Raw genomic sequence first — 54,672 nt, 5'->3', positions numbered from 1 at the left:
AAGAAACAATCAGACCATGATAGCTATTAACATGACTACTTTTGTTTAAGTGAAGACGTCGTTTTGTTACATATCAATAATGTATAACACAATTTGAGCCTGATAGTTAAAAGTTAGCATCACAAGGGCTCAATTCTTCCATTGTATTTTGGAATATTGTCAGAAAATGATGATCCTACTCAACATTTTGTCGCCACATAATAACACTGTTACGGTTGCTGTTCCTGTCTGATCATTAATCTGCCTGCGAGTGTTTTCAGCTGTGTGTAATATGTAAATAAGCTGCGCAGTAGCCTTGACGTCATTGGCTGCCCATCCTCTGGTCCGCCTCCGAAGATTGTGATTGGAGCATGCCGGGCCCGACGCGCTCCAATCGCAGCGCACAGCCGGCGCACACCTGATGCAGATGACTACAAAGCCTGAGGACAATTACCACTCTGGAGGCGCTGTTGAGTGAACAGACGCCTCTCGCATTTTGCTCTTCATGCTGTGGTTAATCTTGTGTGTCTATCTCCGTGTGATATTGTGTGTTAGTAGAGTGTAGAGTAGGTTAGTTAGTGTTTAGAGTATAGTTAGGATTTGTGAATGTTGCCTTTAGTTTAGCTGTGTTTTGTGTAGACTCCCTCGGTTAGTTGTACCACTCTTGAAGTGAGGTTTTGTTTCGTTCTTTATTTAGTGTGATAGTGTTATTTCCCGTATGCGTTTAGACTCCTTTTTTAGAGTCCTCCTTTAGTTGGTTATTTGTCAACCTGTGCCCTTTTGGCTACTTTGTTTGTTTCAGGCTGTGTGCCTTCCATTTTGTTTACCTTTTTTTATAATAAATCTACTTATAATTATTACCAATTACATACTGGTGTGTGTTTCATTCCTCTTCCCCTAGTTGGGACATAACACATATATACAAATGCTGTAACACTTTATGATCTGATACAGCCAGCCAATTTTGCTTCATGGCATTGCTACCTCAGTCAAATACTACCCAGAGTTCGAAACAAAAACCTACAAAGCAGTCATCCTGTAAAAACAAAAATAATATCTGTCACCCACAGTTTCAAGCTACAACAGGTAAAGATAATGCAAATATAATAAATTAAGCTGGATGGACAGTCTGAAACATTCAAAACAAAAATGTGTATGTAGCTAAGGGGCAATTATCCTCATAATAATGACCATAATCATCAAACCACTTATTCTCATTTATGGTACATGCCTAACAAGTGCTGAAATGCCTCACTATGACCCATATTATAATTTTTGCTGCATAACATTTCCCTTTTTTTTGGTCCCTCCGATCTGTTTTTAAAACTGTGAATAAAGTGTCCACTTTGTTCTGAGGGGTCTATCTAGGAAGACCTTATGTTGCAGCTACATACAGTATTAAAAGTCAAGTAGTTTTGCTTTTCTTAGATACATCAACTGGTAAACAAACATTCCATTTGGAATAAAATGCCACATAAATGTCTAGCACATTTTATACACTTTCGAACATTGCATATTGCACAGGTTTTTTTCTCTTGTTTTGGCCTCTTTAATATACTGAGTTTATGCTAATGTTAAAGTTACTCACATGTGAAGATGCTCTCATCATGTCAGGTAGAGCTTTAAAAAAAATTAGACCAGAAGAAGATCAAACATCAGGCAGGCCTGAAATAAAATAAATATATAAATAACTGTGTTAATCTACATAACTGCAAAGTTGACATGGCTGAAAAGTTATATGAAGAGGGAAAAAAAAAGTCTTTACCATCAGCAAACTCCAGGTTAGGCACAGTAAGGTTTATGCCATGTGTGCTTCTGCAAGTGTACTTGTTATTGATGCATCATAAGAAAATATCATTTGGCATTCAATGTCACACAAAAGCTACATTTTCTGTGAAAAGTGAATTGTGTGTGTGTGTGTGTGTGTGTGTGTGTGTGTGTGTGTGTGTGTGTGTGTGTGTGTGTGTGTGTGTGTGTGTGTGAATGACATCTTGGTGTACAGTTTTTGCATGCCTCTGTGAAATATGGAGAGCTCAGAGGGGCCATCAGGGGTGAGTTGGTAAAAAGAAGAAAAAAAAAGACTGAGTGACAGTTCAAGCAGAGAGGCACCAGCACACCAGACCCGATTTGTACACGTGGCCTTCCAACATCCCTGTGCGCACACACACACACACACACACACACACACACACACACACACACACACACACACACACACACACACACACACACACACACGCTCTGGCACCCACTGACGCATGAAGCATAGCAACAGAGAAGAGTTTCATTACACTTTTTAACCCCTTTTAGGGTTGCGTGAGTATGACTTGCAATATACAGAATGCTAAGTACTGTACAGTTAAAAGTTAATTCATTACGTAAGAAAGATGTGTGCTAATCCAAATTAAATAAAGCACATGTAAAAAGAGGCAAAATAAGCAATGTTTTCAGGGCCTCATTTCACCCTGGGCATGAGGCAACAACATTAGACCATTTGATTATCAGTTACATAATGAGAGAAGCTTGAGCCAAGCAACCTGAACGAGCCAAATTGTGTTCCAACTGTGCTGAGAATTCCCATAGTCTATGTATACAGTGATAATATTATACAGTACAATACATAGAGTCTGTTGCTAATGTGGTATTCAGGGAGTCAGTCGTTTCTTTTGTTTTCATTCCTTATTTGAGATATACTCAACATCATACATACACATATAGGAATCCAACAGCACTTCACAACATGTTAACTCTCTCTGCTTACAATGCACAGTATATGGAATACAGCAGTGTATTGTGGTGTTAGTTTGTTGTGTTGAATTTTATCATATTGTGTCCAGCTCCTGTGCTTTAAGCATTCATTTGCATAACGATAATGCCACATGTACTAAGAGTGTGAAGCACAACAGCACTGTGTGTACAATAAACCAAACAGTCTGCTTTTGAAACAAACAGACTGATTTGGGTTTTTTCAAGCCACAATTAAACTAGATAAATATAATAATATCCTCAAATCACTCCTCTACCTTGTGCACCTTGTAAAACAATCTGCTTTGTGTCAGTGACCAAGGCAAGGGGCCAAAACCATAAGATTTGTAAGTGTTTGTGGCAATACTCAAGTCTACTTTTATCTGTTATATGTTTAAAAAATACAAGAAAAACAAACAGTTTAGACCTATGAACCTTGGCAAGGAGACTTTTCCACAGTCTAATGAATAGCTGAGGAACAGAGGAGCATATCAGTGTGACAGCAGGGAGATAGCATTAGCTGACACCCGTGTTCATTTTGACTTGTTTACATAGCAGCCTGAGCCAAACACCTAAATGGCTGTTTCAGAAAGACAGCACTGACTCACATTATTGCTCCGCATCAATCAAACACATCTTGTGATCTGCCCATTCATGGTCACAAAGCTCATAAATGAATCTCTCTCTTTCAAAGTTCTACTCACAGCAAGTTTTATTATCAGATCCAAGCTGAATTGTAGTGTGTCCACCAGACAATTCTCATTTTGCTTGCTGCATGATTTTCTCACAGAACTAAATTCTCAGTAAACAATTTACTGAAGGAAGGACACATTTACGTAACTCTGTGATATCTTCTTTAACAAGCAATGCATTACAACACAAAAAATCCCAGAAGGCAGAGCATGGTAAAGTAACGGTGAGTTGCTGTGTATGTGAACAATTTCACAATTGTTTCAAAAATTATATTTTTTCAACATACAAATATTAAGCAACCACAAGAACATTATCTAGATTGTGGAATCCCCAAAGATAAGAAACATTTATACACTTCCTTAGTCAACAGTTTTTCTTTTCCCTACTGCCTCCTTGTAACACGGCAACTAGGGTAGTTCATCCCCTTTTTTCTTATCTGCCTCTGCTGGCAATATGAATGTAAATAAAAAAGATTGTATTCCTAATGCAATGACAAATGTATTTTATTTCTCATGGCATTCCTAAAATTATGTGATGTGGAGAATTGGAGGAATGTGTGTCCTGCGTCTGCCTATTGGAGGCAACAAGTGCCAGATGCCCTCCGTCCCAGGGGTGCTAGCACTTACCTTACGAAAAAAATGTCACAAACAAACATACAACAACACATGAGTACTCTTCTTTGGGGCTTATTGAAGTGATGTTTCTTTTGTACTAGAATCCCAGTGGAGAGCCAGCCTAAATGCTGTGAAACCAACCGACTGCTTTCATTTTCCAAATACACACTGAAGGTTTCCTGCAGGGAACTGAAGTGCTCTGATACATCACCCTGAGTCTGATTTGATTTCAGGAGCATGGACAGGGCACAGATATGTTCTGTGGATGCTGGAGACACAGTGCAAACATATTTTGGGGGATTCTGAGGAGAACATATTCCGCACTTTGTCTCTTAACTGTCAGGAGATTCCCGTATTTTATAATCAGATGCCTTTGATCAACAAACGAGTTGCATAAAAAAGTGGACATTAATAGTCCAATCCAATGTGTTTGGCCTTTACGGTTATATTCACTGTTCGAAATGGGGGGGAGCCAGGGGGAGCTTGGCTGCCCCGAAGAGGGAGGGAGCTCCCCTGAAGGCCGACTTTGAGATAAATAGGGGGAGCACAAATCGTGCATATTTGTGTCACACAGATTTGAAATGTTGAGTTTCTGTAAATAAAAGTTCTTGAAATAAATAATAGTCATTGTTCATTACAGTTTCTGAATATTTGTTTTATATTTGTGAATATTTCTTGGTGTTACCATCTGTACGTGGCGGCGCTGCATTCTTACGCTACTTACGTTGCTATGGTTACGGCGGCGATGCCGGCGCGGTATTTGAAATGTTCATATTGATATTTGTTTAACTCTGGCTTTGTAATAAAAAATATGGCAAAACGAAAACAGCCAAGCGTCACAGCTTTTGGATTCACAAGCAAAGAAGCGAAGGAGTCTAAAAATGACAACGTGAACGGAACAACTTTTAGTTGGCCGGCTGTAAGCGGCGTTAGGGTCGAGTTTGACAGCTCCACACCGAGGGAGAGGCCTGCCGATGTGGAGCCTGAAAAGGCTTCAACAACGGCCACAGCCGCCGCGTAGTGACACCGTCTGTATTAGTAGAAGAGTGTTTTTATAGCAATTGATCGAATCCGCGCTGCTGCACCTGTCAACAGAGCGTGCGTGTCATATATTTAGTAGCAGGATGTGCACTGAAAAATAGGGCTCCCCCGAAAGCAAATGGGTAATTCGAACACTGGTTATATTGCAAACATGTTCTGTTATGAATATATGATGTACAAATGATTCTGACAAAATGTTTGGGTTCAGAAAAGGTGGCAAACCTCTAGCTGAGTAGCTGAGTCTAGACCCAAGCTGTCTAAGACTTAGAATAACCGTCAACTGACATTTTTAAACATATTTTACAGACAAGCAAATAACCTCTGAGCACACAAAAACAAAGTCAAACATTCCATGAATGAGAGCCAACACCAAAGCGACCACAGATGCAAAAGTCAACAGAGTAGGATAAACTAATTCCATGAGACTTACCTTGAGAAGTTGACAGAAAAACTTGCCAAGGCTGCAGCGGAGGGGAGTCCGTCGTCGCCCATCTGCAACCCGGACGACTCTCCGAACCGGTTCCCCCTGACCCAGGTCTCCCCCACCAGAGGCAGGTTTGGGTACATGCCAAAAGGCTCCTGGTCTTGTAGGCCCACTGTGGAGGATGGGTTGGCTCTGTATAGGTACGAAGCTCCAGCACCGACGCCCATAGGGGAAGACATGGAGCTTCCTCCATGGAGAGAGCTCATGCTGCTCTGCAGACACTGCGATTGGCAGAACCCTGTATTCTCCTGCTTCTCCTGTTTCACAACACCAGGAGTACGGATGTGAATGAAAGAGTCGTCAGGATCCTTCTCCTCCTTGATCATAACGCTGGAGAGCAGAGATGCAGGCTGCTGCTGGTGATGGAGCTGGTGCTGTAGAAGGTGGTGCTGCTGCTGCTGCTGCTGCTGCTGCTGCTGCTGCTGCTGCTGATGGTGGATGGGCTGGTGCTGCTGGTCCGTGCCGTTCACATTGTTGCAGTTTACTCCGTTACCCACCAGAGGCTTTGTTTCTTTTAGCAAGCCGCTTACAGGACCGCCTCCACCCCTGCTGTCATGTAGGATGTTATCCAAGTGTGCCACTTCTGAATCCAACTCAAAATCGCTAATTTCTGGCAGAGAATTAGGAAGGTCCAGGTCTTGCCACATTTCAGTATCCTCCATTAGGCAACTGCCTTTCTCATCTAAATCACACAGCCTTACACCCGTGTTACAGCTGTAATTTTCCAAGTCTTTATCCATAGAAAAACGTCCCTCCTGCTTGATGTGTTGGGGAAAAAGATCAGGCAGAGGGAGATTCCCCAGGATGGAGGAGACTGAGGTGTTGATGACAGAGGAGGCCGGACTGTTGAGATTGGAAATATTCTGTTTCAACAACGGCAGGTCGTCCTCAATGTTAAATACACCGCTATCCTGGTGTTGTTTCTGCATTCTGGTGATCTTACCCTCCTTCATGTCTGAACCCTCACATTGGATGTGATGCTGAGGAGAATCAAAGAGGCCTCCAAGTTTCCCTTGGTCTTTGGTTACACCATGTCCATTCGGGGCCACTGTGGGCTGGGGCATAGACCTGGGACCGAGCAGGTGCCCTGCAGACTGGAGCAGTAAACCAGCTGTGTCACCCGTTTCCCTGCCTACTCCGGATCTTGTCTCCCCAAATGTCAGGCTGTCGTCTTGATTACCGTTGCGCTTCAGTCCACCCTGATCCATTTCTTTATCCTGACAAGATAGTGAGGGAAAGTGAAAGAGTGCACAACAAACACAGAGTGAGAGAGATGAGAGGCTAGGTTAGTCTATAAAACCAGAGTTGATGCAGATAAGATGATACATTCGCAGTAAGATGATACATAACCCAGTAGCTATTTTTTCTGGATCTGTCAAAGTAATGCCTTATAACGTCCGTTTAAAAATGAGTTAAGGTGCATTTAAAAGTGCACAAGTGCAAGGCTTACATCTACTACTATGAATGTGCCAACAACAATGTCTTATTTATTTATATTTTTCAAAAATGACAGCAGCCATATCAAATAGGCCATCTCCTCTTTTGACACCCACACAGTAGCAATATGGCAGAAGCACACATGGCATAAACCTTACTGAGCAAAATCGGTATAGAAAAAAATGAAGACCACGGCAATTACATAACATAAAGGACTATAATGTACATGTTATTCCCTTGAACTATGCCCTTCACTCAAGTTAACCACCAAGTAGTGGGAGACATGCCCAGGCATAAGTTGTGTAACTGACAGTCCCAGATACAGTCAAGCATGTGTGCAACAACATACATCTGTCGAAAGAGATTAACCCACAATGGGCCTGTGGGCATTTGCAGCGGTCAGCAATAACTGCCTATCTCACTTTGCAGCAGAGAGTAAATTAACAATTCATTCAAAACTCCAATTTACAAAACTGGAAGTGTTAGTGAAGTGTAATAAAAATGAAATGTATGTAGGTCAAATAATGTGGTAGAAACCTCTGCAACAGAAGCCTGTGTGCAAGAGTTCTGGAGCTCACTCATTTAACTGTTGATCATTAACAACGATATCTGGAGGGACAGAAAATAAGTATCCAGGCAAGCAGTCACTTGTGGCAATTTAACTTTGTCAAAGCCAGTGTCTCTGACTACATGACAAAACAGTCCTTCATCATAGTCCTTTATATGCAGTAAATGTCAAATAAAAACAGTTACCGTTTAATAAAAAAATCAAGTAACAACAACTGCATAATTTCCTTTGAGTTTAAGATCAATGCAATACACAGATTCACTCTATTTAATTTGCTTGTCGAATTTAGCATTGGCTATGAAATTCCAAGAAGACATGGTTGCATTAAGTACAAGACAGCCTACAGTATATGGTGCTATATGAGCCGCGGTTTACAGCACTTCCTCGGAAAATCTACTGCTGCTCTGCGTTTTAAAGTGAGGTAAACAAGACATGCAGAGTCATGTAGGACTCTTACTGGTTTCACATGTGTTATTTCTATAGGTAGAAATAACAAATCTATCTCCCATGGTGGAGAATTAGACAGGTTGTTTTGGTCATATGTTTCACCACTGCATTAACATCAAATTCATTTTGAGATTCAATTGAGATTGTTGTTGTAATGCATTTTTAGGAAGGTAAAACAATCCTTGGTATTTCAAAGTTTTTTTAAAGTTTGGAGCTTCATGACTTGCTAAAGCTTACTGTACTTTTCCACCGAAGAGCACAACACATCATTACGGCATTACTGCAACCTGTTGGCTGCGATAGAAAATTGCACTGATCGAACGCCTACAACCGGAGACCCGAATAAGCGGCACTATTTACATCACTTTCTGTTCCTTGCAAAAATAAGAAGCTTGCTCTGAGCGATGTTGGTGATATCAGTGGGCTGCACGGTGCAGGGCTGTCAGTGCGCCCACCACCCAGCGCCGGGGACGCACATCGTCGGCCTACATTAGTGGAAACAACCAGCGTTTGCCTCTCTCGATATGTGTCCAAAGGTTAACCAAGTGGTTGCATTATAAACAGACCATACCTGTAGTGAAAGAACGATGTGTTCCGCCGGTTAGCTCATCTCCTGTCAGTCCAACTTGGAAAAAATGTGAGAAATAACGCAATGTCCCCAGAGTCACACACTCGAATAAAACACCTTCCTTGCTGTAATGTTGCGTGGTGAAATGTCAAATGGATTCGTTGTCACCCCTCTCCTCGCACGGAAGGAAAACATCGTCTGCAATAGCAACTCTTTTTTAACTATAGTCAAGAACGACGCCGACCTGTCTGAAGCTGACGGGATCCACCGAGTGCGACGTGCCGCCGATCTGTCGATAACTTTTAACGCGCGTCGCCAGTAGGAGGGAAAAAGTGATCAATCGCTCACTTGCACTCGAGTTCAGGATAATTCCGCAATGAATCCACAGATCTGCGGCGCGATATTCTGCTCTTGCGCCATTAAACCCGTGAGTAGCCTACATTAAAGTTATATAATACAGCCGTGTTGCCCTGGCGCACTCAACTGCAAACTCAAGCAGGGCAGGGCGGACAGTTAGTGAAAGGTGTCAAGCTAACGGGAAAACAAGGGTCACTTCCGTGTTGTCCTTTCAAAATAAAAGTGGTGTTGTTGTAACTGTCAGAGCGGTCACATGATCAACCCACATGTGCCTGGTAACATTAACATCTGGAACTATCTTAAAGAGACATTGATTGGATTTCCAAAACATACGGAGTTAGTTGGTTGTTGTTTTTTTCGTTCAGTTTTTGAAAGCGAGTTTCGGTGCTTTTATTATAAGGAAGATTAGCTGGGTTTCCTGCCGCCTTCTGTGTATATGTGGGGAATTGACGCAACTATTAGTTTGACACTTGCCGGTGAACGCCCCTATCCCTACTGAAACTCTCTCTGCTTGGGAATCTGTCAAAACGTGTCTGCATATAGCCCACCGTTTACCTCCGTGCACGGTGTGACTGAGGTCCCAGCAATAGGTAGTAATTTATGTTATGCTACATGATCTTCATCAACCAAACCAGAGAGTAAAAAAAAACCTAGCTTTTTATTCTCAAGGTTCAAACCCCATTTGGAGTCAGATAAGGTTCTACGCAAAGGAGAGGGAGGTCTATTCTTCTCGATTTGAGAGCGTGAATTAATAGGCTGAATTATAATCCAACGTTTCATACGTCATTGTTACTCCCCCAGCTATAAATGTAACTCTTTAAAAAAAAAAACTAAGTTAAGAAATCCTGATTTTATCACAATTTAACCTTTTTTGGGCATGTGAGGTCTCAATCTACCAGACTGCTGACGACGCTTAGACACAGAAGGTAAATTGTTGATACCAGCGAGGCATATTAAACCTGTTTGTTTTGACATCTTGTATTATACAGTAATTGTCATTCGTCCAGAGTTCGTTCTAGGTTGGAATTTAAATGTGAATCACAATGACATTGAGAGATAATAACAAAACAGGCAGCTGTGGAAGAAAAGAGGAAGCTCAGCCAGAGTAAAACTGTCCTGTCAAGGCAAGGAAAAAACCTGAAATAAAACCACCTTTAGCACTTTCAGAATCTCATATCTTGGGTCAGATCTTTATCCACTCTCAACAAAGCAGAGCTATAATTGGGAAGCAACAAACAGGGCGCAGTGTTTTCACAGTGAGAGGTCAAAGGGCAGGCGGACAGAGAGTAGCAGTCCTGAAACTTGAAGCATAAAACTGATTTCTAATCACGGTTAGCCTTTAAAAAATTAAATAAAAAAGTAATTGATTGCTAAAATTGATCATCAAAATTGCTAAATGTATTTTCTGTTGATTAACTAACTATAAAATACAAAGAAAACGTAACATATTTTAAAAGAGAGGCCATGATAGGCACAACATTGTTCTTCATGAATAGACTTTACCAGTTTAATTATGATCTTTTAATATAGTCCCAATCCCCTTAATGCACGGGCTTACTTGATTGCAACACAAATTCACCTTCACCAGAACAATAAGTAATTCAAGTAATGTGTGAGTCAACTTGGGAAAAAGAGGAGGAAGATAGGGGAGCAAAGGAAGTAAACAGTCTAGGCGGTGCAGACGGGCACAAGAAGAGAAACAAAGATAGGAAGATGCAAACCAACAAGCCAAAAGAAGAAAGAAGGAAAAGGAAAGGGGGGGCGGGCAGGTGTGGCCCTCCATGCAAGTCATTTAATTAGAAGGAGCAGAGTGTGTCCTGTGCATGTCGATGTCTCATTAAGAGCTAGTGTGGCTAGAGAGAGGCAGGAGCTCCCCAGGGCCTGACAAATCCACACTGTTCTCAAAACATCTCAGGGAACACTGTGAGTTTTTAATGCTGGTTGACAATAGGTGATCCTATTTACTGATTTAAAAAAAAAACTGGATGTGTTGTCCTTCATGTGCATACGTGCAACTGGGAATTCATGAAGAAGTATGTTAACGTGGTTGTGTAATACAACTTACTCTGTATTCGTAGTAAATGACACTATTCCATTGAATGTGCTGTTGTGAAGACAGCTTTATGTGGATGTACATTGATTAAAAGCCATTTATTTTTATTCCATGTATGTCTTGGATATTTTCTGTCTTTTATCATAGTTATAAATAAGGTTTGAGACACATGGGTAAAACATGTTAAAAATCTAACATGTGGGTCTGCAGGACTTTAACTTTTGATAGGCACCCAGGGCCCTCCACTTAATCCAAAGGGGCACATTTCCAAACCCTTTGAGTTTTTAATGCAATATCAATAAAGGTAGTTTGAGTAAAAGAAAGCAGACATTTCCATTGTGTAATTGTCTGGAAACAGATTTGTTTTCACTCCCTTCTCTGCTAAAATCTCTAACCTTGCAGGGTAACTACTTGCCAAACCCAGTCTAATGAACAGGCGAGTTCTGAGCGGCCTACAGGCCCTTTGAAAAAGCCCTGCTTTGTAAGCGGGATGCAGCATGAGTATTAAGGCTCAAGCTATTGCCAATTTTTTCTTAAATTGCCACTGTAAATCAGATTAAAATTATAATATAAAGCGTTATAGCTGTTGTTGCTCCTGCAGTTTTTATTATTGTGAAGGATATGAGCAATAATGTTGTCTTCAGTGTTGACATTCATTACACTCAGTAACTGAGTTTGTGTTACTCCCTTATCAACACTTTTCTTCTTTAATTTTGCAAACCTTGACACTTGTTGATTTGGCTGCCCTCGATCATTACATACAGTTGGGGATTTTTGTAGAATTTAATATAATTCATATTCATGTTATTGCAATTACATTTAATTGGAAATCTGTGTAGTGTTTATGAAGTATGTATGTTGGGATTTATATAAACTTTGGTTTGCAAAGGTTTAGCAGCATTATCAGGAAATCTACATTGTATTGAGCGCTATTAAGATAGGTGCTGTTTTATGACAGCATCATAAAAGGCCAGTGCATTGACCTACACAAGACAAAGGTTACAGTGTAACTATAGTCCACTTTCTGGTCAAAGCTATGGTCGAAGAATGAAAGTGTAAAAAAAGGAACTAGATCAAGTTAGCATGTTTCTCAGCAGTCACAGTGTTCTCCCAAAAAAGGATCCATAATATTTACGCAGCAGGACTTATCTAACACAACAACTGAGTTATGTCAGAGATGGGGTAGGAAGCTCAGTGAGGAAGGAAGGAAGGAAGTACAAACGGGAAGAAAGGATTTTTTTTAATAAAATAGAACAGGCAGTTTACACCCTTTGGTATTTTTTCTCTGAAGCAGAGAAAAGCTGGGCAAGACAATGAGTCGGAAACTTGTAGGAGGAAGGATGAAAATGACACAGCGAGGAAGGATTTCTAGACAGAACAAAAACAACTTATTGCTCTTTGTAGATCAGCATTTGTGTTAAACTGCGCAAAAAAAACTTTAAAGCTTTTCGACTCAACCAAATTAAGCTTTTCAGAACTAATCCATAAACATAGCTAAATGTATTGTAGCATTCCAGAAATAAATGCTATTGAGACACTAACTAAGGCTTAAGGCTTAAAATACATGATAAAGCACGCACATGTTCTTCCAAAACACACAAGGAGTGTCATGTTTTAAGTGTGAAGCTTACTTAATTGTAGCAGAATACGTAAAAGAAAAATTATAACACAACGTTAAAGGGTTGTTGTTCTACAATAATGCAATATTTCTACTCTGCAAAAAACGTTTTCATTTTGCACATTCACTTGTACTTTTGAGGATGACATTACATTACCTTTATTGTTGACATGAAAACACCTCTGCATAATAAAAAGTGCTGTTAAAAATCTAATAACTTAGCACGGTAGCAAGCCTCTGATTTTTCTTTCAACGTACTTAACCATAAATCAGTTTTATATATAATGTGTGCTTGATCCAAAAGCACATTCTTTCAAAGCCATCCATCACCATCAGACAGGCCCACAGCTGTGTAGATAGCAGTTTAAAGCAAACCACTATGATTTTGGTTGCAATTATGTATCATGTCAATCTACAGCTCTGGAACTACTGTGAACTATACTGTATAATACTGTATATGAAAAACTCTTATGAACAGAGTTTTACGGCACGAAAGCTCAGAGTACAACAGTTGTAACACACCATGTGATACTACAAAACATTCAGCTGAACTGTTAATATTATATAATTGACTAATACACTTGAAAAGCCTAAAAACAGATGCAGCATCGCACATATTATTTAATGATATGTATGTATACATAACCCAACTTCACTTTACATAATCTTTTTGTGGTAACTTGTCTAACATCCCTTGCGTACATTAGGTTGTTTTCTTGCAACATTTGTGCCCGAAAGCAATGGAAATATCACAGCACAACTCCACTCCTATCTGCAATACAGATGTTCTAGTTATGTGTATATGCTTGTCTCCCTGCAATAAAAGTTGTCAAAAGATTCAGATCTCAGTGTTAGTATCTGCTTTACATAGAGAGCAAGGCGCGAAGCTACACACAAGTCAACTGATCACAGTGACCTTTGAATTCAATAGATGACAAGGCAATCTGATCTAATAGCGGCAGAACAGGCTTTTGGAAGAGATCAGCCCTACAAACACCAATTAGCTGACAACAAAGTGATTGCAGAGTGAACAGCTTTACCATCGCAGCCAGGATTTGTTAGCATTTTGTTTTTAGAAGCTCCAAAGCTTGGTTAAAAAAAATAGTCATCTGCTTTTCATGGTTCCTCACAAGAAAGACTTCTTATAAGATGATCTTCCTCATCAATGTTGTGCTTGATGTGTGAGTAAATCCAACCCAGCGTTGTGTCGAGCAGAAACTGAATTGATCTACAGTGTATGTAGGACAAATAGTGCTTTGTCTATGTGGCATTTAAACTATGCAATGACGTCTACAATTATTTACTGTTTCAAACGTGTTGGCCATGGATTATGTGCCGTTAAATTGTTGTTTTACTTGTATTTCCTATCAATTATGTATTGCATATTTTCCTTTTTTTGAATGTACTCTTGACATCATTGCACATATAAGGAAAATTAACCTAATGAGTTGACCGCATTTCAAGGTTGTTAATAGATCTCCTTTCATAAGAAAGAACTGAAAAGAGGTGTTAAAGGTCCCATGTCATGGCCATTTCTACTGATCATAATTCCACTTCTGAGGTCTACTAAAATAGATTTACATTGTGCAATTTTCCAAACTCACATTGGTTTCTCATACAGCATCTCTGTATAGTATGTGTATTCACTCTCTGTCCTAAACGGCTTGCTGGAGCTCCTGTCCCCCCCTCCCTATGAGCCCATGGCCGTATGCGACACAGCGAGACACAGCAAGACACAGCGAGACACAGCGAGACACAGCGAAACCCAGCGCGAAACCAGCCCGAACACACAAACACACCCGCAACCTGGCTGGGAGTTTGTGTGTGTGCTCACACACCGACTCACAGCCTCGCCGCGTCCCGCCTTGGTTCCCGGAAGAAAACAATTGAAAAAGAAAATCTCCAACGAGGCCTTCTGGGGCAGCATAGACAGGTATTTTCTGTGTTAGAGTTTTACTCCCTACAGGGTGTACTTTGAGGGTTTTTGACTCTGCAGACTGTTTACATGCATAAAAACCTTCATAACACACAAGGGGACGGGTAATAATCGGAAAAGCATTACATGGGCCCTTTAAGTTGCTCTTCACATTTTTTATCAGGACATCCAGTTGGATTGAGATTAGCTGAGTTGGAAGTGCTCTTTACATTCTGAACATACCATTGAATTCACTGATGGTGTGACTCTTAATCAGATATACTGCAGTCAAAAATAAACAAATAGACTGACAGTTCAAATGAGGGACAGATAGGCATCACCATGAATACAAATTAGTTTCACTATGCGCACCATAGTTACTGACAATGAGGGGAAGTGTATTGCCGCTGACATTAACAGTATACAATCACTCATTCCACTCATCATAGCAGGAAGCCAGCTTTTCAAGGGTAACATTACATGGAAAATTAGACAGTTCTTCTGAATCTCTTCCAGAAAACTTAATTTGTATTTCTGTATGTTACATCTGAAAGGGCGCGTGTTCAAGTTAGTAAGTGTGTATTCCACATACTCCAAACAGTAAATGATGTCAGCCTGAAGCCAACCCCTACCTTTGCACCCATGCAAGTCGTAAACAAAAATACCCATTGGAGGAGGAGACAGTAACTGTGTGAGCAGGTAAGCACATAAAAAAGATAGGAGTGAGCCTGGTACGCTTACTGTACTATTATAAACATCTGGAGGAGTAAAACAGTCTACTGCTTCTGCTGGTGCACATTCAAAACAGTCCTGTTGAGTCAGCGGCTGTAGCTTCCCCAAAGGATCTTGTTGTGGTAAAGTCAGAAAAAAGGTAATACATTCTGTTCAGCAGTTAAACTCTATTGAGATCATTAAAATGGTAGGGTATACTTCACAGTTTATGATGGCACTTCACTCCTGTACTTTTGTTAGACTCACATTGGAGACTAAAATAAAAAGGATCAAAGTTGTTGCAGCAGAACCAGAGATGTTTATTTGTCCATGCATTTTCTTTCCTTGTCCATACTTTGCAATACCAACAATGCAAAATTCAGATGGGAATTATTATATTATTCTAGCACAAAATCCTTTTTTCTTTTTTTAACCAATGTTCATCAGGTGAAATAACTTTGGGTAATTCATCAGATTTAGCTGCTCCCTCTGGAGACACAAAGGCTTTACAACGTGATTTTTCAAATATGCAGCAATACTCCAAGACCTGTAAACACACTTTGATGTTTAAAGTCAGTGTACAGTAGTCCTTCTAGTGAACTCTGAAACTCTTGCCTGTACTCACTCCAACATAATCAGGGCAAGCCAGCCTTTGACAGCCCTAATAATAAAGTAACATTAATCAAACAGGAACCGTTGTTACCTTTATACGTCTTATTTGTTCTTTTTAACGTTGAACTGTCCAAAAGAGCCTTAAATACTTAAATACACTTTAAAAGTGTCCTTTTAAAACGGACTAATAAAATGAATTGCAGAGATCTCACAATTATTAATGAACTTTCAATCTATAGAGAAGTAGATGTCCTAAATTATAAGCTGATTTTGCAAATCTGAAATAGCTGACATAAAAACAATCATGTGTTTTTTAAGATATTTCACTGACATTCTGATGAAAGCGATCATTTTAACATTCTCACAGTTTGGCATGCTACTATGAGTGTACAGTATGACCTACATTCAGGCCAAAAGTAATTACAGTCAATAAAATAAATGCTAGATAAATAGATGGAGGCCTAGTTTTGAATTCATGTTGAAAAGCAGCAGACTGCTGTTTTATGTTTTTGTCATTTTGTTCAGACAGTTCAAATAAGAAAAAGGAGCAAAGTGAATAATTTAGAGAATAAAAAAGGTAATTATTCTTCATTTTTGAACAAAGAAGCTGAGCTGAAATAGCATAATGAACAGAGAAATAAACTGCAGTTCAGTTGTTTCACAAATCGCAACCACAGCTTGTGTTTTCATGGGTATAGTGGAGAAACAGCGGCTCGATATGCAGACAGTTACTGTAAGGGATCGCCAGTTTTCCCTGAAGACATTCAGGTTTACTCTCTTGTTTACCAGTCTCAACATGCTTATGAGTGAGTGCATTACAGAAACACAACATGGAAACTAACAGTTGGGTTTTCACAATGTGGCAAATGGCCCATTAGACAGCTCGCTAACTCGAAACAAATAATGTTCGATGTGTCAATAGTCGGTTTTAATTACTTTGCATGTTGCCACTTTGAAACTCAAGCCAAAGCCACACCTGCTGGTAACCCTCCTCACGTGAAGAGTTTAATTTTCTCTAAATGTGTAATCGGGTTGTCTTATAATATCACTATAGAGGCTAAGCCACTGAGGTACCACTATATTGATCAGGTTATTGTTTTATCTGCTTTCAAGTCATTTTGATAACGTTATTTAGATGAATAATTCCTAGAAAATTGTATTTTAAAAAACAAAAAAGTTATAGGTTTAAGTTTTGGGTTACGTTTTTTTGCAGGATTCAAAAATCAAGTTTAATTATATTAGACAACATACACATGTATTTGCATGTTGGAGTAATTCCAGCTGAGGTCACGGCTGTTTGATGGTTTACTGAAAAACAAGCTCAAAATAGATCAAATTTAGTAATGAATGATTAGATTTCTGTCAGAACAGCACATACATGAGCCATGAACATGCATGCAAGATGTTCTTAAATAAGCCAAGTGTTTTATTACAAGAGCTGCTTTCATCAGTTATAATATCCACCTGTGAATATCAGGTGGGTGGGTCTGTTGGCGCCGCTGTCTCATTTGCGCAGCCATCATTAGTTATTTGATAATTTTGTTTTTAGGGTTAAGCCAGCTGTTGTTTTCACTGCAGATCCGTGGCTCACGGATGTTCTATTTAACAGCATGGCTCATTCACCTGGCAATCAGAGAGGGGGAGAGAGAGAGAGAGAGAGAGAGAGAGAGAGAGAGAGACAGACCCCACTCTCTTTTTCTTTTATGCAAGAGAAAAAAGAGTGAAACAGGATCGGGTGACATTTCCTCAGTTTAATGTAAGTGGATTATAAAGGTCTTACAGCCGCTGCAACTAAATAAAGACAAACCTTTAAAAATACCTACCAAATAAAATGCTGCGAAAAAGGACATCTTTATTAGAGAGCGCTTTTGAAGCAGATGCACCAGTTTACATATTCTGTGGTTGAGCACGGAGGAAAACAAATGTTGAATCCATTCTTCCTAAAACAACGTCTGTCCAAACACTATGGCCATCACCTACAATAATCTGCAATGTTTTGCCCTGGTTGTTGGATGATTTTGTCAGAAGTATTTCCTGCGTGAGCTTGTATATATTGTATGACACACTTTCTTTTTTAAATATGGCAGAAACAGAGGCCTCCGGGGAATAGGAAGGGATTGATTGTGTTCCAGATTCAGTGAAGCGATCAGGGTCTTGTGTTAAGGTGTTTATAACTGGTGATAACTGGGGGTAACCATGACAACAAAAATGTGCTTTCATTGCAAAAGCAAGCTTAAAAATTAGTCACTACCTTTGCCTCGTTGTCTTAAAGTATTTATCTGTCTGATGAAAGGGTCTGATGTGGTAAATTCATTTTTGAAGACAAGGGTTTTGGACATGTCTTTTCAATTACCAAAGTCTATAAAAGACCATGTGGATATAAAGCAAACACATCTGCTAGTCCCTCCACTCTGTGCAGCCCAGTGAAGATAGAGAAGAAAACATAGAGGATCCCAGCAGGATATTCAGGTTAAACATCATCCCATCTTGTTCTCTACCTTGACTCATTCTCCATCTTGGTTTCCAACGTCCTCCCGACAGCAGTGTATGAGCATATGTTTGTGTTTATTTCGTTGCTCAGGTAGCTTCTTGGAATTATTTAGTTTTGTTCTGCTCTGCTTCCAGCTTGTTTTTCTACTGGCAAAGCAGTCACCATGGATACATGCTGTGTTGTGACCTTTAGGGGTCGACCTATCATGTGCTAAGTGGTTGGTGTACACTGAACGCTGAGGACACGGCTTAGTGTAGAGTTGTGTTCACACAGAGGAACACCCACTGGCTCACACACACACAGTACTACACACACATGCACAAACAGGCCAGGCTTTAGCCGACGTGATGTTTTAGCCGTGTGTTCCAATCGAGTGATGAAACTCGGCAGCGTCACGGGTATAAACCGCCATTGTTGTATTCGTTATTTTTTCTAGTTACATTTGAAACGACAGGATTTTGTCGAAAAAATCCGGCAGATGTTGTTTTTAAAGCACCAACCTTGAGTTCACAGCAAAATGACAAAAATATCAAAACGGTTTCCAACCAGATGATCTGAGCGACTGCATTTGCCAGAGGTGCTCGTCTCCTCTGAATCATTAAGCCCTAGCTGCCAAATGTGGCCCACATCTTTAAAAGAACCAAAAACAGAATGCTTCAGTGAGATAAAGATAGGGAGAGGTGTATGTGCACAAGAGCTCCCTGGCTGTTAGCTAAAAGCCTGAAAGTTAACTCTCATAACTGAAGCAGTTTGCTGATGTGGACACAAACATGAATGGACCTGAGTACGAACCTACCTGCAACCAGTGTGATACAAAGTAATACTAAGTAAGGCTGAAATAATGAAATGTTAAATGGACTGCATTTGGAAGCGCTTTACCAGTCTTAGCAAAAACCCCAAACAATTTACGCAACAAGCCAGCTACAAACACAATTATTGGTGGCAGAGGCAACACACTTCTTAAATGTGAGGTTTTCTGCTGTTGCATCATTGTACATTAAGTTTGTATCATTGTTGGGAATGCCCACTTTACTTTAAACCATATTACAGCAGCATTTCACACAGTCATTAGTTAGACAGTTTGCTTTGTGTCTTTTGGATGTGTAAATCTTAAGTACATTATACTGCAATTCTGTTGTTTTGTATTGACAGTTGGTGTATTCTCCATTTTACCACTGTCTACATCTAATGTTAGGAGAATGAGAGAACCCATTTCTAATACTAACATTTTGAAAATGGCCACTATCAGTCATAAAATGGCAGCTACCAGTTCGTGTGAAACAGTCACAGATTTAAACATGTGGTTAACGCTGTCACTACTTGGTTAGGTTTAGGAATAGATTATTGTTTAGGTAATAATAAGTGTGATTGTTATGAAACTTACGATACGTACATAAGTGAGGAATGTTACATAGTTAAACTGTGTCAATTACCTTAAATATGTTTACTTTCATTTCACATGGGACAAAAACAGTGTTCCCCCGAGTCAGTCCTTTTTGAACATCCATTATTCTACCCTGACCTCCTCCCTTCTTGGACTTTATCACTCTTTAAAGTACGTCTGTGCAACTTTATCCTTTGCTCTCATTAGGATTTATACGGCAATAATCACCGCCTAACATTCCTGCATTGATCCATCTTAACAATAAATGATAATGGCCTTTAATGTTAAACAGGGTGTAGAGTAGGACTAAAGAAAATCTATGCTCCCCTCGACAACCGATAACAACCATTTCATCTATGATTACATTTCAGGATAGTAATGAGAGGCAGTTGAAAGAGTTCAGTGCATTTGAAGGATTCATTGAAATACATGAGGTGGGTGTTCACATGCAGGGTATGGATCCAAAGAGGTATTAATGAGTCAGCCTTCATTTCAGAAGTGTATTCAAATGTTGGGAGAGAAAAGCCTTGAGAAGCTAGAGGCTGTGTCATTTTGATGCATTAAATATGAGCACCTTCTCTTCTTGTCACATTTTTGTAATTAGATGTTTTGTTGGAGTGGGTTTCAAAACTGCTCGTTATTAATTGATATGCAACTTAATGAATGTATACTCAAATGTTTTTTAACGATACAAGGTCAATCAGGTTTTGGGGGTGTTTCACATTTCTTTCTCCCTTCTCTGTCTATCTGATTCATTATGAATGTGTAGATCTCCTATATTATTCATCAAAGAGTGAGTGAGATTGATGCTGGAGGGAGGGGTTGGTGGTGGGAGTGACATAAATAGGCAAGAGACCCACACATGCACACACCCAGATGGGAAAACAGTATGCTGGGTTGATGGTGATATGATGTGAGTCACCCAACTGAAACTTTACACCACCATTTCCATCATTGACCCAACTGTTTCTTCTACTCACTCCACCACTCCCTATACATTATTCTTCATCTGATGCTGTTTATTAAATTAATTGGTTAGATATATTTAAATCTGACTCCTGTGCACATTTTGAAATTGGTCTTTGTCTTTCAAAATAGTCCTTAAAATATTTCTTGTTCAGTGTGTCTGCGTTGTTGTAAGTTGAAGAATGTTGGCTGCTGTATTGTATTTTGTATTCACCACCATTAGCCAATATAACAGCTAGGACTTTACCTAATAACAGTTGTAAGTGTGTTTGTTGACAACATCCTCAAAAATATTCAGAAACTTGTTCTTTCTATTACTTTCTTCCCTAACTCTTTTTTCCCTACATTTTGCATTTTGTCCATTAATGCATTTTTTACGAATTAATTGTTCATTGTTATGTCCACTGCAATCTTTACCTGCCTTTATGACAATATAACATTATAAATGAGCAGTTAACGGTACAGTTCTTTATAACATGCCTGAGCACACATCACCAGAAGTCAGGTCATTTTTTCACAATATGAGCAAAACAAAAAAAAACGATGTTTCTGATATGACTGTGGACTTTGCTATATTTGTGTAAGAGGTATCCGAGATCCTCTATTGATAATTCACCAAATTTGAGAAGGCAACGTTTGTTTGTTTGTTTATTTGAAATCTTCTTGATGGTGGATTATATTGTGAGTATTCACTCTTTGGAAGATGCATAGAATCCCATATGCAAGTACAAATCCCTTCACCAAGATAAATGTCTATTATATCTTGATCTGTCCCTTCCCTTTTATCATATATGACATTGAGAAGTCATCCAAAAAACAAGGGTTTCATTACCTGACTAATTTCTGCACTAATGGGAAGCTTGTTTATCTAGGGGGAGTAATTAGTTGTGTCGATTAGCATCAATTAGATCCATAGTGTCTTAATCTGCCATTAGGATGCAGCGCGAGAGAATGTTCCCATGCCTACTCCAGGTTGTACACAGTTATTATGAAGGATGCGTTGCACAATTTGCCCCGAGATAGAAGGATGAGTGCTTTTAATCTGAGTGTTAAGTGCACAGAGAGGATATTGTAGTGCTTAGTCCAAATATTTACAGAGAGAAGGTTTTGAATGTATTATTTGAATCCAGAAAATAATATGTATAGACTTGTTATTTGCTGCCTTGTCTCTGACCTGTTTACGTTCACACAAATAATAAAATGGTGTTTTAATTAACACATTAAATACATACCCTAACTCAAGCCATTATATAAAATGGCTGAACAATAGTAGCAAAAAATCCATTTGCTATACAGTGCGGGGAGAACACAGTGTAGCGGAAAGTCTCTTATTATGAATTGTTATGTCACATGGAGTGTGAATCGGATTATCTATTATTATCTACCTTTGTGTGACAAAAGCAATAATATTTTCCCATGATTGCAAAATGACAGTGTATCAATGGACTGTGCGAAGATCGACAGTTATGAGTATGGTTTAATAAAGCCAAAATAGTTTGTTTGACATACATAAAAACTGAAAGTGTACTGTCAAATTACAAAAGAGAATCAACAGCGTAAAAATAGAATAAGAAAAGATAAAGAAAGAAGATATACAAATAATATAAATGTATTCAAAGTTAGGGAAGAGGAAATGAGCTAATTGCGTCAACCATCACCAAAAAACAGCAACAATCATATTCATTTGCAATACAATGTAGTTCATATAAAATACAATACTCAAAAATCAGAGTTCACATTTCACCACTCACCTATGAGAAAAATAAGCCCCGCCACTTAAAGAAAGGAAGACATTAAATTAAAGTTTTGAAAGCTTTATTATCTCATGTTTTGTTATAATTCCAGTATCTGTTTAATTTATTTGTTGCTTTTGTTTTGTTATGTATGTTTTTGTAAATATTTCTTGTTCTTGGGTCTCTTTTGGAAAATGGGATCTTAATCTTGATGAGACTGCCTGATTAAATATAACAAATGTATTGTTTAAATTACTAATACCAATGTAAAAACAGCACATGGGTGGATAGCAGCAGAGCCAAAGACATCAAGACTTTGCCAAGCACACTAACACAAACAGCAACGACACAGAGCCATGATATCAATCAAAGTAATAACCTGACAGTATCATGGTGAATTAAAGCTGTGGTCCCTTGGTATACATCGAAGAATAAACCCCTTTGTCCCTGCGGACCTACACTTCCTACGACAGAACAGGAATACATTGCTTTGAAAGGGATTTAATGCCGACAGCTGAAATGACAAACTAAGTTGAGGAGCAGGAGCTAGACTATCTCCTTCACAAAGCCTTCCTGAGGTGACATCATCAGACTGTTGGCAGGGGAGCTTGCTTATGACATGCAACAAGTATTCAGTAGCAGCAGTGTTATAGTTGAACTAACATACCAGAGCAGCTCACCACAGCACAGAAGAAACTTGGCAGGGCATTAACTTAGCCGCCTCATAGTAAAGGGTGCGTGAGATACACATCAGAACGCATATATCATGTGTCAATGTAGCAGCAATGCACTTAAGATAACCTCTAGGGGCCTCATTACAAAATAATATCCTGTTTGTACTATGTCAACTCAAGTTGGAAAAAATGCTATCAGTCTATCACCAAATAAAGTTTTCTAAAAGCATGACTGTGTGTTATCCTTTCTTAGACCTCCTGCTGATGTTCATTTAAAGATAACTTACTGTAAGCTTCATTTCCAATGGGATGGCCATTTTTAACGTGTCTATTTAGAATGTACTCTTCAGCCGTTGGCAAGTTTTGCCAGTTAAAGTGTCTTCATAATGTTTAAAAAAGTGTTCTCCATATTTATTGTAATTGCCATGTAAACAATAACAAAAGTTTTTTTAAATCCCTATCCCTATTAATTCAGGAAACTATCACAAAGTTATTCTGCTCTACTAAACTTAGATAGGATTTCACACTTTCACAGTTAGTTTTGTAATGAGGCCCCTGCACAACAACCCCTGGCTTCCCTCCATAAATGTACACTTCATAATGAAATCCCCATTATAGAGCCCATAAAAGAGTCAGCAGTTCAACATTCAATGTTCACTCAATCCTTCCACCGTGAAGTGACAATGCATCATGTGGCTTTCAGTCACCCTGCTGCCATGACACATTTAAAAGCCCACTGTGCTCTTGAGGCTGTAGCTCTCATCTCTGCGTAATTAGCGCCCTAACAATCAGAGCAAAATGATCTAATTTGATATTAAGCTGTGCATCATGCATGCATGGCTGAAGACAGAGAGGAACTGCCTGTACAGTACTGTGAGGAGAGAGATGAAAGAGAAGAGAACAGTCAAATGATTATGATAATTATATTGATGTATTATGATGATTACTAAAATCAACTTAAAGACTGAGCTGCTTGTTACCTCATTTATTATGCCAATAGTGAGAATACAAGCATCCCAATGTAGTAGTAACTGTTTTCTGAAACTAATGCTTTACGTTGTGCAATTAAAATGAAAGGTACTCAATACATATATAATATTATTACCTTATACATTGTGGATACTTCTAGTCTGTGAGTGCTGGTTTTGCTGGTCTGCAATTTGGAAAGTGAATACAATCACTAAAACACACAATAACACGATGCTCTACGGTACATAGTGTGTCTGTAGGTTTTGGAGGGAAACCTGTACAAGGTGTGGTTAAGTCATAATTTGGTGGTAGTATACATTAACTTGACTATCTGGTTATATGAGTATTTGAACACGTTGTCTTATCTTCTTAAGGGTAAATAACACCATTTGACAGTATATAAATGTGTCGTTAAAAGAGATTTGCCTTTTTACTGCCAGAGACCATGACAAGCATCTATCCTCCTGAACAAAAGTACAATTAATTTGTATTTTAGTACATTATATTACTCACTGATCATGGGGAAGTATTTGTTCCTGTTTATTAACATTAATAAGTGACCTTGCACAGTCTCTCACAGATTGGAACGCAGGGAGAAGAATAGCTCATTGTGGGCTGAGAGCAGTGCAATTTGAGATTTCTTTTATCATTACCCAACCGCTGAGTGTTAATGAGCCTACATTCAAACACTATAATGACACAATATAGATATCCCAGTGCATGTGCAGGATATTATATACACACTGTGCATTATATACAGTATGATTTATGAATATTAACAACTACTTATACAGAGTTCTAAGAATTGACCAAGGAAATTAGTCGGAAAACTGATTGAAACAAAAAGAAGGTCCTATGCTAAAAATGGATGCCAACTTCCTGGCACAGAGAGATTTTTCCACTACAGTCTGGAAACCTTCCACTCATTATGCATTATCTGCCAAGCCTTAGAGCACATACTTTGATTGGTTCTCATATTTGAATGCCTAACGCCCCTTGCCACACTAGAACAAAAAATAGGCCACACAAGCTTCAGGGCTATTTACATTTCACTAAGAGTTTCCTGGAATTACAAAAAAAAGAAACAGTGGTTTGTTTGATTGTTATGCAGAACCAATGTAGCTGTGCAGATCATTTGGTTATATTGAATAAACAACAGTACGGATATGAGACATGTTACTGACAGGTGCATAGGGTTCCGTATTCCATACGATTCCAATAACACTTACCCAACTCTGGACTTCGGACCCTTGTTCAATGACTAAAAAGATAAGGCTAAAAATAATACTGTATAGTCAGTATATTTTGAAGCTAATGACAAAATAGAGTTGCAGCAGATTGTGCCACCTTCCCCTTAGGAGACCCTGTTCTTCCCCCTTTTGATGACCTAAATGAATCTTTGTGCCAGCAAAGGTAACATGTTCTAGCACACAAAATAGAGCAATGATGGGGATTATAATCAGTTGAAAGCTCGACATTGCAACAATAATTGACTTTGGACCATTTATCTTGCTTTTCCCGCTTTGTTTTCTTTTAGATTTACATATTTATTTTCTCTCTGGCTTGTCTTAGTCCGTCATGGTCCAGAGTGTCAAACCCAGCACTATGTTTTTCGCTGGCCATTTTATAAATAGTTAAAGCCACAAGGTTATACAAGGCTCTGTCAGGATTCCTCTCTTCTGCTTGAGCTCTTCCTTTTGAGTTGCAATAAGGTCCATAGATCCCTGTGCAGCTCTCCGACACACTGCCAATTACTTCCAGGACCCTGGAGGGAAGGAGGGAGTGTTTTCAACTACCGCTGCTGCATGTGCTACTTTTAAGTGCTGAGCTGATGACTCCTGAAATAATCATGATGTTATCCTTACCCCACTGAGCAGTATAAAACTGACTGTATATGATGGGCAGGCTGTGACAAAAAAAATAGGTGATGAAAAGAATACGGCAACATCTCTTTTCCCAAGGCAAAAGTCATTAATCCAAGGGAAGAAAACCAAACACTGTGCTTTCCTTTTTCTGCAGAGCAAGATTAAATGTGCATGTTTACATATTAAACATAGAGGAACACATTTGATTAAGGCTAAGTTAGCTAGCTTTGTTCTACGCGAGATACAGCATTTCATATCAGGGTCATTAAAAAATATATTAAAGAATGCTTTTTAAACACCTCAAGAGATACCAATGGAACCAGTGTGTATTCACCAGTAATTAGTCAGTTCAGCGTGAACATTTATTTAGCCTGTTCATTCTCTTTGTGCTTATATCTGAGATGTTGATCGCTCTGCTGTAATGGTATCATGCTGTTACATAAGGCATAGAGAAACACAGCCCTGACTATAAATAGGATGCATTAGCTTTCATAAATAAATGAATAGGCAAGATGATTAAATAAATATATATTTTATTGCGTTGGGTACCACAAGCAAAAAGAGACACCAGCATACATTATGCCAACATTTGTGGTGTATGAACTTAAAATAAGGATGAGTAATGCTCGGTTGTTAACAGAGGCCTATCCACAACTACAGTCAGATGCATTTTCATGTAAGCACTAATTCAATAAGCAGTAATAGGAGTAACTACCATAAAAGTTAGGGGAAAAACACATGAATATGAATGATGAGTCACATTTCTACTAATGAAAGCACAAACATCGAATGACGTCAACTGAGACGCTGATGCTTTGGTATGCTGATGCTCCGAGTTATTATGCTTATGTCATGCATATTGAATAAGAACGCCCCCACAACGAACAGATGGTTTTTTTTATTCTTTATAGCCGCTGTACTCTGAAGGTTAACATAATTTCCCTTTCCAAAGTAAACAGTACAATTATTTCAGAGGCTGAACAGAGAGAACTGAAAAGGTCTTTTGTTAGTATTAGGTATGTAAAAGCTAAATTGCTATGGCTTAAAACTATTACCTAACACTACAGCTATATTAGGAAACATTTTATGTAATGGTGCTTAAAATATTCCATTGTCATCCACCAGGAACTGTTTGGCTCACTGAGCATCTGTGTTGTACTGCAGTCGAAAGAAGAAGTTTTCTAATTCATTTCTTTCTTTAAAGGTGAATGGTTTATCACAGGTGAGATGCCATACATTTGACTTGTCCCTTGGATTGTTAAAGAGTAACACACAATCTGTCCAGGTTCATTCATCATTTCTATTGAGCCAGACCTATGCAGTAGTGCTGTTCATAAATGTGTCATTTTGCTAAAGCATTTTAATTTAGGTTTTCTCTTGAGAAGAAATTCCGATTCAGTTATGTTTACTTTTCTGCCATATATCCCAAGTGTATGCTTTAAATCACTGTATTTGAAAGTAAAAAGTAATGCATGATAAACAACTACTGGTGTTGATATACAGTAAATATATGTTGATTAGGTATGGCAAATTCAGTAATAATTGAACCTGTACCAATTATTCTTTATATATTCCTAGAGTAAAAGTCTTGTATTTTATATTATTTTTCTATATTTTTGTGGATGATGGAAAATCCACAGGCCTGTATTTAAAAAAAAAAAAAGTAGTGAAAGGGTGTAGCAGGCACCAAGGAAGCACAAATAGCATCTTGGAGCAGATCTGAATCATGGGCCGGATACACAAATGATGTTTCACTTATGGTAACAGCCTTGGCGGGGGTCTGCATTCTTGGGTCTCTTGAAAGGCGCTATACAAATTGAAATTATTACTATTATTATTTAAGCTGTGGCTTGATAGGTCAAAAATGTAACTATTTTTCTCCAACTCTTTCTCCAACTCTTTCTCCACCGTGGCGATGAAGGAAGCATTAAGTACCGTTTCCTGCTGTTGACACCTATGGAGTTGTCATGCATACTGCCAGGGCCGTGGAACACTTAAACTAAATGCAGCCATTAATAAAATGATGAGTTACACCCTGTTTTCCCCGTTATGACACGTGACACTTCCGGGGCCTCAGGCAACAACATCCATTCATATTAAAAACGTTCACCATTTCACAAGTTTGATTGCCATGACATTTTTACATTTGACAAATGGAAGGTTTTGTTCTCAAACATCCATCTGTGAAAATAATGCACAGCTGCAGTTATACGAACATGATGGCAGGCTACAGTAAATGGCAGCATGCAGGCAACTGGACAATAATGCTCCAAAATCAAGTTGGCTCGACCATAATTGCTGTGCTTATTTTAGACCCTTTTGTGTGGGTCTGCACAGTTCAGGTCGGTCTCTGTGTGTATGCATGTGGAAAAGCACTGAGCTAACATGTAATATGTGCATTTTTGCGTCTCTGTGTGTATATATCCGTGAACATGTTTAGATTATACACCTATGTGTTTTTGCACACTGCGATATGATCCCATCTTAGAAATGACCAGTCACCATGAGCCTTATTATGATGAGCATCCCTCCCAAGACACACAAACATACTGTATGTACACAGAAGTGCACACGTCAAATGTAATGCTTGTACAGCAGTACATACTCACCTGTTCATGAATACACATGAGCATGCATGCATTCATGTACACACTAACACACACAAACACAGGTTCCCTCAGCTGGACTCTTGCAGTGTTTGTGTTGGTTCACTGAGTTCTGAATCAACTGTTGGAAGAGGCCGCAGTGCAACGAGCGGGGACAATTAGCTTAATGAAGTGCAGGAGCAAATCACACTCAGTGCTGTGCTAACAGTTGCTCTGTGAATATTCATGTGCTGTTGGCTTTGGAAATGCATTAAAAGGCGGCGCTGCGTTGCTGAATACCAATCGTTACATTTCCACCTGTCGCTCGTCTGCTCCCTCAGTGGAGATAACATCATAATCAGCCTCATTGCTTTGAGGCTTTTTGGAGCGCATCACGTACACAGGCCACTTTGATTATGCTATCCAGCTACATTAGCTTCTGTCCACCATTTCATAACAGAAACCCTGACTTGACTTATACAAAATAATAAAATGGTTCTGAGTAAATCATTTAACGAAACAAACGTCATACAAACTTATGAAATTGTAACTAGGTGTTATCAAAGTGACACATATTATAGTGGAATTTGAGTAAATGCATAAATGCTGAGAAATCATTTAGCAAAAATGTGAAGTTTTGTGAATTTCTTTTTGAACATTCAAGTGTTTGTTTTTTTGGACACAAACATATTGCAGTAAAGCATTGATATTATTCTTGACTTCTTGGAGGGAGATGAACAAGCTTAAAAACACGAAAAATAAATTAGCTTGAACAAATATTGTTTGTGCAGCTTTAAAATAGTTATGCCCTCAGCAGTAGTCTTGTATGCATGCACTTGATTATATATATATTTTTTGTAGCTAAATATCAGATAATCTTGTTAATTAAAAGGGAAGTAAGATGGTAAAGCAAAACTGGAAAGAAATCTCTGTTGGTCATACTGTACCATAATTTCATGTCACAGTAAAAGTAAATGCATTTTATTGTATATTGTCTTAAAGAAGATATTGATGTCGCTTTATATTATGTTAACCTCATGACTACGATATGAGCTCACATTCAAAATACATGTTTTAAAATAATAATCATACAGCTTCCAATTGTAATTACATACCAGTAGCAGTCATTTTCCATGCTCTCCAAATGCATTAGGCATCAATTTATATTGTGATACAATCATATTGACGTTATGAAATTGGATTTCTAATGCAGTATCATAACCTTTTTTGTGGGCAGATTTGTGCAAATCTCATGTCATGCTGTTTTGCAGCTATACATTTAGATTGCGTTGTTCATCTTTTAGTATATTGTTAAACTTCTGTGTATTCCCCTTCTCTCCACCTTCATCCCTACAGCTTGTGTCTCTCCATGCCTTTCTTCCAGCCGAGCAGGATAAGCTCTCATCATTAGCTGCTGCTCTCCAGTCAGTCGTCCAGCTTGCTGGGCAGAACAGACTGTGGCTCAGGCCAGCCAGATGGAGGCGAGATTATCCTCCATTAGATAACATAATGGTATGGGGGCCCATATTCCCCGGAGACAAGAAGAAAAGTCAACTTGGCAGATATTCCTAAAACAGCCGGTAGTGACGATGTTAAACACAATTTCTGATTACTAATATCAATACAACTTTTTCACCAGGATTTATGATAAAACTGAAAAAAGCATGTTAAACTATTAAGCAATATTGTTTTTTTTTCCTCTATTAATCTAATTTAAATCTTGTTTCCATAACTCAGTTAAAATAACGGTTTCATGTTGCCAATAATCTGTGTTTACATCGACAACATCAGGGACTGATTGGGGCCAGGCTAGCCATAGTGTGTGTATTCAGGATACTTGACAATGGTTCCACTAAATGTCATTCTATGTTATTATTAAATTAGCTTAATCTACAAACTAAGCAATGAAATAAAAACCTAACCAAACAGATATGTAGACGTAAAACACTTTAAAGAATCATGGGCTGCTTTGGGTAGACTGGAGTTTTTCATAGATCTGATCCATAGAGAGCTGTACATTTCCTGAAAATAACTGTGAGGAAGTTCCCAAAAGACGTGGGGATGTAGTCATTCCTCCAGGGTAAATGTGAGACTGTAGCCAATGAACACAGCTATAAACAATATTCAGTCAGCCAAGAGAGACTGTATGTAACTCAACACTGTCACCTGGAGGCGCTTGGGTGTACATCAGGAGGTGACGAAAAACAAGAAGACACAGCTCCTCTCTCTTGGTGCTCAATTTGCCATTTCAACAGCCATCTGGCTCCCATCATGGTTTCCTTAGTTCAGTAAATAATCCACACGCTTCAAGCTTATTGAAGAGCATCTACTATGTGTTTGACTGTACACCTGTTATGGAAGGATATGTGACAAGCGGTAATATTGCCCATATATTGTGGATAGGAAGTGCTACTGCTGTTAGAGCCTGGCTCAAAGCAATGTATGCAGCAACTTATGAAACAACATTGGCCTAATGGAATGATACAACTCTAAAATAGCTCATCAAAAATTGAGCAACGAGTGCAAACACAAGTAATTAAAGTTCTCTAATGACACTTTTTACGCGATTTTTTCGTATCGCCTATTTATTGCATGTTTGTTCAAAGATGTAGCAATACACCATTTTTTTATATCCGTCAATTGTGCTTGGGTCAAGTCAGCGTATCTACCGTATATTAGTGGAGAATAATTTTGAGAAGCCGATCCTAAACAATAATGTAAAAACCTGCCAACACAACAGATTGATTACCCAAAAGGTGGGCGTTTTTAATGCTGTCAGCTAATATTAAAAACAATGTCTCAAAAAAAATATATAAATAAAAATCAACACAAACAACAGTCTCTGAAAAAATAAATGCTTATCACAATTTGAGTGTATTATGATTTACACATTTAAATGAAATAATTCCCTTGCTTTAAACTATTTTATATACTGTACAAGGAACGAATCACACATAATTTATTGGGTGGAGGTGGCTCAGTCCGTTGGGTCTTGTCCTGGGATCCGGAAGGTTACCGGTTCGAGTCCTGGGACGACCAAGTAACTACCGAGGTGCCCCTGAGCAAGGCACCGTTCTCTACTGGGGCCGCACAGACTCGTACATTTACCCGCTGTGGGACTAATAAAGGATTTCTGATTCTGATTACTTGAATATATACTTCACAAAGTATAAACACATCCTAGATGTTCCCTTCAGGAAGTAACAACAATCAGCTGGTGAAGCGGATTAAATAAGGATTATATAAAAGCAAATATGGAATTTTGGAATAAATTCCTTCTCCAGGCCCATAAGGGAAAATGTGAGATACTGCTGAGTGAATCCAGATGCAAGATATTGAAACTCAACTGCAAACTGGCTGAAACCGGATACCATACATACACAAAAATGCGTGAATGTCAACATCCTGCTCCCTTCTATCGTACCCAAAACATCTGAAGTTTTTTCCTGAGATACTCCGCGTTGAAAAGACACAGAACAAATGAACAATTGAAAGCTTGAAAACACTCTCCAGTGTGAGCAGAAGTTGCAGAACAAGTTGGAAGACAAGGAATATTCTTTGTAGAGGAATACCAAATCCACATTTAGGTGGGACAATGAACATTTTTTTTTGTACATAGAATTACTAAATTCCACACTGATTTTACCGCCCTTTTAAATGGTCTTACAAGACAGATTATACATTCAGTAGATGCATATGTAAACACTTGCCATCTGAGATAGCCGCTTGTGAGAGCAGACTGCTCCCGTTAGATTTGCTTGAAATGCAAAGCATATCCTCGATGTTGAGTTTTCTGGAATAGAGAAAGCACTTCATTTTCATTTTTGAATTATTCATTCCTCCTAAGTGTGTTATTGTCCATTTAAGTAGCCCCCTTTGTGTATAGGTTTTGTGTATGTTAGTTCAAGGAAAACCCAGAAGGAGGAAGAAAAAAAAAGAGAGGACTGTTCCAACAATAACCATCAATATTTATTCTTGTCAACCTTCTGTTTACATTATGTGAGAGCCTGCATTCTAAAGCCTTAAAGTCAAGTCAAAGTCATGTGCTGCTTTTCCTGCAAGCTATCCAAACTCCTCCACACACCAGCTTAGAGTTTTAGACTGCCTGATCTTCTAAGTGATCTTCAGGCCATGTAGTCTTACTTGTCAAATAAAAAATATAAGACACACTTTTACCAATAATCTCTGCAGAAGCCTTTTTTTAGTAGTTTGATCAATAGGCAACAACCTCACATTTAATTGACCACAATAACATAAAGTGGTGTTTAATAAAAACTACACCATTATGGACAAATCCTTCCATTGACTTGTTCCTTGTTTATGTTCCCTTGTGTACTTCCTGTAGCTTGACCGGGTGTAAAGGAGGGTTTTACTTAAAAATCATGCTCCACTTGTAAACAACTACTGCAAGGTGATGAAACTGAACAAAACCATGACGATAGCCACTGATAGCTGAGCCGAACATTTTAGAAAATCACTTCTAATAATCCATATCCTAAACAGGTGAGGGGGGGAGGGGGATTTTAAGGGTACTTGAACACAATGACTATGAAAGTGGAAATATTCTTAGGGATGAAGCAGAAGAGGTGAGTCAACATGTTCATAGAGAATTGTCTGTACTCACTTTCATGTTATGACTAACCTGGTTTAATACCTTGAAAAGATTGCAGACCTAAGAAGCAAGAACATTTATGAATTAAGTGGATCAAAATGTGCTGATGTGTTCCTTTGATCGAGCAGCCTTCTGTGACAAACTCTCCCCAGGTTGTTGAAAACTGTTATTATGTGTCATACGCCCACGGCTTCAAGTAAGCACCTGCCATTCTCCTGCCACACAGCCACTAGCTTCAAGTTATAAAAGGTTATACCGCTTAAATTATGAGTTGACCATACAAGGCATCTTTTAAAATCACAAGGCGGATAACTTTCAAAGACAACTTTAATGTGCATATGAAGACATGAACAACAGATGACACATCAAAGCATACAAAGTGAAGTGACTAAATACAAAATGATAGATGTCTGGTCCTAGAAATGTACATTCTCAGAATTAAATTTGTCTCGATATCTAATCAAATCAGTTTGCTTGGAAATTAGAATAATGCCTTTGTTGCAACTGGTGTTTTCTTTAAAAGCATCAACATTTGAATTAATATAATAAACCAATACATTAGAAGATATAGCAGAGCTGCTGTTTTAACATCAAAGATCAGACCGATGCTTTGATGAGTGAATGATGAGATTATAGAATCCTTGGTCATGGAGCGAAGAAGATACAGAGGAAGATATCCCATGTTGTATGTAGTCTTGTGCAGAAGGAACGTCTGTGTTTCCCCTTGTCTCACAGGGTTAGATTCTAAAAGGGGGTTTTACAGAAACACCTCACAACAGCTTTTACAAAAATAGTTTCCCGCTGGCTCCAAATTGTTGCTGAGAGTCGGTTATCAGTCCTTGAAAATCGTTTGTCTAAATTAAAATGTCCGCTTCGGGTTTTCATTGTGTGAAATAATTGCTCACTTTCTTCCCATTCATGTCCTTAGAATCATCGGACTGCACAGCCACTGAAGGCTTAACAAGGTCCATAGGAGAGTTCTTTTTCAATTCTTCACCAGGTTTATTTCACAGTCCTAGTCTTTAAGATGTATGATGGAGCAAAGTGGACCGGAGACATGAATGAGACAATACGCCAGCCTGCATATGGTCAAGTCGGAATGTGGTGAGAGGTGGAGGCTTACTAAAGAAAAAAAAACCTTGGTGCCGTTTTAGAAAGGAGCTCCTACTTTTCTACAATAACAGTGTAATTGGCCAATAATTACACTAATTACACTGAAATTACAGAAAGCGCGGAGCGGTTATTTGGAACTGTTATTTGATGGGTTTTAGAAGACAGAAATGAGTGCAAAGACCCCGTATAGGAGACCACACGGGTACGCAACCAGCAGCTGCTGCCCGTCCATGGCCAGCGCCGAGATGAAGATCTTTGATGCTGAGAGGCTGCACCAGCCAATGATTGCTGCCGTTAGTATAATTCCCAGCATGCCCCTAAAGAGGACAAGAAATAAAAAGGAAGTTACCTTTTACTGTTTTAAATGTAGCTATTTTGATGAAATTCAAAGACACCATTATTAACCATGCAGCATAGGTGACATAGTACTACACAATATCTTACTTAAGCTGAGCTTTTTTGGAAGTCCTACAATACTAACACAACGACTGAAAAATGTAAACTTCTTCAGGGCTGTGACGGTTTCTTTATTGAGCGATATTCCAGGTCTCAGTCTGGTGCATGCAGCAGACTTCCACCCGGAAACATATGTAGTTAGCAACATATGTTGAGATTAAAACCACAAGTTGTTTGGTGTGTGGAGTCACACACACGTTGGTCAGTGTGAACGATAATCAGAGCTGGAAGACCCTCCTACAGTTGCAAGTCAGCTACAACAGCAACAAAGAGAGAGCTGTGGACAGAGGTGTGAATAGAAACATAGCCAAAAGCTATTGTACATTTGATGGCAGAACCCAGAAGTGCCGAGACGAGATAAAGTAATTTTCTACCAGTATTTTTTTATTTATTTGTTTTATTGTATTGAGAGTCTTTTGAGAACGGTTGCCTTTTCTTTTTAAGTGTTTGTTAAACCTATAATGTAATACAGAAATGTTTTATTATGAACACAGTATGCCTAAGTTGTGTCTTTCTCGAACACTTTCTGTCACACTGCCATACTCTTTGTTGAAAAAAAATTGAAACATGGCATTCTTATGCATTTGTTTTTTACCACACAGAGACTCCCTTTTACTGTTACACCCCAGGTGTCAAGTAATAGATAATGTCTAGCAGTGCGGTCTATAGACAAATAAAAGCCTTTGCTTGTTTTACAGGTTTTAAAGAGTTGTTTATCTCTGTACTCACTGTAAAGAGAGGAGGACTCCGAAGGTGGAGAGGAGGATCATGGGAAGGAGGCAGTAGCCCAACACGCTGGCCACACAGCCGAAGGAGACGCCCGTCATACTCATGAGGTTCAGGAGGCAGTACATGCCGAGGCAGCCGATCGCACTGATACCGTACACGTAGCCAAACTGGATCTTACCCGTCTGTTAACAGAAAGAAAACCAAGTTCACACAGTCAGATATAGATATGCACACACTGACATGATGACAGCTGTACAGGTGTAAAGATACAAGGCTGTAACAAAAGGTGCAGGATGTCAGTGCCTGATTATACTTCTACAGATTCGAAACACCAACATTAACTACATGATTTACCAGAAGGAGGGTAGCTCCGAAAGCCAAACAGAAGACCATCGGGCCAGCCAGGTCTGTCTCATTCATGATGCTGCCGTCTGCCACCTTCATTGGATGGAGGACCGTCAGAGTCTTCTGCCAGATATGGTCAAAGTTGATCCCTAATTCTAAGACGGAGAAAACACACATCAGGCATTTTGGAAACTGGATCTATGATCAAACATAGGAGGTAGGAACAAATGAACACAAATACGTTTTCAAGAGATATGTAGGGGCTTCTAAAAAGGATGACATAATAATAATAATTGTATATGTAGGTAGTTTACCTAGTCCTGCATTTAAGCTGCACCATTGTTCCACTTGCACTATTTATTTAATGTAATTTTTAACTCCCTTATTTCTTTTATGTCTTGTTGTATTGTGTGTTGCACTGTTAGCGGGGGCCTGGGACCTAAGATGTTCAGTGCAAAACAACTACACTGTTGCTATTGTGCAAGGGACAATACAACCTTTGAATCTTAGCTCTTCAACCCAAAGAATACAAGAGATGCAATTGCATACAGAAGGCGCACTGGTTTGCTTTAAACACAAGCAAACAGTGAAAACCAAAGACACGTCTCTCTTTCAGGACTGCTCAGACCTTTCAGTCAGCGTTTTGCAGGCCGATGAAAGCGTTTATCTTCATCTTATCTATCTAGGTCACTCTCATTGAAGTATGAAGAGTGTGGATTTGACCGATGAGCGACATTTTAACGTTTGTGTACCACACGAGTGCAATGGAGGTTAACATTGTGATTTCAGCTCTATATAAATGACTGAAAAAAGAATACAAATAAAATAAATATAAGATACATTTCCAAAGTGTAAGAAGCAGGAAGTGAAACTACCATTCAAATCCACAACACAACGTTATAAACAGAAACCAACAACATTTTAGAAAAGTCAGTTCTGCTAATTTGAAGTCACTTGTTCAGATAGCCAGCCTTGGATTTGTCAGCACTTCCTACTCTGTCAAAACTCTCTTGCAGCTATTAGATTCTCAGACTGTGCTGCCGCCTGCAACTGTTGAATGACACCTTAATATCTACATCAATTTTAGCACATTTAACAAAACATACAGTGACATTGTGGTTTGCCTACCTTCTAGCAGTGGCGGCTCATCATCAAAGCTGCTTCCATACATGGATTGTGACGGGGATGGAGTGTAGGTCTGTGTGGGCTGGAAGATTTGTCCTGTGTAAGGCTGCTGGGGCTGCATCACCCCCTGGGGAGCGTAGCCCATGGGCTGGGAGTAGTCGTACTGACCATCGTATGGCCTGGGGAAAACAGAATGAAAATGATCAACAGTACTCTCTTTGACTCCAAGAACATGAAATGCCTTGAAGGTTACTTTCTGATGATGTCATTTCAATTAGACAGTAGTATTTCTTTTTTTTAACAGACACTTTATCACATTTACAAATACATTGAATAGACGTAAAAGAAGGTATTCAGCAAAACAAACACGTTAGGTAGGTTAGTCTTTTAGCAGCTGAAATGGAACATCAACTATCAAGTTGCCCTTTTGGATGCGATGTGAACAGCTGAGGGAGTATTAGGTAATGGAGGTTTTCTTCACTTACTTGTATGGGGTTTCAGCATTGTTGTAGCCCTGGGCTGCCTGGTTTTGGTCATCTACACTGTAGCTGGACTGATAAAAGTCTGTGTTGAAAGTGTCAAACCCCGACATCTCTCACTTTGTTGCAAACACAAGGGGAAAAAAAGGAACACAGCTTATCAACTAGGTCAAATATTGTGGTCTACAGTGAGATGGTAAACAACGATGGTGTCGATATAAGAGTTATATTATCTAAGACAACATAGCACTTAGAAAGGAAACATGTAACATGGTTAAACATATGGACGCTTTCCATAATTATTAGCTTTACTTTCGGTAACTAATGTTAGGTTAGGTGACTTAGGTGACACAAGACGTTGTTTCTTATAACGTTTCAAACACTGTATTTATACACATTAAGCTGACTACTAAACGCATAGGACAGTTAGAATAGCGGTAACGTAAAATCCATGAGTTAAATACCACTGTGATCTAAAGTAGCTAGCTTACGTAGTCAACATCATGCTCAAAACCAAGATAAAAGTGTATGTTTTAGTCTATGATGAAACCACTCGTTTTATTATTAACTGTATACATTATCACATGGTTTAACCATAGACTGTATATATATAACATGGTTTAACCATCACAACTACTAGTACAACCATGTCGGAATACAACAATAACTTTGGGTGGCTAACATACCGTTAACTCTGCTGCTAGTAGGTAAGCTAGTGTTAGCAATAACAGTTTTGGACTAGCAAGCATAGCTGGTGGATAATGTCAGTGAAGCCTTAAATATTTAATTGAACTACCCTTTCGTATACATCATTATTAAACTGTAAAGCAATGCAAATGCTTACACGTACCTCTGTTTTTTGACAATTCTACACAGAGCCCTGCCAACTTGTTGAGGCTGCTACGTGTCAGGAGAAAGGTAAATCTTCCGGGATGACAACAGCCAACAGGAAGCCTCTTCTTCTTATTTTGTGTTTTTGGTGGACTGCACATCAACGTTTAAAGTTGCATGCCGCCACCTACTGTACCGGAGTGTGGAACGGCATGACTGAAATTATTTAATTAAGGAAAATAAAATGCTATGTTTCAGATATTAACCCTGTATTATTCAAATAAATAAAGCCCTGTAAACCTGAGGTCCGGGAAGACTCTTCTTGTTCTTTGTGAATTTTAAGTCTGACTAGACCCGGTGAGTAGGCCTACAACACGCCTCACTCTGGACTAAAGGTTTCAAGTTTCAAGGCTTTTATTGTCATGTGTGCATAGCTACAGTGTAGTTATGACAATGGACATCTTAAGTCACAGGCTCCTCCAACAGTGCAACCCAATAAAACAGATAAAATAGTCAAAGTAAACTAAATTAAATAGAATAAAAGAAACAGAATATGATAGAAACTGTGCAGAATAGTCTATCTATACAGTAATTGGAATATTGATATGTATATATATATATATTATATATGATATATGTGAGTTGCAAACAGATTAATGTTATTTATGTACTTTTGAGTACTTTTCAGTCGGCACCTGGTGTCATAACTTTACTAGCAATTGGATTATAATTAATATTTTCACCTAACCCAAATGTCCCCCGTCAAAATTGAATAAATGGGCAGTCTATTGATCACTTGCTGTATTACATGACAGTATTACAAGATAGTCACCAAATGCAGGAATTTTCAATCTGTGTTATGCATGTTTAAAAAAATATAATCAATTATTTGTATACATTGTACTACTGTTTAACAGTGAACAAGTGCAGTGCTGACCACTGTTTCTTAACAATGTAAGCAGAGACTGAAGGCAAAGCACATCCAAATCTAGGAGAAGAATAACCAGTTGCATTCCCAAAGATATGTGGTTAGATTACTGCGTGTTTTACATACCATACCATAATACCCTATTGAGTTCAGATCCATAGTTTGAGGAAACCAGAGTATAATGGTAAGAAATAGTGACAGCGAGTTGGAGATGATTTAACAGGACAAGCTGTGGGCTCCTTGCAAGAACAAAGATTGTCCCTTTCATCAGGATGCAGAGGAGCAGAACAATCACTCATACTGCAGAGGTGGTTCAATCCTCCGATGATGAAAGATAATGTAAAATAATAGGCTAAATAATAGGCTGATGACCTCTGCTGAGAAGAAATAAGGAAGGGAGGGAATGAGAAGCAGTCACAGATGTGGGTTTGACCTTCGATGCACGGAAAAGTACAAATCAACATGTTTTAAAAGACAAATACATATGATTACATATGGCAAATACACTATGGTAAATATAAAATGACCAAACCGTAATACCGTACTTCTGTCGCATATGTGAATACTACAATCCGGGTGTCCTTTGCCTCTTATTAAAACTAGATTTTGTTTCTGCCTTAGCGCTGAAACAAAAACACCTCTGGCCTCCTTAACAATAACATGTTTGACTTTAGCTAACCGGTGCAGTGTGAAAAGGAACTCAATAATACAGACTAGGCTCTGCTCCTAGCCTGGAGTTACACAATATTTTACAGAAAGAGAAATGGGAAAAATAATGCAGTGGAAAAAGCATGGAGGGAAACGTTGTCATTATTCAACAGACACATTATAAGCCTCTTCCGTATTTGACAAATAAACTTTGATTGAGTTTGGGTCTCAGGGCAACAATATTTGAAAAAAATATTCATATATTTGCTAGACAAAGCAGTTGTCAAGGACATTTTCTAGCCCAAAAACTTTGTGACCATCAGTCAAATGTTGATTCCTGAGGAAGGCAATGCTGGCAATAGATTCCACTCGCAATTCACAATTACTCGCTCCGAAAAAGCTCCAAGATAGTTTAGTATGCTGAAAGACAGATGAATGCAACTCATGACACAAGAACAGTGAGAAAAAAACAACAACACTAACTAATATAAGGAAGAAAGAAATGTTATGAACAAGCCTTTAAGCAGTACAGGCTCAACATGGATCATTTCTCTGCCACATGATGAACAAAATACATTTGATGCACAACACAGGAATTCCTACAAACGCGCAAGACTAATGAAGCAGAAATGTGCCACCCCCCCCACATTGATTGCCTCTCATCTTCCTGTAGGCTTTTAATCATTTATGTACTTGAAGACCACGTCTTTCTTATTAATCCACTTAATGAAAGAAAATTGAAAAGTGCTGAGAGGGTAATGGAATTAAGGGCAGTGTATTACCATATGCTGTAATAATTGGTTTCCTCTTTTAAGGACTCATGCTGTAATCCCTGTGTCACTGGCGGGGTGGATGAGTGGATTAAAACTACTGAATTGACTCTACTGCAGCAAGCCCTCATCTCCAACCACCTACTGTACCCTCAATTAAGATTTGTCTCTCAGCCTCTCAAGGCTCAAAGAGAGGAAAAAGCAAACTGTCTTATTATATGTTCGTATGGACAAAACTGCCAACGGGATAATTTTTGACCTTCTGCACACGACATGTCGAACATGATATTAAACACAGAACACACACAAACCTCAATTTTTAAGAGTGATTGCAAACATTTCCTAAGAACATTTGTAGGATTCAATAAATTCCATTGATTAATAAAATTGAATTTCCTGCCCCTTATTGATATGACGGAAAGCACAGATCATGAATTAGTAGGCATCTGGCATTTGCTGTCCTTTCTCTGAAGCAGTTTTTCACTCTGTCAGAGAGTCACAAGAGAACTGAAATATTAATCATGAGCTGAACACTTTGTGAAGTGAGTTTCTTCCAACATGAGATTTCCATCCACTGGCGATGTAACAGTTGAAAGTCAATATGAAAACACATATCCTTTTGTAAGTGATGAAACTAGTAATACCAAAGCTTTTATACATATACTTCATTTGTGAAATGTCCCTTTTGTAAATCTGTTGTGGACAGAACAAACAGAAATCAGGTAAAACTTCTTCGAACATATGCGATCTGTGCTGAATAGATTAAATACGGGAGACAATTTATATTTTCACCAAATGAACACGTGAACCGATATAAGTGACATTTGTTTAAAGCCTTGATCCTGAAATGTAAGCCCTGATCCGAGATTGATGCCTTATGACAGACTGTGTTGTGGAGTTATGGCATCCTTTTTCTCATCAGCCTGTGGTTGGCATCAGGGACAGCGCCAGTCAACCCGCGAGTGCTCTACATGTCAAAATAGATTTAGAGGCTATTAAAATAAGTCTCATATTAAAAACAGTGGCATGGCCTTGGATCTCCCAACCTAACAGCCACTCTGCCAAGTTTCACTTCCGAGTTCCCTTAACTTTTGTTACAAGTTTTGGCCTTGCTGATTATATTCCCTGCGTGATAGTTCATGCTGGACATAAATTGGCTTTGGCCCAGTGAGTCAATGCTGCAGAATGTTGTTATTGCAGATCAAATGAAAGAAAATCTATATTCTCTCCGCCTTGACAGCATCTTGGGGGTTGTTGTTTATAGCACATCAAGAGTGCAGAATCAACATTTTACAATTAAAACCTCATCTCATTTAAGATCTTAAGTTGTTGATGCAATCATCTATTAAGATTAATGGAAGCGTCAAGGATAGTGTCGGGATCAATGTCTTTGGAAGGAAAACTTTGCCAATCTTTAGACTAACTATTGTCACGAGGTGTCAGTGTGTCGTATTGATTTCTTATAATGACAGAGAAAAGACTGAAATCCACAAGTGCATCTTCAGTACTGCTATAAATCTTATTATTATTGGAAAATAGATAACACATTTCCATGCACACTTAATTATCTACATTTGTATTCAATTTGAAAGGGCTGACACAAGGCCACTTTCATCAGTCTAGCTGTAAAGCTCCACTTCTGATTTGTTCCTCTCTTTGTCTAACTGAAACTAATGACTTGACAGGGGTGAGCGGGTCCAACAGTAAGAGGCATGCTCTCTTGTGGGACTCGGGAGGAATTGCCAACTTACATAATGTGATCATCAGTCTGGCTGCTAAGTGCCAGAAAGTCCTCCCTCTGATACCCTCACACAGTATTATATCACCAGTTCATGATGTTTAACTTAGAAGTTTCAAAAGTTATGATGGCAATGTATTTTGTGTTTTTTGTTGGCCAACCCACTTCCCCTCAAACTGCCTCCTACATTTCAACTTCACGCTATATTTCCCAGAATGCCGATTCACAATCCTTTGAGAACAGGTATGATCTTGTTGGCTTTGGCTGTTTTTTCTTCTCTAAAATGGTCATGAGTTGAGAGAAAATGACAGCCATTGGTTTATTTCACTGAATGCACAGTGTCATGAGGATCAGTTGCAGTGTAGCATTATTAAATCTACTTTCAAAAGAGAAAAAATATCCTTTTCAAATTGATTTTCTTATTGTATTACTGTTTAAAGTCACTGCTAAAAGATGAGTCTTGACATATAGCCCGTATGGTTCTGTGAGGATAACACAAAACCTGAATTCACCATTTCTGTCTTGGTACAGGAAGATTTTCTGCAAACCAGCTGAACTGGCAATATCCATTTAAAAACATCAACGAGAATTATTTCTATCAAAATAAATGAAGTTGTCTGTCATTTCAAGTTGACAAAAACTGTATCAACACAGCGTCCCCTGACATGCATATTAAGTGAGGACTATTCAAAAATGCAAACGTAGCTGTAGCCAAGACTTGTAATCCCTATAGTAATTTGCTTGGAGGTTCTGCTTTCCTGATGAAATGACTGATGACAGGAGAGAAGAGAGACCCACCAAACGTTCAATTATACATCCTCTAGTCCCTATCTGTCGCCTTCACTCTCTCATGCTGAGAGATACTGACAACATGTTTTAATTTCACTCTGTGCAGCGCTTCATGCAGTTCTTCACTGCCCACTTTACGATGTTTTGTATGAAAGTCCGAAAAGTCTAGAAAGTTGTGTTTATAAATGCTGTGATTATAAATGTTAGATGAGTATACAGTAGTGGTGTTGCAATATACTGGTATTGATGATGTAGCGGCCAAAATCATAGAAAAGTAAAACAGAAAGTTAACTTAAATAAACTGCCGCTGAGGCACCAGATAGCAAATCTTACGCAGGGAATAATCAAAGTCCAGACAAGATCGTCAGTTCTGTGCATTGTATTCCTATCACAACAGTACAATAGCAGGTTTACTTTCCTTAAGCCTTTCCTATGGCTTTCCTTCTTTCTTGAATCACCCTGGTAGAAAACGATATGCCTACTAGTGCTCCGGCTCCAATATATACAATTACACCAGGTGCCCCATTAACCCAGTGCCCAAAGATGCCTTCAAAATAAAAGTATAACACTAATTTAATTATCTATTAATATCACAATTTCTTTTAACATTTACTACACAAAAACAACAAGAAAACAAATGTTAAACAATTAAATAATATATAGCTCCAACAGATGATAACCGATGATAACGCTGATACCTAAAACATGAAGTATTGATGTCAGATTAATACACCTGCTTATATTGTGTAAATAATCCAGTGCCACTGAAATTATTCCCATTCCTTTCTCACTTTGTCTTTCTGCCCAACGACCCACATATATATTTCATTTGTGAAAATTTGAAACAACGTACACAAAAAAAAGTAAAAGAATAATTTGATTTGGGATTAATATATACATGTTTTACTAAATCCCTATCCCAAATATATTGTGAATTATTTCGGCCGTGGTAAGCGTGTAGTGAAAATCAGATATTGTGAGAGCACATTTTTACTTCTGCAAGACATTTGCATTTTCTAAAGTTCAGAAGATCCTTTGAAGCGTTTACAGTAAACTGCTGATGGTATTAGCTGAAGGGTAAAATTGGATACACCTTCAAATGGGTTTTACAGTACTAAGGGATTTTGGAGATTTGGCCTCATGCATCAAGAGATATTTCACACATTGAAGACCTGTGGAAACAACCCTTTAATCCCAAGAGCCACAGACGAAAGCATGGAAAATGTTGGAGGGAGGGAAAGAGAGCAAGAGAGAGGGAGAGAGAGACACGCACACACACTCACAGAGGCAGAAACTCACACCACAGGAGAGCTGACTACGGCAGTAAACTAGCTCAGCTATCTGCCCTCCACAGTGCTCCCACATGGCCTTTACGCTAGCAGAGGGAGAGCCGGTGCTTAGCAACATCTCATCTGCATGGTTTCTCCAAATCAACAGGGTTAAGATCCCTTTAGGCTCAGAGAACTCACCTTCGTTGTTCTCCGCTAAGGAGGGGCCTCAGAGATGGAGAAACTGTTCGGATATGGGCTGACTTTCTTCTTGGCAAACACATCAGTTCTTTGCCTTTCTTTGAGGCTGCCAATGTGAGTGGATCGGTTTCTGTTAGGATTTTTAATGTCAAGATATATATTTTTTTAAGACAGGTATCATTCTGCATGGAGCTTCATGTTTATTCAGACTTATAGGCCATTAGATAAATGCAACAAAAGGTTTGAAACAAAAATGATATGTATAACAAGTTGGACAACACATTTAAACTAGTGCACAACTCTCATTTGTAAGTACAAACAGGGACCTGAGATTGAAAGGGATATAATGGAAATTGAAAGCAAATGTAACTTTATATAGTCTTTCATTTACTCAACAAAACCTTAATCATCCTTCCAGCGCATATGGTCTACTGAAAAACGTGCAGCACCTCCAGAACATCATTATCCACGAGCAAATCAAACACCATTCTAAAATGGTTACTTTAAATGCAAGAATTTGATTGTGTTTTCAAACGGAATAATGCTAAAGAACCACACTAAAAAGCATGTACACTTTGTTATATTTCAGTTATGCCACATTTTACTGAAGAGTACTACACCGGTCTAACATGTATCTGATTGAATAATATATGCTCATCACGGCTCATCTGCGTCTGATGCCATCCAGAGAGAGAGATGAGTCAGTATGCACTTACACATGCTCTGACTCAATGGATTGCATTTTTTCTAAAACAATAGAACAGAGATTATTTCCCTTACTGAGGAGCTGTCAGATCTTCCGCCCCCTCCCATCTTTACACTACTCCCACTGCTTGAACCTGGCCAACTGCTTTCTAAATCCCACATGGTGCAAATTGAGTCAGACACGAGCTACTGTACTGTAAGATACCAAGAAAACCTCGTGGTTGTATACGTTTGATCATCTCTTTGAATGCCAATGTACTATTTCCCTTGTAACCACAGCGGAGAGGACTATTCAGTTGGGTATGCTATTATTACTTTTCAGCACAATTTATATTCTCCTCATAGCTATATTTTAACACAGATATTGCAGAAAGGAGGAGTTGAGTTTGCCAAACAATAAAACCAAAAAATAAAACCAACTGATTGCTGTATTGCATCCATTTGCCAAGGGCATTGCAATCATTTTAACACAATCCTGTCATGTATATTATCACTAAAAGTCCCAGAGTTGGACATTAAAACGTAAATGCTGGTTGTCGTGAAATGATTTGCAAAGAAGATAATGATTTGACTTGTTTCTCCCTCATTGTACTGTGTGCCCACACACAAGACTGATATCACAAATATTTGCCTGAAAAACAGATTGGTGTAAAAATACTTTAAACTATAATTCTCTCTGCTCTTTCAGTGCCTGTGACAGAGGAGCAACTTGAACATACCCTGCCCTTCATCCTTTGCATGCCTTTGTCAGAATACAAGGTTTGGGTGTTTGATGGATTGATGTTTGTTTCTTTGTTGGTATCCATTGCTGAGTAAATGTGTCTTTCAGTAAACACATCTACTTAGTTATTGAATGCTGTAACATTATTCTTGCTAAGAACTGAAAAACACATACACCATTTTTATGCTTGAAGTGAACGTCTTGAAATTGAATAGCATGTGTTTGAATGACACATCATTTCACATGCAAAGCTGTTTAAAGTAAGTTGCAAAAATATAACATGTCATACTGATGTCATAAAAGCTAAAAAGTTACCAATTGGGTCTCAGCCCACAAAGAATTAAACATTATGGAAAAGGTCAGAGCTTAATTTAGCAGCATCATCAAGCTTCTGCTGTCAGCTCCACAAACTATAAGAAAAATATAAACTCAAGAGTAACTTCTCGCTCTGCTGGCGTCATCCAAAATAGATTCAACATTTCCCTGCTCTGCTCAGACCTGGCTCCAATGAGACACCCTCTGCCTTGATGCTTTCACCAGTACACAGTTCAACACACACACACACGCACGCACGCACGCACGCACGCACGCACGCACGCACGCACACACACACACACACACACACACACACCTGACAACTCAGTGTAAGTGAGTGGGATGACAGCTTTGCTGCAGTGTTGCTGGCCAGAAGACAAGCTAGGGCGTCCAACTTCCTGGCTCATAGTTTCCTGGCGCGTGTCTGTCCCTCAACACCCGCTCTGCTCGGCTGCCAAAGCCCTTAATGTTTAGCGGGCTTCCTGTAAAATAGCCTTGTCTCCGGGGAGAGCAGTGGACCTAGTTTAGCATGAAAAGATGCCTTGGCCAGTACAGAGAGAGGATGAGGGAACGAGAGAGGGGCAGCAAAGCGACACAAAGCAAGTCATTTTTTGACCGGCTGAATCGGACTGAAATCCTGAGATATTGTAATTGTATTTCTCACGACCCAAGAGAATATCATAGAGTCATAGTCACAACACATATTCATCTAATGTGCCAGTCTGTATCTTTCCTGAAAAGAAATGTGTGATAAAGCCGATGCAAACATTTGATTTATATTATCTGTGAAATTGGTAAGAGGCTCTATGTTAGCTCGAATAAGCTAAATATATTTTGTTTTGATACCAAATCTGGGACATTGGGACTTGTTGCTAATTCCCAGAAGGACTTAAAGTGTATGTTTGAAGATCTATACTGCAGAGGAAAGGAGCTTCTTATAATGATTATGAGTTCATCAGCAGACTTCTAAAATAAGCTGAAATCCTTGCCAAGCAGCCTTTGAAGACACTATTAGTTTGATGACTCATTGCAGTATTAGCCGAGGGTGTTGGAGAGTACCTGTTAGGTAAGTTTAAGGCTAGTCACCAGCCTGCTAAGAATAGGGGGGCTGAGCATCAGCAGGGTATTTGTGCCTCACATGACAATTACATATCAAAATAAACGATTCAAAAGACAAATGTACTTTAAAAAAAAAAGGTCTGGTCATTTGTAAACTTCATAAAGAAATGACCAAATAGATGATTTCCTGACACAGTGATTATGCTTCTATTCTTGTTTTAAATTGACAATTTTGCATGATTGTATTAACTAAAGGTAGTTTCACCCAGAGCAATGTCCCTTCTTGCAGAAACACTATCATTTTCTTTTTTGTACTATATACTTGACATGTGTACTTTTTCAGATGTTTTCACAACTGGTCCAATCCTCTTGATTTTGAATAAGTGAAATAAAAGGTTAACTGTTAAGTTCAAAATACTTGGTGGTCTTTGATCCACTGATTGGTTTAGTGTTTTCCCACATTTTAAACAGAATTTACCCTGTACAGTATACTGTGTTCATAACAACATTCAAAACGGACATTTTAAGTTGCAGCACTGTTCAAACTTTGTTGTACTTATAAATAGCTGACTAAGGAAGTGCAGAGGCTTACATAGAAACTCATTTTGGTAAAAACTCTCAACCAATTGTCTGCACTGAATGTCTGCCTGCTGTACGAGCAGACATCCCATCGAAGGCCTGGCATCATTCAGCGTGGCTGTACTCAAAGATGGAAGTAGGAGTAGTATGCTGTGTATTTCAACCATCTGTGACTGGCCCGAAATTCCCTTTAATAATGTTGTCTGCACTGCACGAGGAGAACATGAATGTGCTGCGAGTTGGTCTTTGTAAAGGAAGAGAAGTGCTTAAGATGTTATTTGCAGAGTAAGAAGTGGATTTATTTTTCACGTACAAAATTAGAAACTTCTTGAATATTGCATCTCTATTGGAGGAATAATACATTATGAATGTTGACGCTGTGCTTGTGGGGTAAATATTTCATAATCTATTTTGTAATAACCAGTATAGGATTGAAATTAGTTTTCAAAGATCTGATACAGCAAAGAAAACAAGAAACTAAAATACACGTCACAGCCTGTTTGATGTCAATATATGCTTTCAGCTGTGGGATTTGTCTCACTGACTGAGTAAATGGGAATCTCATTTTCCAAAATGTCCTTTTAAAAAACATTTTACCAGGGAATGCTTCAGTCTATGTTAATATATTTCAAAATGCCTGCAGGAACCATGGAGGAATGTGTGGTCTCTTATGGTGAAGGGATTGTTGGGCGTGTTGCTGGTTGTATTTTAAAGCTTTTATGCCATTTAAACTATAAGTGCTCTTTGGGGACTGAGAGATCGGAGTTTAAATAAATATTGTGCCGACCCAAACAGGTTTAGGTCTTAGGTGGTCAATTATCTGGTCTTTAAATAGCCGAGCAGCAGGGAGCAGTGCAGTGGCTACATTTATTTATGATGAATCTACAAGCATGGCCTACTTCCAGGTGACTGCTCCAGGTCCTAGTCAGGCACACCTCCTCTCTTTCACTCTGTCATTCCCTTTCTTTCACATTACTCGCTCTCTTGCTCCATTTATCTTTGTATTTCTCAATCAATGTTAATAGTTACGGGAGGCATTGATTTTGTGATTAAGTGTCTCAAATTGTACTGCCAAGAAATACAATAAACATACTGGCTGACACAGACTGTTTAGCACATTTGTATTATTAATATCTTCTGAGGATACGCTGTGTAGTTTATGTATCTGTGTGATACTGAGCTCTTTAAAAATAAAACACGAGTTTTAACATTTTAAAATGTTTCCCATCCTTTTTATATATATTTTTAAACACTGTATCCACCGCAACGCAGATACAGGCGTAAACATTTTCACCATTTACTATTATTTATTGCATTGGATTTCAATTTTTCAAATGTATACAATGTGAGAGTATAGTGAAAAAAGGTGGCTTGGAAAGGTGGGACAGAGACTAGGAGTTGTTATTAATTTAGGCTACTGACAGACAGGGCAGCTCGAGAGGAAATACAGGAGTTGCAGTGCTTGTTCATTTAACTGATGTCCAATATTTGCAGAAGTACCACTGAGCAAGAACAACTAACTCCTACCAATTCGTGCGCCAATATTTAACGCAATGACTGCCTCAGTGGTTCCGCCTCTGTACACGTCAGTTAATACAAGGCTGAACAGACTGACGATTCTATCATTCAAAGAGGAAAGCTGTGGCATTTTGTCCTCAGAGGTACAACACAGCTGGTGAAGGAATGCCACAAAAATAATCTGAGGGCAAGGTTATTTAAAACTGGACAGATGGAAGTAAAAGGAAAATAAAAAAAGCAGCATGTAAGCAGAGGGTTGTTATGACAACAGTGCTAGGAACAACACTCCCGGAGAAAACAGCAGATTTTGTGTGTTTTATATTTTATCTAACAATATTTGTTTTTCATACAAGCCCTGATTTGGCCCCGCAGCTGGGGCAGGTGGTGTGTGCTCATGACTACGGATTGTACTTTTACTTTTCAAGCAGTCTTGTTATTGATTAATCACAAACCTATGTAGAAATCTAACGCATGGTATCCTGTAAATCAAGATCATCTGGTCACTTCTGTCTCATAAACTCAAACTGTGACTAAGATGGATGTTCACGCAGAACCAGAAAAGATCAATCTTAGTCACATATCTTGAACATGTAAATAGGAAATTCATATACATCTTCATCAAGTATATTCGGTTAACAATGTGACTGCACTTATTCTATTGCTCTCTGTGTGAGGATCTGTCCATGGTGCTGACACATTAAATGTGGGCATCTTTATATACAAACAGAGGGAGGCGCTGTTGCTCATCTTTTTAAAAAAAGGTCCCATTTCACAATCATTTAAAGCCCTATACCTGGGTTTGAAGATTTGTGTTAAGATAATTTATTATTTACAAAGTCTTAGTCTCGAAATAAAACTTTAACCATGTTGCAATAAAAGGCCAAACTAGGAAGAATACACTATTTATTCAGTGGAAACACAAATACTGTCCTGTATTTACATAATGCAAACTTAATGTTATGCAAATGAATTCAAGCTATGGGTCAAATAGCAGCATTGTGAGCATTTAGTTTATTATAATAATGGCACAATAATGGATGCAGCAGTTCCACAACTATGGACTGGAATTGCTGTGACCGAATAAAACTGATGTTTTAAACAGGTGCATTTAACCTTTGACTGTGTGTCACAGGTGCATGAAGTTGGCCGTAATATTATACACATTCATATAACAAATGTGTGATGTGCTGTATATGAAATGGGTGTTCTGAGAATAGGACAATAGGATTGATTTTAGTTTAATGGTTCCTGAAACATTCGTTTTTCCCACCCAGATGCCAGGATCCACCCCATACGCTTTAATAGCCTATAGTGTGTGTGTTTGTACGTGCACGTGTGTGTGTGTGTGTGTGTGTGTGTGTGTGTGTGTGTGTGTGTGTGTGTGTGTGTGTGTGTGTGTGTGTGTGTGTGTGCAAGAAGGGAGAGCAGCCGTGAAGACACCACCCAGCTCTGTAGGGGAGGGGAGTGAGGAAGGGAGGGAGGGTGAGTAGGAGAGGGGGGTTGGATGCTCGTTTCAGCACCGAGTACAGCTCCCGGTAAAAGCAGCGAGCAGCAGCGGGTCGGTGCTCTCCTTGCACCGTAAAAGGAGGACACATCTAGATTTTTTTTTTACACCTCTAAGAAATAAGATTTCTGAGGGGGTGACTTCGGATCGGGCGACATATTTCCAGTGACAGGCTGCAGACAAAACGATAACAGGACTCCCGAGGGTTGAAGGCAATCTCTGCGAAGTTTCTCGCCACTGAAAGGCATCCTGCTTCCTCCCACAGCCCGGATAAAACTGCCGGTGTTCAGGGGAAGTTGAGGAGAAAGTGACACCACGAACTACTGTTTGGACTATATCCTAAAATAAGTTGTTGGACTTTTTCTCGCGTTTTCCCTGTTCTATTTCGCTTTTTCTCTGGTTGTGTGTGTGCAAAAGGATTGTTGGAAAATACTATTACTATCAAAAAGGCAAGCTTCTTACAGCTTGCTCCGGCCCCCCACCCCGTGTAATTGTCTAACATTAGCTGGTTTAAGGCTTTGATGTGCCCAGATACATTTCTCCTCTCTCGCTGCACTGAATCCTCCCTCCTCCAAGTCACCCATCTCAGCCTTTTCATTTAACATTCACAGAGGAACGCCCCAGACTGCAATCTTCCCCCCCATTTTCGAAAACTGCTAAAGACTGGTAGGTGATGATGGCCAAGGATCGATGAAAAATGCTTATTCGGTTTGTAGTGGGATGAAGTTGGAGGGCCTGCATAAACGCAGAATAACCGAGGACATCGTTTGGCAACTTTTAAAATCTCGATCAGTCGCTTCTTCGCTGTAGAAATAGGTGTAGCCTGCTCTGTTCATGACGGAAACGATGGCGCTGAGTGTAAACTGTAGGACTAACCCCAAAGAGCCCGCTTCAGTTCAGAACAGTTTCCCAGATGTTGTTGAATTAAACGTAGGGGGGCAGGTTTATTACACACGTCACTCAACTTTGGTGGGCACCCCGAATTCTTTACTTGGTAAGCTTTTCTCCTCCAAAAAAGATGTAAGTAACGACTTGGCGAGAGACCCTAAAGGCCGGTATTTCATCGACAGAGACGGGTTTTTATTCCGCTATGTGTTGGACTACCTCCGTGATAAGCAAGTCGTCCTCCCGGACCATTTCCCGGAGAAAGGGAGGCTCAGGAAAGAAGCGGAGTACTTCCAGCTGCCCGACTTAGTGAAGCTCCTGACCCCTGAAGATATAAAGCAAAGCCTGGACGACTTCTGCCACAGCGACAATGAAGACGGGTCCCAGGGCAGCGACCACCGGCAGTGCCCGCCGCCCTCTCTGGTCCCCGCTGACAGAAAGAGCGGTTTCATCACGGTGGGTTACCGGGGGTCGTGCACCATGGGCCGGGAGAGTCAAACTGACGCCAAGTTCCGGAGGGTGCCTCGGATACTGATATGCGGAAGGGTGGCCCTCGCCAAAGAAGTTTTCGGGGAGACCCTGAACGAGAGCCGGGACCCGGACAGGACCCCGGAACGGTACACCTCCCGGTTTTACCTCAAGTTCAAGCACCTGGAGAGGTCTTTTGACATGCTGTCGGAGTGTGGTTTCCAAATGGTGGCCTGCAACTCGTCAGTCACAGCCTCGTTTGTCAACCAGGACACAGAGGACAAGATCTGGTCCAGCTACACAGAATACGTCTTCTACCGTAAGTGACACCTTTGATTTTATAACAGCAGGTCAACTCTCACATGGACGTTGGACTGACCGCTAGGAGGCGCACTTGTTTTGCTGGTCCTTTGTGGGAGAGACATGTGGTTTTTGGGGAGGATGGGCGGTCCTAGCCAAGGACAACCCCTTTTCTGGATGATGTGGGTGTACTGAACATTGTGATGAGAGCAGCTTTCACCTGTTTCCATGACCTATATTACTTAATGTAGGCACTTTATAGTTGGAGGTGGCCAAAATAAAAAAAGAGTCAAACTTACACGCTTCGTCATTGTATGAAGTTGTGTCTGGCCCTTATGGAAAAAGACAGTAAGGGCTCTTGCTATTGGAGTTAAGTCAAGGTGTTTTTATTTCTCACTGGAAGCAATACAACCATCAGTAGCAAACCCATAACTGACAGGCTACTTCCCGTGCAGTGTGCTTAAACCCATTGCAGCATGTTGCAGCATTCGGTACGCTCTTGCAGGCTATTTTACATTTCACAAGATTTAACCAGATTTTTAATAATTTCACCCCCATCTGAGCTAACCACAATCTTCAAGGCAATGATTTGTCAATGCTTGCCAATTTTCATCAAGTTGCAATTTTCTACTCCACCTCCTGTCTGCTTTCATCCGTCCCATCCTTTCAACTTCTTGAATTTCCTTCTGGCTTTTCTATTTCTTCCATTTCTCCATCTTACCAGCTGGTAGAAGTCTCGCAATGGTGACTTTGAAATGAGCTCCCAATAAGATTTTATGATGTAACTAAAACATTTATATTCTGTGATCTGACCATATGTTATCTATCAGGAACTCTATGATAGCCGCCATAAAGAAGATTGAGAGTGGAACTGTAAGTGTGCTTATAGGGTACTGTAAGGATGTTATCAGATGAACTTTTCCTTGGAATAAATACTGAATGTAGTGGTCATTTGGAGATGTCATAAAATATTGTGAAAAAACAACAAATAAATACACAACTCTTTACTTTCAAGAGATATTTGTATCCCTCAACTTTAAATCAAGTCTTGTTACATACAGTCAATGATATACAGTATTGCAGCAAATGCTGAATATTGCTGCAAATAATATTGGAAAGGCGGCCAGCACTGATATCAATGTGTCAAGGCAGCGACCATGATATTTGCTAATAGCATAAAGGAAAGGTTTTTAGCCCAGTGGTTTTAAGAAATATGGTTAATTGCCTTTAAGAAAAGATAACATTTTGAAAAATTACACCTAACGCTTATCAGGTGAGGGCTTCATTTGAATTCTGTATGTCGTCATTGTAATTAACCTTGTGATCCTAAACCCTTTTATTCAAACTCAAATCTTGTCAGATAACTTCGTAACTTTTGGAAGTTGATGTGGTGAACAATGCTTCATATTTATAGGAAAACAATTTCAGATCAATGAAAGGGACATCTTACCCAGCCAGTTCTTTTACTTACTGGCTTTTTATTTCAGTACCTAAGCATCCAGATGTTTTGCAACAGTGACAGGACGATATGCCAACATCTTTTAAAGAACAGTTTGTAGTTTGTCTTGATCAGTTGTGTTTTATCACATCAGTCAAATGTGTCTCTGAAATAAGTTTTATTTATTAATCTTCCTTGTAAGGCTGGGGATTGGTTCGAAGACCGCTGGTTGAAATCACTGAACCATACGTTCACCACCACTTAGGGAACTCCACTACCAGCCACATAAATCACACAAGTCAAATGGTCATAGAGCTAAAAGGAGTTTAAATTGATGACAGGGATTTGCTGGTCAAGCTCCAGGGTAAAAGAGCTTTGCTTTAACGGAAATTTGGGGAAGAAATTTGGGGAAGCTGGGTTAATCGGAACATGAGAGTACACAAGTATAGACAGACAGAAGGAAGAAGTAAGATTTAGCGGCTATTATAACCCCAGATTTAGTGCTAACTAGCCAAAGCCAGTGGAGGTAGGGGCTACTGGCACGCACGCACGCACGCACGCACGCACGCACGCACGCACGCACGCACGCACACACACACACACACACACACACACACACACACACACACACACACACAC

At 39.2% G+C, this 54,672-nt stretch overlaps 3 protein-coding genes across 4 annotated transcripts in view; 1 reads left to right on the top strand and 2 right to left on the bottom strand.

Annotated features, from left to right (window-relative positions):
- Positions 1–888: 888 nt before the first annotated feature.
- LOC104944603 (glucocorticoid receptor-like) lies at positions 889–9,071 on the bottom strand. Of its 2 annotated transcripts, XR_798240.1 has the most exons (4): positions 8,580–9,071; positions 5,503–6,773; positions 1,568–1,644; positions 889–1,015 (listed from the first exon to the last, which is right to left on the bottom strand). XR_798240.1 is itself a non-coding variant. In XM_010770163.1 (3 exons), the coding sequence occupies exons 2-3, from the start codon at positions 6,762–6,764 to the stop codon at positions 1,635–1,637; spliced, it is 1,272 nt and encodes a 423-aa protein (XP_010768465.1). In that variant the 5' UTR covers positions 6,765–6,773; positions 8,580–9,071; the 3' UTR covers positions 1,551–1,634. The 2 variants fall into 2 exon arrangements, 1 of the variants encoding a protein (XP_010768465.1); XM_010770163.1 differs by lacking the exon at positions 889–1,015 and having other exon boundaries at positions 1,551–1,644.
- Positions 9,072–33,430: 24,359 nt separating this feature from the next.
- Positions 33,431–38,317, bottom strand: yipf5 (Yip1 domain family, member 5). Its single transcript, XM_010770162.1, has 6 exons — positions 38,219–38,317; positions 37,375–37,487; positions 36,893–37,068; positions 35,774–35,919; positions 35,420–35,601; positions 33,431–34,551 (listed from the first exon to the last, which is right to left on the bottom strand). Exons 2-6 carry the CDS (start codon positions 37,479–37,481, stop codon positions 34,389–34,391), a joined length of 774 nt encoding a protein of 257 aa, XP_010768464.1. The 5' UTR covers positions 37,482–37,487; positions 38,219–38,317; the 3' UTR covers positions 33,431–34,388.
- A 12,685-nt stretch (positions 38,318–51,002) lies between these two features.
- kctd16b (potassium channel tetramerization domain containing 16b) overlaps positions 51,003–54,672 on the top strand; it is a 63,409-nt gene continuing 59,739 nt past the window's right edge. Inside the window, exon 1 of the mRNA XM_010770161.1 lies at positions 51,003–52,614. Within this exon, the coding sequence (XP_010768463.1) occupies positions 51,777–52,614 (838 nt within the window). The 5' untranslated portion in view covers positions 51,003–51,776. The remainder of the gene's footprint in view (positions 52,615–54,672) is intronic.

This window comes from Notothenia coriiceps, unplaced genomic scaffold (assembly GCF_000735185.1).
Source record: "Notothenia coriiceps isolate Sejong01 unplaced genomic scaffold, NC01 NC01_scaffold00008473, whole genome shotgun sequence".
Classification (NCBI taxonomy): domain Eukaryota; kingdom Metazoa; phylum Chordata; class Actinopteri; order Perciformes; family Nototheniidae; genus Notothenia; species Notothenia coriiceps.
Note: the sequence above shows the minus strand (reverse complement) of the source record. Positions and strands in the feature narration are given on the sequence as shown.

Bases quoted from the DNA above. Each gene is read 5' to 3' on its own strand.
- LOC104944603 (XM_010770163.1), bottom strand. From the start codon at position 6,764: ATGGATCAGGGTGGACTGAAGCGCAACGGTAATCAAGACGACAGCCTG.
- yipf5 (XM_010770162.1), bottom strand. From the start codon at position 37,481: ATGTCGGGGTTTGACACTTTCAACACAGACTTTTATCAGTCCAGCTAC. The intron at 35,602-35,773 runs GTAAATCATGTA...TTCTGTTAACAG, and splicing joins TCGGAGCTACCCTCCTTCTG to ACGGGTAAGATCCAGTTTGG. The intron at 34,552-35,419 runs GTGAGTACAGAG...TGTCCTCTTTAG, and splicing joins GGAGTCCTCCTCTCTTTACA to GGGCATGCTGGGAATTATAC.